At 40.2% G+C, this 72089-nt stretch overlaps 3 protein-coding genes and 1 pseudogene across 3 annotated transcripts; 2 read left to right on the top strand and 2 right to left on the bottom strand.

Moving 5' to 3' along the window:
• Positions 1-21245: 21245 nt before the first annotated feature.
• Positions 21246-26388, bottom strand: LOC108711439 (60S ribosomal protein L37a-like). Its single transcript, XM_018253170.2, has 4 exons — positions 26255-26388; positions 25335-25463; positions 25160-25242; positions 21246-21389 (listed from the first exon to the last, which is right to left on the bottom strand). The coding sequence occupies exons 1-4, from the start codon at positions 26255-26257 to the stop codon at positions 21326-21328; spliced, it is 279 nt and encodes a 92-aa protein (XP_018108659.1). The 5' UTR covers positions 26258-26388; the 3' UTR covers positions 21246-21325.
• Positions 26389-26394: 6 nt separating this feature from the next.
• mfap1.L (microfibril associated protein 1 L homeolog) lies at positions 26395-34357 on the top strand. The gene is given in 9 exon segments (NM_001086673.1): positions 26395-26497; positions 29032-29251; positions 29689-29821; positions 30300-30487; positions 30899-31007; positions 31088-31248; positions 32068-32227; positions 32536-32625; positions 33253-34357. Coding segments are annotated over 9 exon segments (1326 nt in total). The 5' UTR covers positions 26395-26415; the 3' UTR covers positions 33436-34357.
• A 5391-nt stretch (positions 34358-39748) lies between these two features.
• On the bottom strand, positions 39749-48517 carry hypk.L (huntingtin interacting protein K L homeolog). The gene is made up of 4 exons (XM_018253169.2): positions 48281-48517; positions 41684-41739; positions 40635-40686; positions 39749-40097 (listed from the first exon to the last, which is right to left on the bottom strand). Exons 1-4 carry the CDS (start codon positions 48440-48442, stop codon positions 40002-40004), a joined length of 366 nt encoding a protein of 121 aa, XP_018108658.1. The 5' UTR covers positions 48443-48517; the 3' UTR covers positions 39749-40001.
• Positions 48518-51100: 2583 nt separating this feature from the next.
• Positions 51101-68866, top strand: LOC108710305 (annotated as a pseudogene).
• Positions 68867-72089: the final 3223 nt, after the last annotated feature.

Raw genomic sequence — 72089 nt, 5'->3', positions numbered from 1 at the left:
ACTTTATTTAAAAGAAGTAATTGCATTCCGTTTAATGGGCAGTAAATATCAGGCCTGTGGTATTTTTGGTATGAGGTGTAAATGCTGGACAATAAAGAAACAGTTGAGAAAAGGTATTGAAGCTTTCGAACTTTGGAGTTGGTGGAGACATTTGAGGATACCATGAATTGCGAAGAAAAGCAAACAATTGTATCCTTGATCAAATCCAACCATATCTATTACTTAAAGCACAAATGAGCAGATCACGGTCATCTTCCATAGGACACAATATGGGAACTAACACCATAAAGCAGCTTTGCAATGATACAGTAGACACACATGACTAAAGGAAATGAAACAACAGCAAAACATAACATCGCTCAGTGAATGTTAAAAGCATAGCGAATAATCTACAATCATGCAAAGATAAATAATGAAAATTAACATTTGAGATCCACCATTACATATTGTTATACAGGTATGGGACCTATTATACAGGATGTTCGGGACCTGGGGTTTTCCGTATAAGGGATATTCCCATAATTTGGATATCCATACATTATGGGGGTTATTTACTAAACTCTGATTTCATTTCATTATTTCAATAAAAAAAAGCTTGACCAAACACCCATCCTCGATTTTACCGCATTTATCATTAAAATAATTTGAATTAATCATTAAAAATGTGTTTTAAATGGGGTTCTGCTGTTTTAACCCTGATCACATCTTACCAACAAAGATTGTTTAATTGGGTTAGGATATCTTTTTTTTTTTAATTATTATTATATTATTTATCGTTTTATTGTTTTCAGTATTGTTTACAGAAAAAATAGAGAAAAAAATGTATAATAATATAAACAACGGCTCATGTGTCATTTATATAAAACATTATGCGTCTTATTCATTGAATATTCAGGTAATCTACCTAAAGCTTCTTGAATTATCATCTATCTGCTTTGACATCATATTGGCCATAGTAGGTGGTAGGTAGGGTGGGAAATAGTTGAGAAAAAGTAGGGGGGTACAGTTCAAGGAAACGTCGGAGAATACAGGTGTAGAGGGGAATGATTACCAAATGAGTTCTGAGTGTCTTTGTCCCGGGGGAAAAAATCTTTCCTAATTCTACACAGTTCTCAAGTAGAAGCGAGGATCTTGGGTTGGTCCTCGTAGGTCCTTTCCAAGAGTTTGTTTATAATGGATTCCATTGCCCAGATCCAGTTAACCTTAAGATGGCCATAGATGCAAAGATCTGATCGTATGAATCATCGTACGATCGGACTTTCCCATCTCCCGACCCGCCACTAACCATTCAGATCAAAGTCTTACCAGTCAGATTAGTTAAAGAACAGTTCAGCGATGTTCTGCCCCTGACAGCAATCGTACGATATCTATGTCCAACCAAAGCTAGTGACAGTCTCCCACTGAAAATCGTACGATCGGCAATACACACAAAGATATTATCGGCAGCCGACAGAAATTTTCTAACCTGTCCAATCGACCAAGCGACCGATCTCCGCTGGACGAAAAATGTCGGGACTCTCCACACACGTTCCGAAAATCGTACGAATCCTCGATTCGTACGATCAGATCTTTGTGTCTATGGCCAGCTTTAGTTTATAATGTTTATAATGGTATTTGTGGCTGTTTCCAGTTTGCTGCTAATAGTGATCTTGCTGCTGTTAGGATGTGAGTAAATAATTTGTGGGATTGTTTGGAACAAATGGCTCCAAATTTCATACCTAGGAGCAGTGATCCCCAACCAGTAGCTCGTGAGCAACATGTTGCTCCCCAACCCCTTCAGTGTTGCTCACAGTGGCCTATATTTGAATTCCAGGCTTAAAGGCAGGTTTTGCTTGCATAAAAACCAGGTGTTCTGCCAAATAGAGCCTCCTGTAGCTGTCAGTCCACATAGGGACTACCAATAGCCAATCATAGCCCTTATTTGGCACCTCACAGGAACATTTTTGATGCTTGTGTTGCACCCTAACTCTTTTACAATTGAATGTGGCTCATGGGGGAAAAAGGTTGTGGACCCCTGCCTAGGAGGAATGTATGAGGGGTTGCCTGAATGGTGCAGTATAGTGCTTTGGAAAATCGCTACTATCTGCCAGAATTTGTGAGCTTCTGTGCAATTCCACCAAGTATGTAGGAATGACCATTGTTCACTACATCCTCTAAAACAGAGGGAGTGGTCTGGATTACCACTAAGTTTGCTGATACATGTAGGAGTGTAGTACCAATGAAATATAATTTTATATGCTTTTTCGCTGGAAGCTGCACAGACAGAAGTTTTTTTGGCTGTGCCCATACGTATGACCAAGACTTATCAGATATCGTAAGATCTAGATCCTCGTCCCAATTTGTCATGTATGGCTGGTGTAAGTCAGTGTTGTCTGATGAAAGACATCTGTAGAGCAGAGAGATTAGGTGTGATAGGCAGTAGTTTTTGAAGCACATGGTTTCAAGGTAGGTTGGAGATTGGGGTTAGGATATCTTTTAACGAAGGAGTCCTCTCTTTCAACCAAAACAGAAATAAAATTTTCAGTGGCAGCAGACCCAAATAAAGGACAGGATATTGTGCACAAACACTATCCATATGGTCACCAGTAGTGAAAAGTGTATTAATAATAAATGATCATGTCACAGTTTAGCTTGCATGCAGCACATTTATTCTCTGGATGTCTAAATTTATGTCTTAAAGTAGGAGCTGCTATTTAACTGGCTTGGTTTAAGCTGCCAATAAAGTTGGGGTAAAAGTATAGACTAAACTGCCCATTGTTACCCTAGCTCATTGCCAAGGAGCAAAGCTGGATAAGGAGAGATGGGGCTGCATTCAACCATTCATGGACATTGATCGTGTCTCAGGGAGGTTTAATGTGAAAGGATGTAGATTGTAATGCTTATTAGACAAGGCACTAGGGAGCAATAAACTAATGAGCTTAGGCTTAGTGGGTGCATGCAGTCAGATAGGTACCACTGTAAAACTGCCAGTGCAGTGTCATACTATGGATTGTATTAGCAATACATAACTTTACCTTTTATGATTATGACAAATAATGAAGCAAAGGTGGCACAGTCTTTATTAAATCCTCCACTTTTTTTCTTTGTAACCCAATTTCCCATGTAACTTGCTAACTAAAGGCACACTGGGCCATTCAACTTGTTTTCACAGCAGCAATTTCCAGCTGGGTGGTGACAGATTGCTCCGAATTGCCCCCTATTCATTTCTTGGGTGCCCTCGTGGGTCAGTCAATTGAAACTTGAGGATGTGGTAGTGGGTGTTTTCAAGCGGCAATCGCCTGAGTGCAGCTTTGGGTCCAGGAGATTACCATAGAAATGATTATGGGGGGAATTCAGAGCATTTTGTAGCCTGCCTGCTGAACTAGAGATTGCTTAGATAACAAATGCCCTGAATCTCTTTGTCTGATACCACTGTACAATAAGCTTCACTCCACAATCCCATTAATGCCTCTGGAGAAAGTCTGCTTTTAGCTGCTTACACAAAATGCCACTTTGCCGTTCCATGGACTACCAGGAGGGGTTAAAATGATAGCTTGAACAGCCGTCAAATAAAACTCTGCCTTTCAATGATTTGTACTTTTCTACAGAGAAATCCTTGGTATCTGCACGACACACTGAAATGCTCATTTTATGCACTTTGACAGGCTTTTATTAAAGTGGTCATAGATGAGTTCTTCTGCTAATAGTCTAGAGATCCATTAGGCAGTTTGGCCCTGGCAAAAAGCATCCTTATTTGCAAGGCAAGAATGTTTTAATGTACTACCATGTCACTCCACTAAGGCTGAGCACTGCTGCTGCTGCTGTTCAGAGGTTTCAAACCACAGTGGGAAACAGAAACAGTTGCGTCTAAGCTCTGGTATTAGGAACTTATCATATAATGAAAAAATCCTTCTGTCCAGGAAAGGGTAACCTTTGCCACTCTGAATTCTGAGAAACTGCAAGTACAAGCAGTTCTGCTACATCTGGAGCGTAAAAGGTTGCTATGCCTGTCCTATTTTTCTTTTGTTCTATTTAGGAAAAGAAAGAGTAAATTACAGTAAAAGAGATTGTACACTTGCTAAAGAGCGGCCGTAGCACATTGTCACATTGTCATAGTCCGCGCGATCACATTCACTTTACTCTTCCATAAATGATCCATTGTTCCCTTGTCATTGTACTTAGGATCAATGTCCCACTGAACACAGAAGCTTCTCTAAAGGTCCAGTTCTTAATATGGCAATTTAATCCAAACACTCAATTAAAAAAAAACCTGAAATCAAATGTTAAATAATAAAGAAAATACAATTCTAAGCATTTTCTTGAAGGAACAGTAATATCAAAAAATGTATGTTTTCAATGACAATATAATGTACTGTGGCCTTGCACTGGTGTATTTGCTTCACAAACACTACTATAGTTTATATAAATAAGCTGCTGAGTAGTCATGGGGCAGCCACTGGATCACAGGATACACCGTAGATAACAGATACATACTGAAAAATCCCTTTGTATACTACAGAGCTTATCTCTTATCTGATGTGTAACCTGTGCCTTTTCTCCTTTTTCAGCTTTGAATGGCTGTCCCCATGGCTACAAAGCTGCTTGTTTTTATAAACTATAATAGAGTTTCTGAACAAAACATATGAGTTTTACCAGTTAAGCACAACAGTACATTATATTTAAAAATACTTTTTGTTGTTGTTGTTACTGTTCCATGTTTGAAACTGAAACATGTCAATGAGATTATAGCATGTAATACAGTTTAGAACAATACCTTTATGTTGTAGTATTGCTGTATTAACCCTTCAGCTCACACCTCCATTAAAGGGAGACTCTTTGGCTGGACGCTTTAGTGATGAATACAATGGGGCGCCACATAGGTCTTGCAGATAAATTCAGAAACAGACTTTATTGACAGTCACCAATATAGATTCTTATTCAGTGGTGTAACTATAAAGGAAGCAGACCCCGCAGTCACAGGGTGAATCAGGGGTATGTTTCCTCTAAAGGGGCTCTGCTGTAAAATCAAGTGCCCACAGCAGGCAGACACATACACGTCGGAAACTGGAGAGTTTGCTCCTTAGTTACTGTGCAAGCTGGACGCCAGGCCCATCCAAAGATATTTTTGAGGGAAGCCAGGTGCAGTCTTGTTACACCGCTGTTCATTTTAATCCTACAGATATTCACATGCACAGTTAGACAAATGGACCAAAGAACCACAGTGTGTTTAACTTCCCACCTTCCTGAGTCTCTCCTTTACTCAGGGGCCCTCGTGGCTCATGCAGAAACTGCCCTAATGCTACCTTGTCTGGTTAAATGATGTGGGGAGATGAAGACTCTCATCTTATTGTTTTTCTAAAGCAATAGTCCTCAGGCCTATGGCTTTATCAGTTCTCTCATTTCATTATCCATATATATATATATATATATATATATATATATATATATATATATATATATATATATATATATATATATATATATATATATATATATATATATATATATATATATATATATATATATATATATGGACTTGCCAGAGCAACCCTTGGGAACATTGAAGTATTCCTACTTATAAAACAGTAAACCACCTAGTTTAAGGTGACATCTAGTGGCTCGAAAATGGAACACCAATATGAAATACAATTACCAAAGTATATCATTATTATTTGTCTATAGTAGCGATGTGCGGGCTGCCACGATACCTGCGGTACCAATGGGTCGGTCGGGTTCAGGGCAAGCTCTTCCTGACACCCATCCTGCCCACGATCTAAGTTTGCACCACTTCCGGCGGCATCTATTTATAGACATGCGCCTGCCTGCCCACGTCATCAATTTGTCAACCCGCACATCACTAATCTATAGCACTGATAGATTTTACACAATGTTTTCCAGGGATTGTACATCATTTGCACATCCTACTACTTATTTAGCCTAAAAACACAGGCTGAGAGCAGTGAAACCAATGCCGCCTTTCCAACATTCACACTTAACCCCTCTTGCAAACTATTACAAGCAGTATTTATCTGTACCTCTGTCAGCTCTACTCTAGCCTAGACCCAATTCTCATAATACCTTCTGTGAGTCTCCTTCTCAACAAAGGTATTCTTTGAATGAATTGGGCTAGGAAGTGAGAGGACCCCAAAATATGCAACTGACCCTCGAAGCAGTGTATAGTGTGGGCTATTTAGTCAGTTCCCTGATATTCTAGACAGATATCAGTATGAATGGAAGATCTGAAATATCCAAAACCAGAATTACTGAATTGTTTACAGCAGGGAAAATAAATAATGTAATGTTTCGCAATCTCCAAGAAATATAATAATATTTAAAGATAGCTGCCAAACAGAATTAAACGGTTTGAAAATCAAGTAAAAGCAGTATCTGCCTGTTTCTCGCTATTCTTTGCACTGCTGGTCCTGACTATATGCACCATTAAAACCATGTAGCAGTAGACAGCTTCCTCCAGGAAAGACTGTAGCCGCCATTATCCCTTGGGTGGTTTATTATTAACAGACCTGTAGAGATAGAGGATCATAAAAGTGTTGATAATAGCTTTTCATTTGCATAGTAATTATATTTGCCACGTAAGAGTTCACCATATTCTCAGGCATTATTCATCTACATTTCATCAGACTGCATTTAATTTCCCAAACTTAATTTTCCCACTTTCCCTGCATTCCTTATGCATTCCCTACAAACCTTCCTCATTTTCCACATGCACTGTATGTTGCTCTATTCCTTTACTGTGTGAATATCAAGATGATTACACCAACCTCTCTGTTTTAAAGTCAACACAATATGACACAAAGTCTTTGTTATGTAAAAACAACTATTTAAACTACTTATTTAGTCCTCCAAATGTAATTTCCATTAATTATCTCCTCCTGCTATTCCATGTGAAGAGATAATAGGTGGAGCTGTTGAGGGTTTCACAGGAGAAAAGGCAGAAGTTGTCAGTGGAATGAATACTCCAAGTACAATATAAAGTCTTCTCGTGTCAAGGTGGCAGGTCATCTCTAATGACATTAATTTTCCAATAAGGTTCATGTGACACATGAGGATTTGTCATCAGCAAAAGTGAGAATTGATTTGCCAAGTGTATGACTTTTTACAGCTACTGAATCTCACTAATGCTATTAAGCTATGAACTTGGCTTAGTACTATATATAAACAGTGTATTTTTCATCCCCTGATTACCCTCCAATATATTATGCATAATGCATTTCCCTGATTTTACACCAGTTTGCTGGTCCCCTGACACAGGGCCACAACTAGGGGTAGGCAAAATAGGCACGTGCCAAGGGGGCAGCTGCAGGGGGGGGCACCAGGCATTTACTTCTTCTGCCATCTGCCCCTGTTCTGGGCTTTGTCCCCACACTGCTTGCTGCTTATTTTCTGCTCCACTGTGCACCGCTGGGTTGTCAGTGCATGCGTTCAATCTTGCGCAAATGCGTGGCATGTGGGTCAGAAGAATGTGCGAGGTCAATCATGTACATTTGTGTGCATTAAGCGGGCGCTGAGAGCTGGCTGGCTGAATTGCCCAGGGTGCCCAACCGGCTTGGCCCGTCTCTGCCCTGACAAACATAAAATAGGGGTTCTCCTGTAAATCGCCAAATTACCCATCACCACCACCATTCCTCCTATAATTCTAATAAATGGAAACTAGCTGTCACTGTTCTTGACAAATGGTTTTGGTTCAGGAATGCTTAAATGTGCAACTTCTGGTCCCAAAAGCTCCTGTAACAGCGCCAGGCAGCAACCAGTCAAACCAACCAAAACTCCAGGAAGGTTGGGTATTAGATATTCCAGCGACAGCTAAAATGTGCCAGCAGAAATATGCTACGTGTGACATTAGCTAGTTTTTCTTTCTATGCTTCCCAGCTATCCTTACTCTAAAGGAGAACTAAACCCTAAAAACAAATATGACTAGAAATGTTGTATTTTATATACTGAATGTACTGCTCCAGCAAAAGGTTCAGTATTTCTATAGTAGTCATGATCCAGGCCTTCAAAGTTGTACACAGCAGTTCCCTCTCTTAGATTTTGTTAGGAGTGCCAGTGACACTGCACATGCTCAGTGTGGTCTGGGTATCTCTTGAAGGTTTGAGGTTTGTCTGATGCAACTTGCACTGGTTTCTGAACTGCCATGTAGTGAGAATCTGCATCATGACTTTTATATTTTCTATATACAGTACATTGTGTGTTGCACGCAACTAAGAACATCACAAAGGATGTGCTAGGAATGAGCAGAAAAAAAAATCAGGAAACCCGAAATCCGAATTATGGAAAGGTCGTCTCCATTTTATCCAAATAATTCCACATTCTTAAAACTGATTTCTTTTTTCTCTGTAATAAAACAGTACCTTGTACTTGATCCAAACCTAGATATACTGTAATTAATCCGTTTTGGAAGCAAAAACAGCCTATTGGGTTTATTTAATGTTTATATGATTTTATATTAGACTTAAGGTATGAAGATCCAAATTACGGAAAGATCTGCTATCTGGAAAACCCCAGGTCCCGAGCATTCTGGATAACAGGTCCCATACCTGTATTGCAAAGTCACTGGCCCTTCTCTTGAGACCATATATGTTATAACAGAGCATGTTATATCCATTTTATTCAGTGATAGCAGACTAGTACAATGTAAGCTGCTGGAAACAAAAGAAAGAAAAAATAAAGCATATACATTTTCACAAGAAGGAGCACTAAAATGTTTTTTGCGCGGCTTGACACACGTGTCCAAACATGCTCCTTGCACTTTTGTTTTAGTGCATTAGTCATGCCTCTTCTGCTGGATGCTAGAATTCTAACAAAAACACTTCTAGAAAAAACACGTTAATCTGCATTTAAAAAAATGCACCTTGCTCACTATGCTGCAGCCGGAACTTGGGAAGCATAAAGCAAAATCTCTTAGCATTGCTTTCTACAGCAACAGCACCACCTAGCTACCCTATTTTGTTATACTTGGAAACCATTCGCTTTCATTTTAAACATTTATAAAGTGCCACCAAATTCTGCAGTGCTGTACAATGCTGAACAGCAGTTTACATACAAAAATGTAACTAATAACCAATACAAGAGGTAGAGAAGGCTCTTACTAGAGACCTTTAATGCTTAGAACATGTCATGTGTATCACAGAATAACACCTCCCAACTGTCCCGTTTTTCTTGGAACAGTCACGATTTTGACAGATCAACCCGCAGTCCCGTATTGTTACTGAAATGTCCCTATTTTCTCTTTGATCTCCTGCACTGAACAGGCAGAAAAATATACACAGTTTCTAACTTAATTGGCTTTTGGCAGAGAGCCCACAATAGATACTTAGATACCTTTGTAACAATTTAAGATAAGCAAAGAAACAATTGTAACAATTTAAGATAAACAGGTCTCTTGGGGAAACTGACTTGCAGCTTAAAGGGCAAATAACCTCCATTAGCAAAACTGCTAACACATTAAAAAACACAGAAATGTGTTCAAGCTTTCATAATCTGCCAAATCTGGTTAAATGGTAATTAGGGGGTGTGGCCACAAAAATGGGGGTGGTCAAAAATGGCAAGCTACGCGCGGCAAAACTTTTTGTCCCTCTTTCCATTTCCAAAATATTGGGAGGTAGAGGAATATCTGTTCAAAGGTAAAGGTAGATTTGCAGAGGAAAAGCCATTATGTTAGACAATAAATCCAGATGCTTGGTTTGTTGGTTTGTTTGCCCTAGGCCTGTAGCTCCTTTTCGGGAAAGAAAGCACCAGCCTGGGGAAAACATAGCGTTGCTCCACTATTATATAGGTATTGGACCTGTTATCTAGAATGCTCAGGACCTGGGGTTTTTGGGATAACATATTTTTCCATAATTTGGATCATCATACCTTAAGTCTAATAGAAAAATCATGTAAACATTAAATTTGAATTAATTATCTCAGTTTGGATCAATTTACTGTTTTATTATTACAGATAAAAAGAAAATCATTTTTAAAAATTGTGATTATTTGGATAAAATACAGTATATGTGAGACTGTCTTTCCATAATTTGGAGCTTTCTGGATAAATGAGTTTCCGGATGAAGTATCCCATACCTGTACTTACTTTTCTCAGACGTCACTAGCACTGACTGGCCAGCACAGAAGAGTCATATAGAGTAACAACATAGTAGATGAAGTTGAGAAGGACACAAGTCCGTCCTTTTTGCCACAGATGCTTGGAAAATACAGTAAGTTGGTGGCATGGCATCTTACAGAGGAAAAAATGGAGTGATCTACTTCGCTGGAGGGTGCCTAACATTTTGTCACAACCATTGCATTAGTCGTTCCTTGTACTTTAAAGTGCAAGTTGGAAAAACCAGATGAGAAATTCAAACACAATTGAAATAAATGAAAACCCATTGGAAGGTTGCTAAGAATAGTTCATTGTACAATGCTATAAAGATGAACTAACCCTATAAGTGGAGACATTTTTTGCCTGTGGTTCTTCTGTACTGGTGGGTTAGGAGGTTCAGTTTCCTTATTGCCTGACTTATTATATTCAGTTACACAATATTTGTGCTTTACCCACAGTCATAATACAATAATGGAATAGAAAGATGCCTTTTGAACTCACAAAACCACACTTAGTAGCATTTAAAAAAAACACTAGTAAATGCATTTTTAAAAGAGCAAAAAAAAAAAAAAACCTCACCTCTTAGAGGGGCTTTTTGCCTTTAAATTAACTTTTAGTATGATGTATAGAGTGACATTCCATTTTTTATTAGTTTTGAGTTATATAGATTTATATTTCACAGCTTTCCAGTTTGCAGTTTCAGCAATGTGGTTGCTAGGGTCCAAATTACCCTAGCAACCATGAATTGGTTTAAATAAAAGACTGAAATATGAATAGGAAAGGGCCTGAATAGAAATGAGTATAAAGTAGCAACAACAATAGATTTGTAGCCTTACAGAGCCTTTGTTTTTAGATGGGTCAGTGAGCTCCATTTGAAAGCCGGAAAGAGCCAGAAGAATGCAAATAATTCAAAAACTATATAAAGCAAATAATGAAGTCAATTGAAAAAATGCTTAGAATTAGCTGTTCTATAACATAATAAAAGTTAGCTTAAAGGTGAACCACTCCTTTATGCATGAAGCAAAAGAATAATGTTGAAAACCTACCGGTAAGTCTCCTTTCTATGGCAACAGTGCCACCTAGCTACTTTATTACACTTGGAATAGAAACATACAGAGATTGTAATGCTTCAGATGATGTCTTTGGAAGTGTAAATAATTATATATAGATGGTTAATCCCAGAAAACCCATGATTCTGTGCTTCATTTTGTTGAATTGCACAGGAGAACTACAGCATGAGTTTTCTATAGTTAGGTAACAAAGGTCCCTTGTGACCTTTAGAGAGTAAGCTCTTGTGAGCAGGACCCTCTGATCTTATTTTTTACTCTGTAACCCTTGTTTGTTAAATTATTGTAGAGCGCTGCGTAACTTTCTGGTGCTATATAAATAAATTATGATGATGTATTTGCACCCACGTGACTTTATATGGAATTGCACATAAGCACCAACGTGCAACAATGAGAAAACATTGGACTATCCTCCTTAGCCAATGTATTCCTAATTCATGGCTCCATGAGCACTAAGCTATTCCATTGGCTGCACAGTGAATTACATCACTATATATGGAGCTGTATGGAAATTACAAGAAAAATCTATTCTCCATACAACTAGTGAATTATCCGAATAAACATTATTTACTGTCCTTTTTGGTTAATGGTTAAACTTGATAATCATATGTCTTGTTTCAGCCTTGTATACTCTGTATATATAAGACTGCAACGTACATCAAAATGGTGTATATATTTATTAATATGAGTTGCTTTAGTCCATTATATAATGTACATGGTAACTGTACAGCTATACCCTTATGGCCAAATGAGAGCAGGCTAGTAACAGTCACACATATCCACTATAAGGCACAAATAGTTGTTTTAAGGGTAACAAATGATGTGAAGGTGCATTCTTGCCAAAGGCGCGGTGCTTTGTGTATATTTTTTAGGACTTTGCATCCTGCCCTCCATTTGCTTTCAAATAGTACGTACCAAATACTGACTTCTGAAAATCATATTTTAATTCCAAAATTAGTCAATTAATGCTCACACCCTTTACATTTTCCAGCCAGCAAGGTCACCAACTCTTTAAAGGAAAGGCAACAATCACTGGGAGGAGCCAATCATTGCCCAACCCAGTGATTGTATTCAGTTACTGGATACTCCAGGATGGTGCTCCAGCAGAAATCTGCCCCACAGAGATCCTCTTCCTGATTCCCTCTATGGGCAGGTATGCATGATCTTTTTTTCACAAAAAATGGGCGTTTCACTCTACTGCGCATGCATCGGTTCATGATAGAAAGAAAAAAGTGGGAGAAGATTACTTCATGTTGCTCCTTAAGAAAAACCCTTGGCCAACTTTCTGATAACAGGAGCACTGGCCCAGGGCAACACTTTTGCTGCAGGTTGGGGTCAGCTTCCACACAAGATTTGCTGGTCGTAGTTGGATTTGGTCCACGTTCTTCCTTCCACCGTCATCATTACTATGCCCTTCTTCTGCCTCCATCAGCTTCTATTTAGGAGCATTTGCTCTGCCCCGCCCCCTTCATGATGTCAGAGATGGTGTGTCTTATAAACAGAAGAGTAGTGATGGGCGGGCTACCACAAAAATTTTTTGGCTCAACCTCACACTGCCGGCTTCCAGCTCCGTTCACAGAATTTCTACTCGCACATGCCCCATCCCTTTTATGACATCACAGCAGAGCGGGCATGGGTCTCTAAACAGAGGGGATGGAACGGAGTGGGCCAGGAAGGGGGGGGTTGAAACTTGCCCCTCACATCACCACAGAGGAGGCTTGCTGGGTAGGGTGAAACTAGGGAATGGGTGGGTTGTTAGTTGTGGTTTTTTTTTTTTTTTAAAGTTTTTATTTTTGCATTTTAGATTAACACAAAACAGCGAATTAAAGAGAAGAAAGCAGGAAAAGAAAGAAGGAAGAAGAAGTGGAGCAGGGAGAGGAGAAGGATGTTCATACAGTTATACATCACATGTCAAAGTTGATTATGTTAAATGACAATAGTCGTATTGTTCCCGTCATGAAATGATACCCAAGTGCCCCAAACTGCATCAAACTTCTGCGGGCAACCTCTGGCAAGATATGTCAGTTTTTGGTTAGACAATGAGTTATTTATAAGACTTCGCCAGAAGTTTAGCGATGGTGGGCCAGTAGCCTTCCAGTTTAGAGAATGGCTTTCTTTGCGTAATAAAGAAGTTGAAGATAACACAGTCTAATGTGGTTATTGATGTCCATGTCCTCTTCAACTCCGAGAAGGCATATCAGGGGCGATAGTATTCTTGGTAAATCAAGGACATCAGATATATAGTGTACAACAGTTCTCCAAAATGACTGGATTAGTGGGCAGTGCCAAAACACATGCATGTAGGAACCAATTTCTTGTTCACACTTAATACAAATATCAGATGTCTGGGGGAATATTTTCGAGAGTCTATATGGGGTAAGGTACACCCGATTGAGGAATTTTATTTGAATATACCTGTCATTCAAGGATATTGTTAAGTCAGGTACTTGTTTCAGAGCCTCCTCGTATAAATCCTCAGTCAGGTTTGGAATATCTCTTTTCCATTTCGCAAAAGTTTTTGCCAGGGGGTCTTGGGAGGTCTGCCCTAGGATAGTATATAGGCGGGATAGAGGTTTGGTGAGGTCTTCTCTCCTGAGGTACTTTTCTAGAGTTGTCTCTAGAGTAGCTAACGGCCTGTTCGGGAATTGTGCTCGGAAGGCATGAGATAGCTGGAGGTATCTGAAGAACATGGATTGGGGTAAATGGTAGGTCTCTTTGAGGGCCTGAAATTGTTTTATCTCCCCTTCCCATACAATATCACCCAACATTTTGATACCTCGCGAGGCCCATACATTAATGTCAGGGAGAGAGGAAAAATGGGGCAGAGACTTGTTACCCCATGAGGGTTCCCATTTGGACCATACCAAAGCCCGCCCTTGTGCTAGTTTAAGAGCCTTTTGAAAGGCTGCGATCACAGTTAACATTGGAGTAGTACAGGCTTGGAGTGGTGGAGGTCCCCGGTATGGGAGGTTGGCCAAGGCTTCTAGGGATCCCATTATATTTGCCTCTAGAATAATGGAGGTATTGTCAAGGTGGGGGGATAACCACCAGTGTGCGTATGTCAATTGACTAGCGAGAAAATACATTTTTAGGTTAGGTAGGGCCAAACCCCCACGTGTAACTGGGGTCTGTAGAATCCTGAAATTGAGACGGGGGTGTTCCCCAGCCCAAAGGAATCTTCTAATTATTCTATCAATGTAATTGAACCAGTGGGATCGTGGGGTTATCGGAGAGTTGTGCAGGGCGTATAGAAACTTGGGGAGAAATACCATTTTAAAGAGATTTACTCTACCAGGTAAGGTGAGGGGAAGTTGTTCCCAGATATCAATCTTTGTGGATAAAGCTCTAACTATGGGTTTAAGATTAGTTTCCTCATAATCTTTGCAGTTTCGTGTAACTATAACCCCCAAGTATTTGAAGGAGTGCACCACTTTTAGTTGGCCTACATTAAGTGTCTGATCAACAGGGAGTTGGTCAACAGGGAAAATTACCGACTTAGTTTGATTAATTCTCAATCCAGAGTAATTCCCAAATGCTTCCACCAAGTTAAGAGCAGAGTCTAGTGCCCCCCTGGAGTTGGCCAGATACAGTAGCATGTCGTCGGCATATAGTGATACTTTTTCCCTCAAGTTACCAACCTGAAATCCTACTATGGTGGGTGAGTTACGGATTAGGATAGCCAACGGTTCAATAGCTAGGGAGAAGAGAAGGGGAGATAAAGGGCAACCTTGCCTTGTGCCCCGATGAAGTGTAAAGGGGTCAGAGAGCACACCATTCACCGATATTCTAGCTGTGGGGTGTCGGTACAAAGCCTTAACCCAAGTGACAAAGCGATACCCAAAGCCAAACAATCGAAGAACTTCCCAGAGATAAGGCCATGAAACAGTATCAAAGGCTTTGGCGGTGTCGAGTGATACTATAATTCTGTTACCTTTATTTTCGTGATTAGTCTCAAGATTATTGAATAGTCGTCTGATATTTATATCAGTGGCATTATTAGGCATGAAGCCCGTTTGATCTGGGTGAACTACTCCCCTCACAGTCCGCTTCAGTCTGTTTGCAAGTATTTTTGCAAATAATTTAATATCACAGTTTAGGAGGGATATGGGGCGGTAAGAGTCGCAACTGTGGGGAGGTTTACCATCTTTGTGAATTAAAGTAATATGCGCCATGAAGCATGATTCGGGTAGTAAGAAGTCCTCTGAAATGTTATTGAACAGAGATTTGAGTTTGGGTGTTAGTGTTGGGGAGTTAGCTTTGTACCACTCGGAGGGGAGACCGTCTGGGCCTGGAGTACGGCCAGTGGGCATCTCTGCTATTGCTCCACCGATCTCTTCCTCAGTGATATCACTGTCTAGGTATTCCAACATGTCTTGTGGAATAGTTGGGAAATCAATATTACCTAGGTAGTCTAAGAGCTCAGCTTGCGGGGGTGAGGGGCGGGCTGCATATGTATCACAAAAATGTTCCTTGAAACATTCAGCTATCCCTATTCTATCTGATATTGTATCCCCATTTACCCCAACAATGTTGGCCACTGCCGTACGAGGGGTGTCTGCTTTTGCAAGTATTGCCAATAGTTTGCCATTTTTATTGCCTTTGTCAAACCAATTCGCTGAGCGATAGAGTTCCTTTTGGGAAAATTTTTCTACAGTTAGTAGGTCTATATTCATTTGGGCATTCTTCATGTCATCTTTTGTTGTGTCATTGGGGTCGTTAATGAGTGCCTGCTCAGCCACACTGAGGGTTGCTTTAGCATTGGCAAGGGCAGCCTCTGTCTCTTTCCTGGCTGCTGCGATAAGGGAAGTATAAAGACCTCTGGTGTGAGCCTTGCAGGCATCCCAGACTACTTGTTCAGGGGCAGAATTTGCGTTCAGTTCCCAGTAATCTCCCAATTGCGTGGCATAGGGATTCGCTACCTTAGGGTTGAAAATCCATTTAGGGGAAAGTCTCCAATTGTTAGGGGGGTTGGGGCCCTCGCCTTCCAGGGTCATCAAAAGGGGGGCATGATCGGAACAGATACGGGAGCCAAAGTATATATTGGAAACTACCTTGAGCAAATCCGAGGTGGTCAGGAATATATCTATTCTGGATAAGGCCGACGTAGCCGTTGTGTAACAGGAAAAATGCCTGAGGTCAGGATGTTTCCACCGCCATACATCCGTGTAGCTAGTGGAGTCTAACCAGTTTTGGAATATTCTGGTGTCATTATCGTTAGGTTTTAACCTATCCTTGGATGGGTCCGGGACCATATTAAAATCTCCGCCCCACACTGTGGGGAGAGGTCCCAGAGAAGCTACTTTTTGAAACACCTCGCTGAGAAAATGGATATCGGCGGGTGGAGGTAGGTAAACATTAACCAAGATGAGGGGAGTGTCATTAATTCTGCATTTAAGGATTATGTATCTTCCATTTCTGTCAGTAAAGATTTGTTCAAAGTGAAAGTTCAAGGTTTTCCTAACTAGAATGGCCACTCCCCTAGAGTATGTAGAGAATTCAGAGTGGTAATGCTTGGCTACCCAGTATCTATTTAAAGCTCTAACCTTCAGACCTACTAAATGGGTTTCTTGAAGCATAATCAGGTCAGCCCCTGATTTCCTTAACTGTCCCATTACAATTGACCTTTTGATTTTGTCATTTAATCCCCGGACATTCCAGGATAATAAAACAATTTTACCGTCAATCATTTTGAAAGACAAAACATGTTTACCTTGGTGGTGAGAGTAGCCGCCCCGGAGCCGCCTCCCGCAAAGATCGGACATGTATGGGTTATAGAGGTTACTGAGGTGGGTTTCAGGCCCGGAGCAGCGCGTCTCAGTAGTACCTTGGCATGTTCTTTTGTACAGTAGTAGAGTGCTAAAGACCCCCTCTCCCTAAGCTCCAAAAAGAGAAAGATGCAGGTAAGAAAAAAGAGAAAAAGCCAGAAATACAATTCCCCGTCAAAGTTCCCCCCCACCCCGTATCCCCCCCCAACCTGGAGATACATGTTTCCCAAACCAAACATTTTGCAATCAGGGCGTGGATGAGACCACTTTCAAAAATTTAGGTAGGAATCTCCGAATATCTGGGAGATAAAAGTCCGGCAGTGCCTGCCTGTAGGTGTCCCGTGCCTATTAGAACAACACCTGTCGGGAATAATGGAATTTGGATTAACAAACAATATCTGTTATATTTCTCTTCTGGGAGAATTTCTCCTCCTCGACTCAAGCCATGAAAAAACCTCTTCTGGTCTTTCAAAAAAGTGTGCTCTCCCTCCCTCTAGAACTCTCAACTTGGCGGGGAAGAGCATGGCGTAGGGCACATTTTGTTGGCGGAGACTCTGCTTGGCTTCGGAGAATTTCGAGCGTAATTTCCTAACTTCTACAGAAAAATCAGGATAGATGGAAATTCTCACATTTTCATGAAGAATTTGCTGTTTTTTCCGGGCTTCCGATAGTATCTTATCTCTATCCCTGTAGTTAAGGAGCCTTGCAATAAAGGATCTTGGGGGAGCTCCTGGAGGTGGAGGTCTGCTTGGTATGCGATGAGCTCTCTCCACGACAAATGAAGGGGAAAAGTTGTCGTTGCCAAATTGGTTGCGTAGCCATTGTTCAAGAAAGAGTTCTGGGTTGTTTCCTTCTGCCCTTTCGGGAAGACCAACAAGTCTGATGTTATTTCTGCGTAATCTGTTCTCTAGATCATCTGCCTTGGATTCTAGAGCTTGGATCTTACGCGTCATAGAGGTTATACTCTCAGGAATAGGTGCAGTTAGATCTTCCAGCTCGCTGATACGACGCTCTGCTTCAGTAGTGCGGTCCCTGACTTTTGCACATCATGTTTTAGGAGTGCCAGGTCAGACTTCAGATCATCAAACTTGCTTATGGTAACTGTGTGGTTGCTGGCTATTAGCTGCATAATTTCAGCAAGTGTGGGCTGAGGAGGAGAGGCCTCCTGTGTGTCTTCTGGTGCATATTGCAGGGGAGGCACAGGGGAGGTATTGGAGGAGCACCCCGGAGAAGCTGCCATCTGTGCGCCCTGACTCCCCGTATTCTCACTTTGGCCCCTGGCGTAACGTTGCAGTTTTTTTGCCACGTCTGAGCCCGCTTTCTGCCTGTCCGCAGAGTTGGTAGTGACGTGATGCGGGTCGGGGTTACTGGATGATGTGAGTGGGGAGGTTGTTTCCGCACTTTTCTTGGAGAATGTGGAAGAGGACCCCGCACTTGGTTTGTGGGTCGGAGCTTTGTTTCTTTTCATGTCTACCCCTATGAAGATGGATGCAGGTGGGGTCGTGTAAATATAGGAGACAGGAAATAATGTTCCCGGTAGAGTGCAGGATGATAAGCAGGATAATGAGGGCACGGGCACTAAGTCAGGCTACAGCACCGCCATATTACTTAGGCCATTGCTTAGATGGAAGTCCTGAAATTGGGTTGAACATGCAAGATCCGAAAGTCACTGTCTGTGTTGCCCCTATACTGCCGCCGCGCCAACACAGTGGGCCAATAGGCAGTTGATCCAGCTAAAGGGTTAATTTGCGGCCAGACTTGTGGGTAACGGTGGATCAGGTGCAAAACTGTTTGCCATATGTGGTAAAACAGGGTTCAGGTATGGATGCTGATTTCAGGAATCACCTGGGTGCACAACCACATTAACAGTGGGTCAAAGTCACTAGCACAGGCCTGTGGCTGATTAGTATATAGGGCCCTAGGTACAGCACCGTGGCCGTGGTATGGGCTGCAAAAGGGGTCCCCAGGGCTCCAACTCCACTCACCCCACTTCTGGTGTCCCCTGCCGGATCAGCTGCAAAGTCCACTGTGCCCTCCGTGTGTCCTTGTAGGGAACCGCGCCAAAGGTATCACGCAGGCGGGAGTCGCAAGTACGCAAGGCCGCGGCTCCGCACGTTGTACTAGGCCGCAGTTGGAACTCAGGCCGGCGACGTGCTGGGAGACCGGGGATTGATGCAACAGGTGGCGGACAGCGTTCCAGCCCTCGTGGGCTTACTTAGCTGTTGGGGATTGGAGCCTGTGTGGGTGGATGGGGCGCCGAGGTGGTTGGAGCCCCAGGAGCGCCACGAGATGCGTCTTTCCAGCAGACCAGGCCCTTGTTAGTTGTGGTTTGACAAGCACATCACTATTTGGCACCCCCAAGTGATTGTGACTGTCCTCCTTTAAGCAGTTACAACTGACTACATTTGTGACTATATTTTACAGCAGTCACACACACACACTAGTTTGCTGTTAACGAGATACAGACACTAAAAAATTATTCGAAGCATTAATGTACATCAAAAGTTACCAATAGTTCATGTTAATCAGTTTTCACTAATAGGACTGCTTTTGTAATTGTTGCTTGAAGTTCCTAAACCTTCTCAAAAGGTCAGTTGGAGTTTTTAATGCTAACAGACTACTGAAGCTCAAATATGGCAGCAGCCTCATAGGAACATGGGGGATCAGATGGGTAATGTAAAAGCATACAGTATGTAAATACTTTTATGGCAAAATTATAAATAGCATGCAAAGACAATATTCTGATAGATGTAAAAATAATTCCTGGTGGCAGTATCTGTAAGTCGGGGAGAATGCAGCAGAGATACACCAGCAAGTAACATCTATAAACCAGGCTTGCTCAGTTGCTACTGGGAAACATGAAAGGGAGGTAAATGAAATGATTTAGTTCTGAATAGGTTTTAGAAAATGGTAAAAAAAAAAAAAAATATAAAGCAGCTGGACAAAAAATGTAAGGTTTCTACACAGAAGTATTCTCTATTGCCCTGCAGCATGTAAGGGTTATTTTATTAGGATATAAAACCAAAATTACAGGTATGGTAATGGAATTACCCACCAATATAACTGAATAAAATGGCTTGGTGCTCAGTGTATAACTTGCATTTGTAAAGAAAGCGCTCCTTGTAGTTTAGCCTATAAAGAATATAAAAATGTGTATATATGCGGATTGTAGTGCAATAGAAATGGATGAGAATAGTAGCACATAGCAGGAATCACAATTAAGTTGAATGAGTCCAATAGCAGACCAAGCTGTGCTAAAGTGATATGCTCTTATATACAAAATATGACTCACATCCACCTCAGCTATTGTTTGGATATGTCACTCGCATCAGATTGATGGGCAGTCAGTCTGAATGAGCTTTCAGACTCAGACAATAACAAGGTTTGGAGAAAAAGGGTGGCAGTAGTAATAGGCAATTGTGCCTCAGAAGCACATTTCTCCCGAATGGAAACAAAACAAAAAAAACTCATTCATATCAGTTTAATATGCCTCATAAACTACTGGCCACATAAATTCAATTTTGGATTAAACAGGTTTATGGGGCTTTGGGATAAGGAAGGGTGCAATCAGCCATTACAATGGAGGATGATCAGCCATTACAATGGATTCATTGTCATGTCATCCTCAACACCATAAGTTACTTATGTTTTAAGTTATAGAAAGTTTTGTAACAAAAATACCCTGAGATGGTGCAATTTTCACCCACTGGTCTGGGGTATCACATTTGGCACCAGGCCAAGACTTGCAATCTGTGGATTCTGGCAAAATACAGAGGGGCTGCTGTAAAACACCATAGACAGTCACTATTTATTTGGCTGGTGGGGGGCTGTTTCAGCCTCTGTGTACCAAATATGTTTTAAATACCAGTTCAGGCTTCTTTGGAATCTCCCAGTGATTACAACTTGACCTCATTTCACTTGCAAACCATGTTCAAATACCAGGCAGACTACAGATTTACATTATGTAGGCAAACATCTATATTTATTTTAGTTATCTATAAATGTAATTGCCATTGACTATAAATGAAATTGTCGTTGAAAGCATAGTTTTGCCTGTCCCATGTTATTCTCTGCACTGCTTGCCTGACTACAGAAACAATGAAACAGGAATCCGCTCTCCTCTAGCCAACACATCAATAACCACAATGACCTGCATGCTGGGAAGTGTAGCTGACCATTCCAAACTCTCTCAAGAGGCAATAAAATTTCCTCTGGGGCAACTTTATTGCCTCTGTACTGAATAGGATGAAGGCATTTGGGTAGTTACCAAAAAGAGGATAGTCAAATGGGATTTAGAACACAGCCATCGAAATGTCATGCACAGCAGAAAAACAATTCATTTAAAGAACATTTTTTTATTGACAACAGTCCAGATCAACAGATGGAATAGTACTGGTTTCCAGAACAAGTGGTGTTTACTGGTCTTTCAGTTCCTTCAGTCTTCTGATAGCAGATTTGACTGTGACAGCGGAGGTGGTGCTGGAAAAGAGAAAACGGGATCAGTCTTAAGCAATATAGAATACCTGCCCATCTTCTTGATTTTTATATGTGGAGTAAAGACAAGCCAGGAGCCATAATTGGATTTCTGAGTTGTCCAATCTGTCAGATGTCCAGAATAAATGTACTTTATTCCAGCACAGTCTAATTACTTCACGACATGCCAATAAATTAGGACACCGTAATTGCATTGGGTATTGAGCACAGAATGAGACTCCCAAAGAGTTCAAGAGAGAATAGTTTTCTGTCCTTGCAAAGTCCTGAAACTGGAGCAGAGCTTATAGGGAAGCATGGAAACTGCATTATCTGATAACAGCACAATTATATATGTAGCTTTTATTTCTGGCCCTGTAGAGACTAGCATTTATGGCGAGTGACAGCCTTAACGGCAGGGGAGAAGACCACTCTAAGCAAGTCTGCACCAAAATAAAATAAGTTCATGTTTGTATGGAGTGCAGTGAGAATGTTAATTTCCCCATTACACTGATCCACCATCATAATCAGCACTTCCCTGCCCAAAATCATAGCTTGCACTGAACCACTGGCCCCCATTAGCTTTCCTTTCTCACTCAAATTACTGCTAAAAACCAAAGACAAGAGATTCCATTTTGACAGGTCTTCTGATCGATTCCACTTAAGTGGATACAGCAGTCACAATACAAATTTTGCACACAGAAAAGTAAATAAAAAAAAAAAAATCCAGTTTTTGCTGCCTATTAAATTGCCATCCCAGTAGGTGGCAAAACACAGACAATTGCTCCTTCCAAATAATAATCTCTTTAACAAAAAGTGTGCTGGCAGGGTTCAAGTCATTATCGTTAAATGGGCATTTCCCCCATGCGTCATTAAAATACCATCTCTCTGCTAGAGCATTATAAATAAGATCCTTCAAACACAAGAAATATAAAGCAAGCAGCTATTTGTGCTGGGAGTGGAGAGACAGGGCAGCCAGAGAATGATACAAGGGGGCAAACTGTAATTTTAGTAACATTATTAAGGAATATAGTTGCCTTTTATAAAAATTGATTTTGTTAAAATGAGAACAATTTTACATAAGCATCATACTGAGTTGTATTCATTGTGGGTATCAAAATAATTCCAGTAATCATCCAGGTCAGGAAGTGCTTAAGTGTGCGAAGGGGTCTGTGGTTTTATGGACTGCTATCAGGTTAAGTTCCCCTTGGAATTAGGTTTATTAAATGATCATTAATATGTTTGCAATTATGTATAGTCCTCCAGAGAAGCCATGAATGACTTTTGACCCTTGTTTATATTTTGGTGCAAGGGCTATGGCAGACTGAGATTTGCCGCCCATAGCAATGGATATTTAAGGTGGTGGCAAACGGGGAGATTAGTCGCCAAGCGGGTGACTTATCTCCCCAAATGCCTTCCTGCTGGCAAGAATACAAATCTTCAGCAGGATGGCAACTTCAGTAAGCAAAGGCAAGTCGTATGCCATCCTGCCGGCAATTCGTATTCCTGCCAGCAGGAAGGCATTCCAGGGAGATGGACACCTGCAGACAGAAGATTTGTCGCTGGGCAACTAATCTCCCAGTCTGCCACCACCTTAAGGGTCTGGCCACACAAGCAGATTCGTCGCGACAAATCTCTTCTTCGGGGCGACAATCTCGCTGAACTGCCTTCCGCCGGCTGAAATGAAAATTGCCTGCGGCAATGCACATGCGGCGCTTCGTTTTCCGAAGTTGCCTCACGAGGAAACTTTGGGTGACTTCGGAAAACGAAACGTTGCATGTGCATTGCCACATGGAGTTTGGGGAGATTGTCGCCCCGAAGTAGAGATTTGTCGCTGGGGCGAATAATCTCCCCAAATCTGCTTGTGTGTGGCCAGACCCTAAAACACATTTTTGGTGTTAATGTTCCTAACAAAAATACCCTGCCTATGCTGTAACAACCCCCCCCCACTCAAAGAATTATAGAAACTAGGTTAAACCCCAGCAGGCAAGAGCACACAAAACATTTTGCTCAAGTCTTTTTTTTTTTTTTTTCAAAGGGAAATTGGATTGAAAAGCAACTACTTCTCATTGGAAACAGCACAGCTCATATCAAATCAGCAAGTATATAATATAGAACAGAGATACTGGAGTTTCTAGGGCAGTGGTCCACTTTTTTTAATTTTTTTTTTTTTTTACCTGTGATCCACATACAAATGTAAAGAGTTGGGAGCAACAGAATCATGTCCCCAGCAACGCCAAATAAGGGCTGTGATTTGCTACTTGGTAGCCCAGCTTTGTTTGGCAGTACATTAGGTTTTTATGTGATCAAAACTTGCCTCCAAGCCTGGAATTCAAAACTAAGCATCTGCATTGAGGTCACTGGGAGCAACATCCAAGGGGTTGGTGAGCAACATGGGGATTGGGAGCCACTGGTTGGGGATAACTGCTCTAAGAAGTCAGTAGTAGTATGTAGGACAAAACATTTTTTGTACAGTTCCTGCACCACTTCAAGATCTTAAAAGGAACAGTATCACCAATAAATACATACATAATGTAGTGTTGCCCTGCACTGGTAAAACTGATGTGTTTGCTTCAGAAACACTACTATTTATATAAATAAGTTGCTGTGTAACAATGGGGGCAGCTATTCAAAGGAGAAAAGGCTCAGGTAACAGCAGATAGGCTTTGTAGAACATAATGTTATCTGTTCTCCATTATTTAACCTGTGCCATATAGCCTTTTGGTGTTACTATTCCTTTAAAAACTAATTTTAAACGTAACTCCTTTTCACAATGACAATGGGGTCTGCTCCATGACAGACGTTGGACAAATGCATATTGCGTGGCAATGAAAGAGCTGAAGGGAAAGCCTTAACATTGGAGGTCTTAAAATATACCACACAGACCATATAGCACTTTCATATAGCCCATTATAAAACAATTTTTTCTACTACGTGTCAATGGTTTATCCCGTGATCAAACACTGCCATTAAGTGTGAAGTCCACCCCTAATGGTTGGGATCCCCAACCACTAGGTCGGGGTCTGTGCTAAACCAGGCCACATCTGGTATCAGCTGCAGTCTAGAATAGCTGCAAAAACAATGCAAAATGCCCTAATTACCTGCAATCCCAGCTCCCTGATGAGCCATTGCCATCCATAGCAACTGTGAGAAGCCCAGGAAGCTTTCGACCGATTGCGATAAGGAAGAAAATACGGTTTGGGCTGCTCTAAAGGATAAGCTGTTGTGCTTGTAAACAAACCAAGGGCACATATACACATTAGGTTTCATCACACCATGAATGGAAAGAGCTGTGCCTTTCCCCTCACACTTTTCTGTTGTAGTTTTAAAACACCAATTTATACAACCATCATAAAACGCTGGCTCAGGGTAAAACAGACTTCCAGAAGCATGTGTCAATTTCAGAGTAAGGACCAATTATTGGGGCTAAATAAGTGCTTGGAAAGTTCTCTCAGTTCCCTTTTACAGGTCTAGAATGAATACTGGGGGAACATCATATCAGCACTTGTACACACCCACTTCTATCATTAATATACTGCATGCAATATTGGATCTCTTCCCTTATGTTTATAGAGGGAACAGCTTAGGGGGAATATTGCTCTGCACACTACAGCATACAGTGCCTGAAACACACCTGTCTGAGAGTGTTTCAGTGAGTAAACACCAAGAAAGCATACCATGTGTACAACTGAACTTCTTGTGCACTGGTTCTTAGAGTTCATTGCACTTCTGATTAGGTCCTAACACAGACTTACAAAATAAATGGCTAAATGACTTACTTGTAGGTCCAGGCTCCTCCAGCTACAATTTTCATGCAAGATCCACAGTGCCAGATTCCAACAGCCTTTCTCTTCATCTTGGTCTAAAAGGGATGGAGAAGAGAGTTGTAACTTATAACACTTAAGATGTTCAAGTCAAGCCAGTAAAGATGCTTTATCTGTAAACGGCACCTACCTTGCCACAGAATGAGCAGGTGTATTTGGCATGCTGGCTGATTTCAATTTTTTTGACCATCTTCCTCAAGGAAGCACCGTAACGGGTCCCATATTTACCCACAATGCCGACCTTCTTGGTGCGTTTGGCCTGGAAAAAAAAACCCCAGAAGAAACACATTTAGAAAAGGTCCAGTCAAAGCTGTAAATATATACAGTTTAGAATTCTGCAGATACCCAATTACATGCACTAGTGTTTCTATACGAAAATTCCATCCCAGTGTCATTCTACTGGCCCTTGCAGGGATTACTTGTTACAAATTAAAGAATAGGAATGAGGCGCATAAGCTTCATTTATTCACCACATGTTTCGAGCTGTACAAGCTCATTTTCAAGTGGGATTACTGGTTAGTCCTGTTTCTTGGCTCCACCGATATTAAGGACTACAATTCCCAGCATTCCTCGTCACAATTGATTAATTATAATTAGATTACTGTTTGTCTTAGATTTGCAGTTCACGATAACATGGAAAGGAGTGTATTTTAACAAGGGTATAATAGACAAAATACAGAAAGCAGCAATGTACTGGCTGATATAAGGCTCGCCCTGTGACACAGTAAGAAACTACATCTTCCACCAGCCAGGGCTCCTGGGAGCTGTACATTAGCAGACTCCAAGTAAATAGGCTATGGCTCACATAAACACCATATGGAACCAAAACCGGTAACTAAACACCGGGATCAGTCAGGCCTCAATCTTCCAATCAACTAAAACACATAAATATACAGTCGGAAACTGATGGAATGCGGAGAAAAGCAAGGGCATCAGGCTCGGGCATATGTGCAGCAGCGGAGAGAGGTGTTTAAGGCTCAGAAAGACTGCTCTCAGGGGCGGATTAAAACAGATTGATAATGCCGAAGCGACCACACCGCAAAAGCTCACCATCTTGCTTCAGGACCCGAGGGAAAAGGGAAGAGCCAAACGCGCATGCGCAGCTTTAGCACGCAGCGGCGGAAGTAGTCTATGGTATCGAGTCCTCCAGCGCTTCTCGGAACGCTCTAAAGCTGTAGGTTTCGTGGCGGTTCTGATCCTTTACCGGCACCATGGCGTCCTCTGCTAACGCATTAAACAAGCTGCCGCCCATCCAGTCCACGGCCGGTGCCGTACCGGTGCGCAATGAGAAAGGTAAAACCATTGAATTATTGAAAAACTGCGGCCTTTTGAGAGGAAACTCCTCCTCCACTATAGCGCTTGTTATTGTTGGGATATAGCGCTTGTTAATGTTGGGAAGGGGTGTCCAACTTATATATAACTTACATCCCTGCAATGCACAAACCTGTCGGAGGAATCTGGGATTTGTATTCGAATTGAACTCGTAGTTCGTCTCTCTCTGCCCGCAGAGGGTTGTGGGTAGAGATGTCACACTGCTGCGGATTGGTCGCCTATTCCAATATATAAAACTGTGAATTAGTGAGCAATTTGCCCTGCTGCAGTAAAACCAATCAGTCAGTCACTTGATTGCTCTATTAGCAGTGCACAGATCATTGTTGCTATGGGATACTGCACTAGGGTAAATTGCTCAGTGTTGGTAAGTAATCCCCACCTATAGCAATGTGCGTAGGCTGCCAGTATACATTTGGGGGCAGATTTATCAAAATGTGAGTTTAGATGGTCATTCTTATGGGATTTTTAGAATTGTATTTATCAATGAGTGAAGTTAGAGCTCACCATTAGCTAAATATAGTTCTAAAAATCCCATAGGCATGAATAGAACCTGGATGAGTGTTTATTTATTAAGCTCTAAACTCGCATTTTGATAAATCTGCCCTTTAGTGTATGCTGATATCACAATGTAATAAACTGCGACCGAATCTAACACATACTGTGGTACACATGGGATCCCAAGACTCTCACACTTATTTCTGCCAATGCACAGCACCAATATCCATTTAAAGGTGGCCATACACTCACCAATATTATTGTGCGTGCATGTTTGGTTGTAGACAAGGCGACAATATAGACAAAAGCCTTGGTTATTGGACAGGATGAAAATTTTTTATCGGCAGAGTATAAATGCTGACTCTTTCAGATGGCCGTAGAATTTTTTGGTTTCTACCTGCAAATGTGACAATTCAGCTCTTAGGGCTGAACCACACGCTGCGCCGTCTTCAGATCCGACGCAATGAGAGGAAGCGAATGCGACGAGACGTATGTGACAAATATAATGTAGGTAATAGGAATGGTGGACTTACAAGCTGCACGTGGCTGTTGCGCGACTGTTGGATGCAAACGCTGCAAGTTGCATCTTCATCTGTCAGTCGTGTAAGATGCACACAGCTTGTAGGTCCGACATTCCTATTATTTACATTATATTTGGCACATCTGTCTCGTCGTAAGACCCCCCTTTGCTTATATCAATCTTTCAACCGTAGATCCAAGTATATTTGGGGCAACATACAGATTTTCATGGCGAGTCTCACCATAACTGTCCTTTAGACTTGGTTTTCTCGTCTAGGACAGAAAATAGTCCTATTTGTGTGGCTTCTTTGTTGTTAGGGATAACTACTATATATGCATCAATATCCTCTTAGGAGTATGTTTATTCTGGGCTCAGACCTAGAAGATAATCTTATACTTTCTGTCTTCTGTTGTTCTACAATCCAATATCTGCTAAAATAACTTTGTAAAATCCTAAATCCAGGGAAGACAGTCAGGAGAACTGGACTGATTTACCAGTCATAATAATGAATACATAAAGCTTGCTAAATGGCTGATATCTAACCAGAACAGCAAGTAAAAATGGTACTTGATACCAATGTATTTTTAGGGAAAATAATATTCAGTCAGAAGGTAGAAATCCGTTCTCTAATAAGCTCCAAATTATAGAAAGGCCATTTACCAAAGGCTCCACCTTAATTAAATAATTCTAATTTAATTCTAATGTATTCTTTTTCACTTTAATAATAAAACCGTACCTTTTACTTGATCCAAACTAATATACCTGTATAATTAATCCTTATTGGCGGCCAAAAAATCCTGTTGGGTTTATTTAATGTTGAAATGGTTTTTAGCAGATTTGTAGTACAAAGATCCCTTATAAATAAAAATCAAGTTCCAAGCATTCTAGAAAATATATAATATACATGTATGATGACACACTGCTTGCTTAAAAAAATTATTTTATACTGAACTGATACTTTATTTTGAAGGAGATCTATAGTTAAAATGTATATATTTTGTTACTATAGAGCAAAATAAACCAATTTGTAATATATTATTATTTTTCTCAACTTTTAAGTTTGCCTTAAATTACTTTTTTTATGATGTATACCGTGATATTCTGAAATAGTTACAGTTGGACTTGTTTGTGTTCAGAAGCTTTCCAGTTTGGAATTCAGCAGCTATATGGTTGCTAGGGTTCAGTTTACCCTAGCAGTCATGCAATGGTTTGAATGAGAGACTGGAATATGAATAGGTTCCTGAATAGTAAGATAAATCATTAAATGCAACAATAACATTGTAGCCTCACAATAGCAGTAGATTTTGGCTGTTGAGTTCAATGACCTCTATTTGACAGATGGCAAGAGGCAGACGAAGGCAAAAAAAACTATAACAAACGAAGACCAATTGAAAATAGGACGTCCTACAACATACAAAATGTTTCTATTTTGATGTATTTTAAAACCGATAAATACTTATATATACTATACTTTTAACAGGTGAAATATCCATGGAGAAAGTCAAAGTTAAGCGCTATGTTTCTGGTAAAAGGCCTGACTATGCTCCAATGGAGTCCTCTGATGAGGAAGAAGAGGAGTTCCAATTTATTAAAAAGGGAAAGGAGCAGGAGGTTGAGCAGGAGGAACAGCCAGAAGAGAGCACCAGCGACCCTCGTTTACGAAGATTGCAGAGCCGTATGAATGAGGATGTGGAAGAAAGGTGACTCTTTTGGTCTTACAGGATAATACAATTTAGCTCTGTCCCTTTTACAATTTCTGCCATTTTTCTTGGCTACAAAAGTTCACTATAGGTATCTGTTCAAAATACATATATAAATCCTTTATTTGCTAAAGGTAAAATATTATTGCGTCAGTTATTGCCTGGTAAGTAAAGATACATTTTTTATTAAGATGCAGACAAAGCAAAGTGGATCTCAATTCTTGTGGGATATTACACAATAGCACAGCGTAGCAGCACACATAATGTGTTCAATTGTCTTTCCTCAGCAACTTGCATTGAACAGGTAGTAACAGACTTCTTTTTATTCTTGCAGATGAGGTGCCCTGATTTTCTTATTTCATATACAGTATAACATGCAAAGTCAAGGGGCAAACATGTGACTTTTTTCTGACACATAAAACACTCTCTTTGTACAGGTTGGCCAGGCACCGAAAGATTATTGAGCCTGAAGTAGTTGGTGAAAGTGAGTCCGAACCTGAGCCAGCAGAGGATTGGCGCATGGATCGAGAGGTTACTAGTGAGGAGGAAGAGGAAGAAGTAGATGATGAGGTAATCTATGATACCACCTAGCCAAATAACATGCTTGAAAAGAGTCCTCCTTCTTATGTTTTTTCTGGATTTATGCTTAGAACTGAAGGTACTTTATTGTATTTCATTTGTAAATCCTGTTTAGTTCTTCTTCTGCTAGTTGCGGGCAGGAGTGATTCTCGGCAAGTTATTTTTTCAGATTTTATATAATCTGAGGTGTTAGACCATGATTCAATAACTACACTAAAAGACTGCAATGTGTCTGTCTTAGATCTTAGGTAATAATATAGAATTGGTAATAAGTGACAGAGATAATTGATAGAAAATAAGCTAAAAAATATGCTTGGAAACTTACTTTCTTCTGGGCATCATCGTACCAGTCTGTTTTACATCCCATTTACCAAACTCATAGCTGCATGGTGGTCTTTTTGTCCTAATGCCAAAGCATCCTGTTATTTTAAGATTCAAAAAATGTTTGTGTTGCTTACATTGTAATCAGGAAATAGAGCAGCGCCGTTCCATGATGCGTCAGAGAGCTGCAGAGAGAAAAAATGAGGAGATGGAAGTGATGGAGGTAGAGGATGAGGGGAGGTCAGGAGAAGAATCAGCATCAGAGTCTGAATATGAAGAATACACTGACAGTGAAGATGAAATGGAACCACGACTCAAGCCAGTGTTTATCCGAAAGTAAGTGGTTTTCTCTCATTACCTAAAGGTGGGTTCACCTTAAAATTGGCTTTTGTTATGACATAAGTGTGGTTTACAAAAACCATTTTGCATTTGGTCATTATGTATTATTGGTTTTACAAGTTTGATTTAGGGAAGGGCACAGACCAGAAAGTCTTTGGCACTTTCAATTTCAGACCCTGCCAAATCTGAATATGCAAATTAGGATCCCCATTGAATCTCCATACTTGGGATCATTTTGTTGTTGAGGATTTCACTGAAAAAATTTATTATATGGAATGTGTTTGGGACAATGAAATGACCGCAACTGAGAGTTTCCAGACTTGAAATGACTCTCTACTTGACATTAAATATCAACAAAACGAAGAGCTTACTATATGTTGCTATAATTTGAATTTGTAACCCGTTCAGGAAAGATAGAGTCACCGTGCAGGAAAAGGAAGCTGAGGCGATAAAGCAGAAGGAACTGGATGCAGAGGCAAAACGGATGGCAGAGGAGAGAAGGAAATACACCTTGAAGGTAAGTATTTTTCATTGATGCAGTGGCAGCTAGTAGTTGTTTGAGGTTTATGCTTTTTCATCGTAATATTCCATGTTCAGATTGTAGAGGAGGAAACTAGGAAGGAGATTGAAGAGAATAAGCGATCCTTGGCAGCCCTTGATGCCCTTAACACAGATGATGAGAATGATGAAGAGGAGTATGAAGCCTGGAAAGTAAGAGAGTTAAAGCGCATCAAGCGAGATCGTGAAGAGCGAGAGGCGTAAGTATCTAAATCCTAACTCTAGGAATAAAATCATACTGTATGGCACATAGCACTGTTGCACTGACAAGAGGATTACTTTACTTAAAGGAGAACTAAACCCTAAAAATGAATAGGGCTAAAAAAGCAATGTTTTATTTACTGAACTTATTGCACCAGCCTAAAGTTTCAGCTTGTCAGTAGCAGCAATGATCCAGGACTTCAAACTTGTCACAGGAGGTCACCATCTTGGAAAGTGTCTGCGACACTCACAATGCTCAGTGGGCTCTGAGCAGCTGTTGAGAAGCTAAGCTTAGGGGTTGTCGCAAATTATCAAGCAGAAAATTTGGTTGGCCTGTCATATAACCCGATGCTACAGGGATGATTATTAAATTCTGGTTTCTGTGCTGCCATGTAGTAATTATCTATATTAATTACTAATCAGGCTTATACAGCCTTATTATAATATTCTATACTGTATATTTTAAGACGGTCCCTAAGCTCAGTAAGTGACAGCAGCATGGAGCATGTGCAGTGAATCAGCAGAAAAGAAGATGGGGAGCTACTGGGGCATCTTTGTAGACACAGATCTTTACTGCTAAAGGGCTTTGGTTGTCTGTGGCTGGCACAGAAGCCCAAAACATAATGTACAACATTTCCAGCCTTTTTTTAGTTTAACTTTCCTTGTCCTTTAAGTCACATCATGACTCATATACTGCTTGCTATGTTTTCTCTACACTTCAGGTAATACTGCTAATCTCCAACTTTCAAAATTCCCCAGGATGTGTGTGCCCCATGTTTATTATAGAGTCTAATGCTAATATCTTTTACGTGCAACAGGATGGAAAAGGAGAAGGCAGAGGTTGATCGCCTTCGTAATATGACAGATGAGGAACGACGGGCAGAGCTGCGTGCAAACGGCAAGATAATAACCAACAAGGCAATGAAAGGAAAATACAAATTTCTGCAAAAATATTACCACAGAGGTGCATTTTTCCTGGTAAGAACTATTCTTTGATAGAGCACAAACCATAGTCTTCAAAAATGACATTTGTTTTACATTTTTATTAGGCATATACCAAATCCATAATATTTGTACTACATCTGAACCAGATTTGTGTAAATGTTTAAGATTTCTCTTTTATTTGTTGTGCTTTTTAAGGTCACATGACTTTTAGGTATTGGATTTGGTTTGGTTGAATACTAAGAATATAAAGCTGTGATTCAGCCAATTACTGGAATATTCTGTGTGTCTCTTCTTCTTATGCTCACATTACAGAAAGCATTATGTATTTTTTCCCCCAATAGGATGAAGACGAGAACGTTTATAAAAGGGATTTCAGTGCACCCACCTTGGAGGATCATTTTAATAAGACTATATTACCCAAGGTCATGCAGGTAAAGGATGTCTCAATTTCTTACATTACATTTCTTACATTATATTAAAGTCCGAATTTATCTTAATATTTTCTGCTACACACTCTGATCAAATCCGCTCAGGTTTTTCACACTTATTTATTATTACATTTTCACGAAAATCCGCTTTGCGGGAAAAATCAGACTTTCACGAATTTTTCAGACTTTTTCATCCGATTTTCAAGATTTTTTGTAATTTCCACCCGAAAACTCCAAAAAACTTTGGGGTATTGCCCAAAACCCAGCGCACATCAAAAAATCGTTGGGACTCCTCCCATTGATTTATATGAACCTCGATAGGTCGGAGATGCCGGATTTTTAGATTCTGACTTTTCCATCCTCGAGGTTTAATAAATTACGAAAAATTTGTGATTTTTTTTTTAAGTCAGATTTTATAAAAAAAAAAACATGAATTTTTCAAGATTTTTGCATTCAGAGTTTAGTAAATAACCCCCCTAGTGTCCAGCATATCCTAAATATCACCTGTGTTTGTACTGGCTGCCGTTTCCTTATTCTTGTTCTTAGCATAGTAGTAATACTTAATGAGATTTTTACCTGTGCATTTTGGATCCAGTTCATAAGTTTATATCCACCATTTTTTTTGCTTAGGTCAAGAACTTTGGTCGCTCAGGTCGGACAAAATATACTCACTTGGTTGATCAGGATACCACTTCATTTGACTCTGCATGGGGCCAGGATAATCCGCAGAACACAAAGTTCTTCAAACAGAAGGCAGCAGGAGTAAGGGATGTGTTTGAGAGACCATCTGTGCAGAAAAGAAAGACAACATAAACTATCCATGGCTGTGGGGACTTGTTCATTTTCTTTTGGGATGAAAAGTACTGCAGCTCATGAGAGGGAGTTATTGGTTCAAGAACCAACATTACTTGCACATACTGTGTATATATACTTTGCAAGTAATGTGTGTTTTATTTTTTAATGTGTGAATAGATTGTTTGGTTTTCCAAGCAGCGGAGAAACCCAGCTTTATTTTCCACAGATTTTCTGAGAATGATATAAAAGGTGTTTTTTAGCTAAACCATTTTGACATTCAGGAACACTGAAACGGAGACGAGATTTGCTAATGTTTGTAAATAAATCAGTTACTCTGTATACTTTATAGCTTGTAACGATTTGTTTGTATGACCTTATAAACTTAACAGTCCCATGAAATTATTTTTTGTTTCTACAATTCTACAGTTCAGAAATGCAATGCAGAACAAAAGGCCTTGCATCGCACCTTGTGTGATGCAAGACCTTGTATTAGTCCATGTGCTATAAGTGGCAAAGAGCTGCCTATATGTACAGTCATTTACAATCAGAACAGCATTTGTGTTGGCCTCTTTTTTTATAATTACAGCCAGTCATTTGCACGTCTGTTTTTGTGGTTGTAAGGGATAAAGATAATTCTATGATTTATCCAGCACTAATCCCTCTGAATTTTCATATTGTAGATCTTAAAGGGAAAAGTATACTTTTTTTCTGTTCTATCATTATCGCCAATAAGATAAGTAATCCTACAAAAAACAGAGATCAATATAATTCAAATCAGTCCCTTCCCCAGTATAGCTTAGAATCTGAGGTCCCTATCGCACACTCAATATAAAGAGCCAGTTTACCTTCCTGTATGTATTTGGCACAGATTCCATAAGGAATCTAGATTGTGTCTCCATAACATGCATTTAAAAAATAAAAGATCAAATAGAGGTACAAACTAAAGTGTTTTTTCATCTTTCAGGCAAAAATTTAGAGGCACATTTATTAAAGGTCGAATTTCAAATATGTGTGAGTTTTTTTTAAACGCCATTAAATCCAAATATACTCGAAATTCGACTGGGGGGTTATTTAATAAAGAAATGGAATATCTAAAACTCTCGCGATTTTTACCGACTTGAAAACTCAAATCGAATTTGACTAACTCATTCAAGTTTTTTTTCTCCGAAAAAAAACCCTCAAATGTCCAAATTGATGCCTGGATCTCTCCCATTGACTTTTATACATGAACTTGGCAGGTTTTTGGTGGCGAATAGTTGAATTTGAGTTCTTAAAGGGCCAGAGTATGATAAATCTTGGAATTCTAATTAAAAGTCAAATCGCTTTTGGATAATTCACAATTCGAATGAGAGTTTTGACCATATAAATATTCAAATTTTCAATTGGACCCTTAATAAATCTGCCCCATAATGTCACGATCACTGTCTTCTTTAATATCTGGTAACCTGTGTCTAAATGAATCAAATCTTCTATCTAGTAAATTTATCAGTAAGACTCACTGTTACCAGAACTATAATATGATCTAGATTTTAACTAGCTTAGAGGATCGGAAAATCTATGTTGAACCCCACTGATCCTTATCTAGGTGGGGTAATTCTTTGGCATGAATACAATATTTAAAGGAGAAGGAAAGTCATTTACCGCTTAAGGGTGACAAATGTTAGGCACCCCCAAGTGAATGTATTTACTTAACTGAGCACCACAGAATGCTCCTCTTACGGCTTCTTCTTTCTTCTCACGGCTGCACATGCGAAAAGCCGAACTTTAACTAAAAAGCCGGCTATTTCATTCTACTGCACATACATCTGCCCCGAGAAATTTGAAGAAAGAAGAAGGCGGAAGAGAAGCACTTTTTGGTGCTCGCTGAAATAACTCTGAGCCGGTGCAGTTTTTTACTGATAGGAGCACCGGCCCGGGGTTTCAGGTAAGTAAATACAATATCTTGGGGTGCCTAACATTTGGCACCTCCAAGTGGTAAACGACTTTTCCTTCTCCTTTAAGGGTTGAATTAATGGTTTGTTTTCAGCCTCTTCCTCCCAAGGTCTTCAGCATACTTTAGTTTGTTACGAGAAGGGGCATTATTAAGGAATATATATTTAATACACGAGCCGTGAATATCCTGTAAATGATCTCCTTCTAAACAGTGCTTGGTGATGTCATTGGTTATATTTGGTGCTCAGTGATGTAATTTGGCACGACTCACTGAAACTTATGAATTAGAATAAATATATGAGGATATTAGAAGTCACCGAGAAATTCCATGAGCATATAAAACACAAGGCTGAAGGCCTTGCTAAAACCTAGTGAGCAGTTTTGTTAAACACCCACTTTTGAAAAAAATGCTTGTGTTTTTTTGAGCAGCAAGCCAATGTCATTGATTGCAGAAAACATGAGTTGGTTCAGGCACTCCCTTCCCATTTTTGTAACCATTTGCTGGAACACAGGCAGAGAAATCGTCTCAAATCTGGGGGTAAGGGTATTCCATAGAAATTCAGAGTCAATGGGAATGGCTGACAAGGGGTGGGTCCTGTCAGACGTCTCTCAAAAATGTAGAACGGAGTGATTTTATAATAAATTACCGACTGTCTAGTTAAACAGTATTTTTGTCTAACCAAAAAAAAATCAGTTTATTAGTATTTTACAGCACCAAACTGTGAGGCTAGCACAGGGGTTATCAAATGAGAAAAATTCCGGGATGCTTTGAGGCACAGCCAGGCTCCTTTTGCCCATTTATGAAGCAGCTTTGGAAGAACTGAATCAGCCTGGAAACCAGATAGGGTAAAATTTAAGGGTGGCTGCTTATTAAAGGTCTTCAGTAGCAATAAAAACGTGACATGAAGATAAGCCTGATTTGAATTGATTCCTACATCACTAATATAAGTGTACCTAGATAAAAGGGTTATACTATTCTAGAAGGGCTCTTACTACTGCTTTATAAAGGTTAGACTGAGGTGTTACATTATATTCTGTCATATTGAACACTTAGCCCAAAATGAGAATTAGTTAACTACTTTAAATAACCCATGTCTAAGTATGTATGGGGAGGGACAGGTTGGCAGTGGAGCCACAAAAAACATCTCTCCTTAACTCCCAGCTAGACTTAAATATGCTTATAGGACCTCGTCTAAGTATTTCATGCCAACAACAGTTTGCTGGGCTAGGATAGCAAGTGCAGCACGAGTCTGAGTGACCCAAACCCTGTTATTAACTAAAGCAATGCAATTTTCATTCTGACTCTAAGATTGCAGTCAGGCTAGTTCATAGATTAACTTTGTGTTAAGAGCTAATTTCAGTAACTCTGTGTTTTTTCCCTTGCTAAAGAGCCATTCAATCCCTTCTAAGGGTAGGGGCACACGGCGCGATTTCGCCGCGATTCTGCGCTAAGTGAGTTGTTGCTGCGGTTTTTAAGCCGAAATAGCTTTGCTAACTTTGGCGCTGGCGTCAATGCAAATCGCGGCGAAATCGCTGCGCTAATTCACACGCGGCGATTCGTTTTCTATTGTCGTCCGAAGTTGCCTCGCTGGGCGTTTCCGGGCGACAGTAGAAAAAGAATCGCCGCGTGTGAATTAGCGCAGCGATTTCGCCGCGATTTGCATTGACGCCAGCGCCAAAGTTAGCAAAGCTATTTCGGCTTAAAAAACGCAGCGACAACTCGCCCAGCGCAGAATCGCGGCGAAATCGCGCCGTTTGCCCCTAGCCTTAAAGCTATCTAATCCATCCACCTGTAGCGGATTCAATGAGAGAATTCCACAAGCCTTTTTGTATAGTAAAAGGACAGTTTAGTTAAGTGTAAAAATAAAAATTGGATAAATGGATAGGCTGTAAAAAATAGATATATATATATTTAGGCAAAAACTTAATGTATAAAGGCTGGAGTGACCGGATGTAACGTAATAGCCAGAACACTACTTCCTGCTTTTCAGTTCTCTACCTCTTAGGGCTGAACTCCACGGTGCGGCTTGTTCCGATCCAACATGATGCGAGGAAGTGGATGCAACAAGACTGATGTGCCGAATATAATGTAAGTAATAGGAATGTCGGACCTACAAGCAGGGCAGCCTTCAGATATCACCGGGCCCTGTATGGCAACATCTTCTGGGCACTGTGGTCCCCGCCCACCCCATATTTTAAAAAGGCCACACAGACATCAGGGCTAAAACATTAAACCCCCCCTAAGATATAAAACCCCATTGGTGGCCAGCTTCCCCCTCCACATTATAAAAAGCCATTGGTGATCAGGGGCCCCCCTGCAAGTAAAAAAAAATATTGATGATCTGGGCCCCCTCCCACAACTTATAAAAAAGCCATTGGTGATCAGGGGCCCCCTGCATATAAAAAAAAATATTGATGGCCTAGGCCCCCTCCCCCCAACAAGTTATAAAACGCCATTGGTGATCAGGGCCCACCTAAAAAAAAATTGATGGCCTGACCCCCTTCAGAATCGCTGTGTTTATTTTTTTAATAAACACAACTCGGAAGTTGCAGCCTGCAGAAGAAAGCAGCGCCGCCATCTTACTAAAGGCTTCCCTTCCGCCTTCGGCTACTGTTCATTACTGCATAAGTGCCAAAATCCCTCCCCCTGACCCCAGGTCTTAATGAACATATAAGTATCTATTCATTGCAAAGCACTGAACTTGGTATTCACTCACATCCGCAGTATCTCCCCTATGAATAATCTCTACAAACAGAAGTGTTTCCCTTTGTCAGCCACGCTTTCTCTAATATATTTAGCTAATATATCACACATAGGTACACTCGGGATAATACACAGCTCCCTCCTAGCTCGCAGCTCTGTGTGCTAATGAAAGAAATTGAGCATCGCCATGGAGACCAGGCTCACATATTCCTATTGGCTGGTGGGCGGGCTACACAGGTTCAAGAAGCATGCAAATTGAGCACAGGCAAGGAGGGAACAGACTTGTGCGCAGAATGTAGAAAAAGGCTGTAATGAGACACTTCTGTGCCCGAGGCAGCAGGGAGGGAAAGCTAAGGAATGTTGGCGACATCACCCAACTCTGGGTGCAGGCAGTGGATTTGCATATGAAGATGGAGAGCCTGGATTCACTCTGCCCAGTAAGTCATAACACATAAAGCCTTTGCTTTAACCCTTTCATTGGCCATGCTTCACTTACTTGATAAGCCAGGCTCCCCTACTGTCAGCATGCTGGAAGCTTCAGAAGAGAGTACTGGAGCTCCCATACCTGCATGAGTTTCTCCTATTTAGTTCTCTGTACCCTCATTGGTCTTAAGTTTAAGTCCCAATAAAGCTGCATTGGGATTGGATAGGCTGGAGGGGAAGTTCCTACCTCTCCAATCCCTGTACAGCTTTACCGGAACTTATCCTTAAAGGACCAATGAGGGTACAGAGAATCTGAATAGGAGAAAAATCATCTGTGCACGGAGCTGCTGGCCTATATTCTGAAGCTGGCAGCAGGCTAAAAGCAGGGGGACCCGGCTAATCAAGTAAGTGAAGCATGGCCAGGCTCCCCTTGGAAACAAAACCCTGCGGGGCCCAGGACAACTGTGCAGCACATTGCGTCTTCATCCGACAGTCATGTCGGGTGCACGCAGCTTGTAGGTCCGACATTCCTATTACTTACATTATATTCTGCGCATCCATCTCGTTGCATCCGCTTCGCCTCATCGTATCAGATCTAAAGAAGGTGCTTTTAAAACCTGCCCAATTTTTTAATGCAAATTGAGTTTGAGTGATGCTGGCTGGGCCCACCCAACTGCCCTAGCTCCCATTTCACTGTGCTGGATTAATTGTTGCTGCTGGAGGAATCTGATTGACTGAGAAAACCCACTAACACTACCACCTTCCAGAAGCCCTGCATTAGTTTCAACTGCCAGTCTCTGTGAATGTGTTACCTGTATAAGGTATGGGAAATGGAATTGGCAGTGTATGAATTTGGCCATTTTTTTTTTATATTCTTTGGCTGGTTTTGAAATGTAAACCTGTCAACCGTGATGTCAATCCCCACCAACTGTTGTCCACTTGCCGCGGTGTGCACAGACTAACATGCAGCTGAGCCCTCCCCCCCCCCTTGTGGATCAGCTGTATGGTTGTAACACTTCTATGCTTTCAGTATACGGTATCTCTCTAATTTAATCAAGTGCTTATTATCGGAGAAATTAGCGTGCCTAAATGGAGTCTGACAATACACATAGCTCTTCTATGTTTATGTCTGAGATAAAAACAAGTAAGCACTACAGTTATATAAAAAAAGAAAGCACCATTAATGATAATGACAATAAATTTGATCACATATGAACTACAGTATTTCAGTCCTTGTACATGGCATGGCCAGTTAAATAGCACTCAAAATCATTTAGAAAGATGGTGTTTATTCTAAATAAATTAGTACGCTTGTTTTTTGGCGTAAATATTTGGAAATTGAGACCTGCATAATGCATAATTTTTAATATGTTCAAAATATCAGGCTAAAGAAGGAAAACAGCATTTTTTAATACATCATGTCCTAATGAAGTCCACACCTCTCAATGAAAGTATAAAATCTTTTTTCAAAGTAAATTTTCTTCAACAAGAAGATGTTAAAATATGTGCAGCACAATCCAGAAGATCAATTGGTCAACGCAATCAGCGCCTCTACTACATTCCCCATGTGTTCCCGCAAGCTTCTTTCTGCTGCTGTGCGTGGAATTTCCATTTCATTCATCTGAAAAGGAACATATTTTTATTATACAATTGAGCCATAAATATAGTGCTCTGTTTACGAACAAATACTTTTTCAGCGAACTTCAATTCAAGGCCTCCAATCTTGATGGCAAACAATAGTAAACTCACGACTGATCCTTATCTAATCCTTATGCCAGCTACTGCCTTCCCATGCAGAAAAGTTGGTCTGAGGATAGCTCCCAACAGTAAGCATCGTAGATCATCAGCTAACCAAAAAAAATATAGTGCCTCCATAATGCTTCCCTAGAGATCAACTCATTGGTCAAACAAGCAGAGCTACCTGGCCACTGCTAGGGCACCAATCCATCAATTGTACGTTGGCATTTTCTTGCATGTCACCATTTGAATCCCGAGTTTATTGACTGTAGTCACTGGCAGATTCAGTTGCCTAAACTCTAAACAAAATCTAAAAAACTAGTCTTCCGATTAAGCCAAATCACTTAACTGCAGCCATAAACCTGTGATAAAGTGCAGTGAAACTGTTTAGATATATGAAATAGTTCCTATCCATACTCACAATAAGTTCCACGTCTTCTTTCTTGATTGTTACTTTGGCCAGTTCCTTTTCTCTGAAAAAGTAGAAGCCAGATTATCTGTTGAAATTCTATTTGAAAAACACCATTATCCTTATTTCATGAGAATTGGAACTACAGAAACAGTGAACCACCATAAAGAACCCTGAGAAATATTGGCATTAGGTGAACTTCAGCGATTAGGAATATGGAGCACACAGGTGGTTTGGAAAAATCACGCCTTCTTTATTGAAAAAGTAATGGTAAAATCATCCGTGCAGTACATATGTGGACATGACCTCCCCCACACTTTACGCGTTTCGTGGCATCTCGCCACTTCCTCAGAAGCATAGGGAAACTTTTTCAATAAAGAAGGCGTGATTTTTCCAAACCACCTGTGTGCTCCATATTCCTAATCGCTGAAGTTATGTACAATACGTCTGGATCCGGGACGCTTTATATGTTGTAGCACTGGTGGAATAGGACCCGTGGATGTAGGAGGGTGAGTGCATGCGGATTGAAATTTACACTATTGCATTAGGTGAAAAAATGAAGGCTTCACAACTGAACCGAAAGAAAGACTTGATGGTATTCTTCAGAGACAGCAACAGACTACTGCATCATCTTTGGATATTTAGTGTACTAAACGGCCAGCAGTGTACAGCTATCCACACCAGAAACTACAGTACAGTGGAAGATGCACATCTTGCTGCAAAAGTCATGAGCTGTCACTGCATAACTTCTAACAATCTATTAGGGGATGCATTGGTACCAAGTATGTGCTGCTTTGCTTAAACTACTAGTACTAATATATGACCGCAAGCCTCTCAGATGAGTTTCAGTTACACTGGGCCTCTTGCACTGCATTCTCTCTCAAAGCAGATTTCTGACAGAAGTTAAATGCTAAATAATCAATACCCTGCTTGATCTCTTGGCAATGACACTGCCAAGAAATACTTTACTTTATGAAACTCTATTCTAATTTTAAATGAGACCTGATTCCAATTTAATGGAAAGGGCTGGCATAAGATGATGTATGGGGTATTGAAATTACCTCTCCTGTTTTGCTTTCTGTTCTCTTGATCTTCTGTCTCCAATCACTGACATGGCCTGCACAAAAGAAAGAAGAAATAAGAATAGTGAACCAGTGGATTTCTAAACTGCAAATCCTGTTAGCACTGTGGTAATGCCCACTTGCAAGATGGTGGCTGGCATCATGCAGCGCAATAGCAAAGTGCAGAGACAGTAGGGAAAGTTAAATGTCAGGCTGGTGCTAGGAACATTCGAGAAACCAATGCAATTGTTGGTAGATGAGTAAAATGCAAAATAAATGTTTCTCATATACAGATTGCCCAGCATACCCGCTAAATGCAGTCTCTGGCTGATCTGTCTTCCATTCACTGGCTTACTACAACCATTTAAAGGAGACATATTGGATACATGGGGGAAAAAAAGGAGATTTACTTACCTGGTAAAGCTCTTTTGCATAAGCCTGTACTGTCAGTGCAGGACGACTGGGGTTAAGTTCTCCTCTCTGGAGGCAGGACAAACAATTAATGAATTCTGAAGCTCCTCCTCTTCCTGTGTCTCCTTCCACCCTCAGTTGGTTGTAAAGTCTGTGAATGGAGACACACAGCAAACATAGAACTAACTCCCTAACTAGCTAAGTAGCGGCAGCAACCGACACCCACACCAAAAAAGGGCGGGATGCTGCACTGACAGTACGGGCCTATGCAAAAGAGCTTTACCAGGTAAGTAAATCTCCTTTTATGCATACGGCCCTACCTGTCAGTGCAGGACGACTGGGGATGTCCCAAAGCCATCCTAAAAAAAGGGTAGGGTAGAAAAAAACTTGAAACGTGTAACAAAATACTGAAATTTTGAACTATAGGAAGCTAACTACGTGCTACTGCTGCTTGTAGCACCTTCCTGCCAAACTCTGATTGGCTTGCGTTAAACAAATCAAACTTATAGAACTTGGAAAAAGTGTGAGGTGAGGCCCAAGTGGCGGCCTGGCAAATTGTTTCTAATGAAGCATCATGAAAGAAGGCCCATGAAGTACTGACCTTTCTAGTGGAATGTGCCCTCAACTGAATAGGGGGGGGCATTCCTGCCTGAGTATAAGCTAGAGAAATGGTGTCTACAATCCATCTAGCTATGGTCCGTTTTGAAGCAGGGGAACCAGCATTATGACCCCCGAATAGGACGAACAGTACATCTGAATGTCTAAGAGGCTGAGATCTCTGGACATAAGTTTTAAGGGCCCGGACCGGATCCAAAGGATGTGTGAACTCATCTGACTGATCAGAATCCTTAACATGGAAGGCCGGAATAACAATGTCTTGGTTGACATGAAAGGCTGATACCATCTTAGGTAAGAAGGCCGAGTTTGGACGAAGAACTGCTTTGTCTGGATGAAACTAGAGCCATGGAGATTTGCACGACAAGGAAGCCAATTCAGATACTCTCCTGGCGGAAGCCACCGCTAGAAGAAAAACTGTTTTGAGAGTCAAAAATTTAACTTCCACAGAATCAATGGGTTCAAAAGGAGGGGATCTAAGCGCCTCCAAAACTAAATTCAAATCCCAAGGAGGAATAGGTGTTTTCGTAGGTGGTTTGAGACGGTATAGACCTTGAAAGAACAATTTCACCTCTGGAAGTAGAGCCCATTGATGTTGAAAGAGTGCTGCTAGAGCCGAAGTTTGCACCTTGAGTGATGGAATGCTTAACTGTTATTGAAACTAACTTCTGATTCACACACCACGAGATGAATATACGCCAGATTCTGTGATAAGCTTTGGCAGTAGTTGGTCGCCTTGCTGAAAGCAACGTATCTATGACGGATTGCGGAAATCCCTTCTGGCTCCAGATACTGGATTCAAGAGAAAAGCCGTTAAACTCAGTCTGTGGACATCTGGATACCAGGCTGGACCTTGTGTCAGTAGGTCTGGTGTGACTGGTAATCGAAAAGGATGATCTGTTAGCATTGCTACCACCTCCGCGAACCAACAGCGAGCTGGCCAGTGCGGTGCCACCAGTATTACAGGAAGGCCTTCCTGACGAATCTTCATGAGTGTCCGCTGTAACATCGGCAATGGTGGAAAGGCATTACCCATCTTGAAGACCCAAGGAGTAGCCAACCCGTCTACAGCCTCCGCCAGTGGGTCCCTGATCCTGGAGAAGAATCTTGGTACTTGGCAATTGTGCCTGGATGCCATGACATCCACGCAGGGGGTTCCCCATTTGCTGACGATTAGTCGGAATACTGAGGTCTTGAGCTGCCATTCGCCCGGGTCCAATGTGTTGCGGCTGAGATAGTCCGCCTGCCAATTCTGAAGACCCGGGATGTAAATGGCTGTTATGGTGGCAGAATGTGTTTCGGCCCAGGTGATGATCTTGGATATCTCTGACATTGCTGCAGCGCTCCTTGTACCCCCTTGCTTGTTGAGGTACGCTACAGCGGTACTGTTGTCCGATTGAATTCGGACATGGGTGTTTTGTAGCAGTTGTGACCAATGGAGGAGGGCATTGAAGATTGCCCTGATTTCCAGAATGTTTATGTGGAGTTTCTGCTCCTGTAGGTTCCACAGTCCCTGACAAGAACGGTGTTGCCAAGCCGCTCCCCAGCCCTTGAGGCTGGCATCCGTGGATATCACCACCGGAGCTGGTAGATGCCAGGGCTTGCCCCTGGAGAGATTGGGTTCCTCGGACCACCAGTGGAGACTGGATAATACCGTCTTGGATAGTGACATTGTCTGAGAAAGATCCTGATGATCCTTGTTCCACTGACGAAGAAATTCTCTTTGCAATGGTCGCATGTGGAACTTTGCGAATGGAACTGCGTCTATGGTTGATGCCATGAGACCTAGGAGTTGAAGTATGGCGAAAGCCGTAGCCGCTCTTGTCCGTAGTGACCTTATCACTGACTGAATATGATGAATCTTCTCCCCTGGGAGGAAAAGGCTTTGAAGGTTGGAATTGACCACGAAGCCTAAGAACGGGAGAATTTGAGTCGGAGTGAGAATACTTTTTTGATAATTTATTATCCAGCCATGCTGTGTCAGATGTTGAATGCAAAGTTGTGTAGCCAGATGAGCTCTTTGATTGGACTCCGCAAAAATGAGGATGTCGTCCAAATATGGATAAATGTGTATCCCCAATGAGCGAATTACTGCCACCAGTGCTCCTAGGACTTTTGTAAATACTCTTGGCGCAGAGGTTAAGCCGAAGGGCATTGCTTGGAACTGGAAGTGTTGCTGGTTTAGGAAGAATCTGAGGTATTTGTGGTGATCTGGGTGTATGGAAATGTGTAAGTACGCATCTTTCAGGTCTACTTTCGTCATGAATGCGCCTGTTGGAATGGATGCTGTTATGGAGCGAACTGTCTCCATTTTGAACCTTTGGTACTTGACCGACTTGTTGAGTGGATGCAAGTTCAGTACAGGACGGAAACCACCATCTTTCTTTGGTACCAAGAAGAGGTTTGAATAAAAACCTTGGAAGTGCTCCGTAGGAGGCACCAACGTTATTACTCTTTTCTCCTGAAGATCTCGAAGAATGGAGATGGTGGCTGCTGCCTTGATAGGGTCTGAAGGTTGTTTTGAGGGTACAAATCGGGAGGCTGGCGGGAATTTGGTGAAGAATATTTTTAGACCTGACGAAATAATATTGAGGACCCAAGGATCGGAAATGGAGGTCTGCCAGATGGTTGCGAACTGTTGCAGCCTGCCACCCACCTTGAAAGACTCGACTCCGCTTGAGTCAGGAGTCCTGATTCTTGGGCGGACCCCCCTTCCTGGTATTCTTCTGTTGTGATTGCCATGGCCTGAATTTTTTATTGGTGGTATTGGAACTAGGTCTACCCCGGTTTGATTGCCTGAAGTAAGAGCCCCAGGATCTATGATGGTAGTTGCGCTTGTGGATAGTCTTGTGTGGTCTTTTACCTTGAGGGAGGAATGCCCCTTTTCCGCCGGTCACATCAGCGATAATCTGTTTGAGTTCTGGACCAAACAATTGAGTTCCTTCAAACTTCAAGGATACCAATTTGTGTTTGGAAGCGGAATCCCCAGACCATTGTCTTAACCAAAGAGCACGTCGAGCTGTTATAGATGCTGCTTAAGCTCTAGAAGCCAGTTTAGTGATTTCCAGTGAAGCATCACTGAGGAATGAGAGGGCCAGAGAGAGTTTATCTAACGTTGCCAAAGTGTCAGAATGTTTAGACAGTAGAGACTTTTTAAGTTCTTGACACCAAAATTTTGCGGTGCGTGCTACGCTGAGAGAAGCAGAAGCAGGGCGTAAAGCTGCAGCGGAATGAATAAAGTCCCTCCGTAGAGCTGATTCAATCTTTTTATCCATGGGATCCCGGAAGGATCCGGCATCCTCAGATGGTAGTGTAGTATTTCTGGACAGGCGTACAATGGCCGAATCAACTCTAGGTGATTTGTCCCCAAAGTATTTGTGTTCATCCGAAATCGGATATTTAGAGAGAAACTTTTGTGGGACAGTATGCCTTTTGTCTGGTTCTGACCATTCGTCAGATATGATTTGTGTGACGGATTTGCTAGTGGGAAAAACTCTGGTTTTTTTGAGTTTGTTACCGAGCACTTTATCTACTTTAGACACTGGTAAGGGAGTCTCTTTGATCTCTAAAGTATCGCATAGATACTTGAGGAGTAATCTGATATCGTCAGGTTGTTTAGTAGAGACGGCCTCATTTGATGCAGAAGAATCTGAATCAGTAGAGTTGGTAACATCATGTTCAGAATCTGAACCCTCATAAGATTCTGAGTCTGAAGAATCAGAAACGATAGGCACTGGTGCTTTAGATTTGGACTTGGTCCGAGTAGGATTATGTACCTGATTAGTAACTGCCTGTTGCACAGATGATTGTATGTGAGACTGTAACCAACCAAAAAATTGAGTGAATTGCTGATTATTAGCATTTGAAGATGGAGAAAAATCTTGTGGTATAGATTGAGAAGTATGAGCTGGGCTGGACGGGCCAGGTGAAAAATGAGGAGGGGAAGGAGGCTCCTGACTGGCATGAACCATAGCAATGGTTGATATAGGCATAGGCTGTTGTAACTCAATATCTGACTGTGGAGACTGAGGAGATTTAGTCATCTTGTGCAAAATAGGAGGAGAGGGTGAAGCATTAATTGCTTCCTTTCTTTTACCCCTCTTTCTGGTTGCCTTAAGTCTCTTGGGGCCCTCAGAGAAATCCTCAATGAGGTCAAACAGTTCCTTTGAATGAGCCATAATATCAGTTAGACCACTGGCTTTGTGAAAGTGCTGTTCCCAATAATAGGCAGAGAGAATACTTATCTAATCCGCCTGCCTGCGACTCCTTATTAGTAAGCGTGAGGACAGAGGGCTGCAGCCGCGTGTCTCGCTTACTAGCGCTCCCCGATGACGTCACCAGAATGCGCTGCCGTATTGGCGCGCCTTTCAACTGATCAGTGCGGGCGGAAGTGACGTAGGGGCAGGACGCGTATCTGGCGCCTCTGCACAGGTAGAATGCGGCTTTCAAACAGCAGAGGGAGACTGCAGTAGCGCTTCCTTGTGCAATGGCTGTAAGGATGCCAGGGAAATAACCGCTGGCCATCCTGATTAATTCCACGAGGGAAAGACTGGCGTCTCAGCATTTAGTGGAGCGCACCTGTCCCATAATTGGGGATGGGGCTCACACTAGCCAGTAAACGCTATAAGCGGAGCACACAATACAGTAGGGCTCTAAACATGCCTAATAATAAAGGAGCACACAATAAAAAAAGGGGGCTCACCTGTGAAGATATGTGTAGCAGGGCTCAATACACTGACAAAGCACACAACCATAGAAGGGGGTTCAAGTCAGATAAGAGCACACTAAATAAACCAAAAAAAAAAATATATAAAAATATAAAAAAATGCGAAGAGGATGTAGTAGGTGTCCACCTCCGAGCAGGACAAACAAAAAACAGAGGGTGGAAGGAGACACAGGAAGAGGAGGAGCTTCAGAATTCATTAATTGTTTGTCCTGCCTCCAGAGAGGAGAACTTAACCCCAGTCGTCCTGCACTGACAGGTAGGGCCGTATGCATAAACAACTAATTTTGTAGGCAATTATAAGTAATATATGGTGCTAAAAATTTAATATAATATATAATATTATTAAAAATAGCCCCTTTATTAGAGCACCCTATAGATGTTCTTTGGTCCCTGTCTGTGTTTATAATGAGGGGTGGGCGTGTCCTAGGTCCCTGCCTGAGGCAAAGTAGGAGCGGGACAGCCAATCACAGCCCTGCAGTCACACAAGCACACACAGGCTTCAGTTCCCTTTCAGGTCCTGCTAGCTGCTGATTGGTTCCTGTCCTAAAGTGCAGCGGGCTCCCCCGCACAGCCTGTGAATCCAGGGAGCAGGAAGTGAAAAAGGGAGGGATTATTAGGGTTTTTGCATAAATATTCACTAAATCAGTGTGAAACACTACTTTTTCTATGCACAATTCTTCTATATTAATGACTATAACACACTGATACGTTCTTATTTTTTTCACAATATGTCTCCTTTAACACAGACAATAAAGATAAGAATGGCTTTATCTCAGTTACCCAGAAATATACAAGCTGCCGCCAGCCCAATACCCTATCGACAAACCCTGGGTATTTTTTCTCACCGTCTCCAGGTTGGAGCTCTGAATCTCTTTCTCCTCAGCATAGTCTGTCACCCTCTCCAGATCAGCCGCCCCGCTGTCATGTTTGCGAGGTTTGTCAGCAGGACGCTCGCTGCAGTTTTCTTCAGTCTCCAATTCTAGCTCAACATCCCCTTCAGCCGCCATCTTTCCACCTGCACCGGAACACAAGGCAGGAAAACTCGCTGCAGTTCGCACTTCCGGTTTCTTGGCGCACTACATTCGTCACTTCCACAACCTCCATATTCTCTGGCGAAGGGGCGGGGCAAATATGCGTTCCAAAAGGCCGGAAAAATATGTTATTTTATAGTCTAAGCTTTTTTTTCTGATATTAAAACACCAGATTGGCCATTTCGAAACAAATGGGCGCAAATAGTGTTTTAAAATACGTGTAATCATTAGATAGTTATACAGTGAATGCTACAATTGAGTGTTAAAAACTATACTTATCAACTAATAAGCCCTCAGCATCACACTGACTAAGAGGTCTGCAGCCAAAAAAATCAGTCAACTGCACACAATTTTCTTAACGTGTCGTATAATGGAATACTGCTTAATAAAAGAGCAATTATTCCATGTAGTCCATGTTGTCCAAATATGCTTGGGTGCAGTATAATTTGTAGATTTAATAGTCGTGTCAACAGGATACCACTTTTACTTATATAGAATCATAGCAATATAGCAAAACAGTTTTGCTACAAATACATTTTGCTATGATTCACTGTGAGCCCTGCATGAAGCTGTACCTGTTGTGTGTAGGGTTGCCACCTTTTCTGGAAAAAAATACCGGCCTTCCTATATTCTAGCCGTTTTTCCGTTTTCATTGGCATGGACATCAAACATAATTTTTACCGGCCAGGTAGTAACCCTAGTTGTGTGACACAACCCAATCTACAATAAAAGAGTGGAGCTGTGATATATACCGCCGTAAAACATAAAATAGAGTGCCCCACACTCAAAATGTAATACACATAAAGGGAACCTTGCAGGCAGCTGCTGAGCAGATAAAACTGCAGTCACAATACAGAAACTGTTTGAATCCCCATAAAGAACCCTGAGAAATCTTTGCATTTGGTGAAAAAAAGGCTCCACAACTGAACCAAAGAGAGACTTGATGGCATTCGTCAGCCTAACACGTTTTGTAACTTTTGGAGAACTCATAGCTGAATGTAGTTTTTAGAACTACTGATTTTGACTTTTTTCACATTTCTTCTTTTATTCCAATCTCCAATAGCCAACAACGACTCTGTCTTTTCAACTCCACATCCCCCCCCCCCCACACACTCCCATTGTCCTAAAACGAGTTCTTTCAGTTTGATGTACAGTTTTATGAACTGCACACTATAAACTAGAGAGAGTGATAAAGTTGCAAATTCTAAACTTGGAAAGTGAGAAAGGAAGGAGCATACAGATTAGGTATGGGAAGGGATAACATGATTGTGAAAGAGAAGGATTAAATATTAAATGGATATTACAAATTGGTTAGGTATAATGGTGGGAAGGGATATTATAAACAAAGGAGCTTTGAAAAAAGGGGTGGATGACAGTAGGAGTTAAGGGGTGTGAACCAGAAGGAACAATGTGGAATGAATCGGGGAGGCAGAAATGAGGGATTGACAGTGATATGATCCGGTAACCCAATATATTTAAAAAGCCGTACATACTCTATATAAGGTGCATCCTGATGAATGGAGTGTTCACCCATGAAAACATTGAAGCCCAGGTAATCACAATAAATGGGATAAGATCCCAGCTGCATTTTATATAGATTGTGTGCAGTTCCTTTAATATTTTGTGTTACAGTTATGATATGTGCCTACCATGTAGGGGGTCTACGCCACCATTGCATTAGTGTGCAGATTGTAGGCTGCGTGGCTGCTTACACTTGGATTATAGGACTGGGACCATGCCATAATAATTATGGAGGAACAAGGTGGATATAGTGGGAAAGTGATTTATGAACTGGGGTAGAACAACAACATGTGTTGTGGGAGAGGAATGGACCCAGCTCAAGGAGCTAAAATGGAAGAATTGGATAACCTTGGGGATGTATTGAGACTTTCTGTTCTTTGGGTATGACTTATCAGACAATAGAACTCATTTACAACTACACCGCCACTTATTAAAGGAATTTGCTTCCTAAGTAGCTCCTTACACTTCCACCAATGTGTCCATCTTGCCTCCTGTTCCAAATTGTGCATTAATGGGCGTATTGACACTGGCAATACCTGGAGCTACTGCTTATTTCCAGATGGTGGTAATTCCGCTGTTACAATCTAATAGCGTAAGCAAGGAAAAACCTGGGAGGCAGAAGGTATCTGCTCAAGTGATTTTATTGGTATTTAACACTACATGTTTTGAGCCTCCTGGCTCTTTGTCAAGTGCCACAAGCTTAACAACATATATGCTTCCTGTACACAGTCAATTCCTACCAAACATCTTCTATATTCAGACGTCATCTGGTTCCATTTAGAAGTGCTAATTATGTATGGTAGCATAAAGTTTACTGATTATTGAGGGGGATTATTAACTATACTATATTTTATTTTCATTGGCAGACATATCCCCTGCCTATTCTTTTTAAATTGTAACGAACTTGCTTTGCTCAAATCCCATTATCCCTGAACAATCCACACCCCTACCTCCCTCCTGTGATGGTAAGAAACCGACTGAGCTTACTGTCAATCACAGACTAATTTGTGTATGTGTGTTACAGAACTGTATGCTAAATTGGAGCATACACTGTGAATTCATGGATCTTTTGATGTTCAAAATGTTACAGAAAAGCTAAATTTAAGAGCTTCTATGAGTAGGTCTTTACCATCTGGCTTATCATGGAGCTGGGATATTTTAGAAGATGAACTTGATGATATTGTTAAAAGCAATGATAAGGATGAAGTGAAGCCAAGACAGCAATCTGATGCTCCAGAAATCCACGTTGACAGTAACTGCAGACTGTAACACTGGGTTGACAAGACTGAAAAAGTTATGGATATTAAGGGGCCAATTCACCAAGCTCGAGTGAAGGATGCGAAGTAAAAAAAACGTTGAATTTCAAAGTGTTTTTTGGGCTACTTCGACCATCGAATGGGCTACTTCGACTACGACTTCGAATCGAATGATTCGAACTAAAAATCGTTCGACTGTTCGACCATTCGATAGTCGAAGTACTGTCTCTTTAAGAAAAAACTTCGACCCCCTAGTTCGCCAACTAAAACCTACCGAACCCAATGTTAGCCTATGGGGAAGGTCCCCATAGGCTTGCCTAAATTTTTTTGGTCGAAGGATAATCCTTCGATCGTTGGATTAAAATCCTTTGAATCGTTCGATTCTAAGGATTATTCCTTTGATCGTTCGATCTAACTATTTGCGCTAAAATCCTTCGACTTCGATATTCGAAGTCGAAGGATTTTAATTCCCAGTCGAATATCGAGGGTTAATTAACCCTCGATATTCGACCCTTGGTGAATTTGCCCCTATGTATTATGAACACTATTTAGGAGACCATCCATATATGTGCTTCAAAAGGAATTTCTAACTGCAGTTGAATGCACTTCATTATCTGTAACAGCTGGCTTTGGTGTAGAACCAATATAAACATCATGCTCTCTTGTATTTCTTGGGATATTAATGCAGCCTAAAAAGATCCACATTCAAGACCAAAGAATGCTACCTGCAGAGATAATATCATGAGCAGAAGTGGAAATTCTAAAGCCCCACAAGTGACTTGTGACTGATAATGAGATTGATGGATGAAATATCTGTGCAGAAAGCCCTAAGAAGAAATTGGCTGTGCAGAGATGTCCTTGATTCTGTTTCTTACCATGTAAGATTTTAAAATGTGTATAGATAAGACCAAATAGCACTGATGTAGCTTCCGCTTTAGCAATGGGAAATACATTCTTCCTTTTCAATGAATTCACTCATAAAGCATCAAACAACTGTGTTGTAGCAGTGTGAGAATTAGAGGCAGTGACCTTCAAGTTATACACTAAATGGCAATGTGTTGGGAGTTTCCTTAAATGAAAAGGATCTAGGGGTCTTTGTAGATAACACGTTGTCTAATTCTGGGCAGTGTCATTCTGTGGCTACTAAAGCAAATAAAGTTCTGTCTTGCATAAAAAAGGGCATTAACTCAAGGGATGAAAACATAATTATACCTCTTTATAGGTCCCTGGTAAGGCCTCATCTGGAGTATGCAGTTCAGTTTTGGACTCCAGTCCTTAAGAGGGATATAAATGAGCTGGAGAGAGTGCAGAGACGTGCAACTAAATTGGTTAGAGGGACGGAAGACTTAAATTATGAGGGTAGACTGTCAAGGTTGGGGTTGTTTTCTCTGGAAAAAAGGCGCTTGCGAGGGGACATGATTACACTTTACAAGTACATTAGAGGACATTATAGACAAATGGCAGGGGACCTTTTTACCCATAAAGTGGATCACCGTACCAGAGGCCACCCCTTTAGACTAGAAGAAAAGAACTTTCATTTGAAGCAACGTAGAGGGTTCTTCACAGTCAGGACAGTGAGGTTGTGGAATGCACTGCCAGGTGATGTTGTGATGGCTGATTCAGTTAATGCCTTTAAGAATGGCTTGGATGATTTTTTGGACAGACATAATATTAAAGGCTATTGTGATACTAAACTCTATAGTTAATATAGGTATGGGTATATAGAATTTTAATTAAAAGTAGGGAGGGGTGTGTGTATGGATGCTGGGTTTTCATTTGGAGGGGTTGAACTTGATGGACTTTGTCTTTTTTCAACCCAATTTAACTATGTAACTATGTAACTATGTAACAAACAATAGACAACACAGAAAGGGCATTTATTGCTTTCTTTGCTTTCCTGTTTTAGGTGTACCATATGATTGTGGTACTAATGTCAATTGTATCATTGTTTTGCAACCATAGTGACTCAATTGCTATTTTACATTATTTTATTAAGCTGTGCAAGGGCCCTACTTTGACACCAAACTTATGCCAGCAAATAGGGCTTACCTCCACCTCTAGGTGTATTGCTTTTTTTCAGTGCCATTCATCATCCACCTTGTACTTTCCCACTATTATGTATACTGTATGTATTCTTGCATGCAGATGGTGATTGACTTTTGATTGATTGTATTTAGCATTTGTTTTTTAATATTATAGCATTGTTATACACAGAGAAGTAACAACAGAGTTAGCAGATGCAAGGAATTGAAAACATTTTAATATATTGTATAATGTATATAAATGAGGTATTCCTATCCAAGGTTTGAGGGAGATGAGGGACCCTAAAATATTTTGCTGTAGGATCCACCAACTTCTTGCTACGCAGCAAGCCATTCAGCTCCATGCAAATATAAAATAAACATAATGTCCCATAATGCGTCTGACACATAAGAATTTTCACTACTCATAGGAACTTACAGCTTTGCATTGCTGATAAAACTAAAGTATTGGAGAACCTTTGGCTAATGCACTGAATAAATCATGTATGTGCAACAATGAAATACATTCCTATTTAAGGTTTATTTATTCATGAAATAAATGACATTGTTTTCTACTTCTTCTAAATCCTGATATGCTGTTGCTGTGGCCCCTCGCCCTGTTCATTCTGTTGTGCCTGCTGCCCCAGTATTAAAGTTTCAGCAGGAGCCAGGCTCCTCTACACTATGGCCTCCACAGTGTGCTGCCTCATGCTCTCTAAGAAGCTTTAAGAGGTTTTCAAGGAACACGTGAGCAGAACGTTGCTTGTACAAATTAAGACTTAAATAAGATAAAAAGGGGATTTTAAAAAAAGATAATTTAAAAAAAAAGTAAACGATTATTGATTTTGGATGCTGTTTAGATTATTAAGCCTAAATACCTAAGTAGAAATGTTGTGTAAAGCTTCTAACCCACTTAACAATGTGGTTAGGTGCCAGAATTCTCCTAAAATATATCTATACAGGGCAAGGCCTGACATTTTCTATTACAGGACAGCTCTAGAATCTTCTACCAGCTTTATGAACTATGGACTAACTTAGTAGATATATCATCCAAGTTATGTAGCAGTCCTATTACAGGAGGCAGGACCTGTAATACTATCAATCATAAAAGCTTAGTTATCCCCCTGCCTTGATATATAGTTGTGGATTTCCCTACAAAGTGGGTAATAACTGCAAAAGCTACAATTTGTTTCCCAAACTTGAGGGACCATTGCAGCCAGAGGCCACTTAACAACCACAGGTTGATTCTCAGTATCATTATGATGTTTACTGCTTAAATATACCATTAGTACAAAATGAAAGTGCATATTGTAATGACATTCTAACAAATGGTGAAACATGTTTTTATTGTAGTTGCCTTGGTTTTCTTGCATATGTAAACACCTGCTTGGAGGAAAAGACTGTGACATGTTAGTGGGCTACAGCAGTATACCGGGTCTGCTTTGGAACGGCTTCCTTTCATTTCCTTCACTCAGTTTTTCTTGTGAATGTGAAGTCCACTCTGGAGTTCAGGGCAATGATCAACAATGGGTAAAATTCTCTTCAGTACTTCATATATGGTGATCAGACTAATGGAAACCTGAGCTGCAAAGTGTTCACTGTACATTCAAGCAATATTATGTTTTATATTTTGGATAAGTAAGAGGACAAATCATATAATAAAGCACATACAATACAAAGTCATACAATGGTGTGACCTTCACGCTCTCCACAGTTTACTGTCTTGGCCAGGAATGTATTGCAGCTTTCTTCATCCCAAGTGATTATTTCATAAAAGGTAAGGTTATTCTCATATTAGATTAGTATTAAATAAAGCAATCATATCAGCAACTGATAAATCCTGTTTCATGAAATGGTCCATCTGCCTGCACACAGGCACCGGTGCTGATAGTTATGTTATTGAATGTAGATGTAGTGTGCTGGGCAATATTTGCTTCTAATCTAAAATAAATAACAAATATCTTATTGGTTAGTATGGGTTGCAGACCATATTCTGCATATTTTATTAAATTAGACCAGTAAATCAAAGTGCCAAAAAGGAAATATTAAGGAAAAGCAATTGCCATTATAGTTAACAATGGAACTGAGGATTGTAAAATTGTAAAAAACAAAAAAAAAAATTCTTGGCACAATTTGTCTGATTGAAAAAATGAGAAATAAATTGTGCAGTACAACAACAGCAATAGTGTTTATTAAATGCTACAACTAAATATGGAAATCAAATTGCAGCTAATGGCTGTATTGTGTATGAAGCAGTCATGCAATTGGAGGCATGTTTAAACATGCCTAAATCATTTCAGTAGTTTCTGTGTAGTTACTTTTGATTTATGGGTGGCTGAACCTTTTAACGTGTAACTCTTTTTCTATAACTCTATCAGAGCCTGACTGGGAGTAATAAGCAGCCCTGGCAAAAAAATTCGAAGCAGCCCACATAAACTGTGTTTGGCCAGCCCCCCCCCCCCCCACACACACACAAGTAAAAAAAAACATTGGTGGTCAGGGCCCCCTCCATAAAACTAAAATAAAATAAATAAAACTGGCCAGCCCCCCCAAGTTAAAAAAACATTGGTGACCAGGGTACCCCTTTAAAGTAAGAAAAAAAAACATTGGTGGTCAGGGCTCTCCCCCCACAAAAGTAAAAAAAAACATTGTTGGCCAGGGATTTGAAAAAAAAAGAGGAAGACCATTGCCAGTGTTCAATGGAAACTTACCTTTAACAGAGAAGGAAAGTCTATTAGCACTTGGGGGTGCCAAATGTTAGGTACCCCCAAGTCATTTTATTTACTTACCTGAAACCCCAGGCCGGTGCTCCTATCACCAGAAAACTGCACCTGCCTGGGGTTTTTATAGCGAGTACCACGGAGAGATCGTCTTCCGTCGTCTTCTTTCTTCAAAGAAAAAAAATGCATGCGCAGTAGAACGAAATAGCCACTGGCAGGTAAGTCATTACAATCACTTGGGGGTGCCTAACATTTGGCACCCCCAAGTGCTAACAGACTTTCCTTCTCCTTTAAAATTCTTCCTCCTTTAAGTTTTCTTCCTCCTGGATGACAGCAGCTTCTTCATTCGGTGGCTCCCGGCTTCCCCAGCCCACTTTGCCATAAATGGAATAGCCCACTGGGCATTTGCCCGAATGGAAAGATTACCAGTCCAGACCTAAACTATTGTATATCTTCTACTTCTTATTTCTTGTATAGAATAAAAAAGACAAATTGTATGGTTTGGGGAAGGTGTAGTCTGAAGTACTGCTACCTATAAACAGCTTGAGTGGAGATCATGAATTGTATGTAAAGTTAATTGGATGATTTGGCTTCTTTATGTATCAACTGAGAAATGACAATTGTCTGTGAAACCTTCTCTCGTACTGTTCTGCATATATCTGTATATAGCACACAGGCAGCGCAGTTATTCAAGAGGTGATAAAAGCCTGAGAACACAAACACTAATATCTCTATAATGTCAGAAAACCTTTTTGTCACACTGTCCCCAGAAGATGGAAAGTCTTCAGTGGAACAAGCAGAAAATAGACCTCATATAATGATGGACACTATTACCATCAAAATTATTACATAAGAATGTCACTGGGGGGCAGTGGATGTCTGATGGATCCTACTTCAGACTATTATCCAAAACAATGCAGGACACAGAGAACTAACAGGACTATAGAGCTCTTTCTATTATTCACCCTGTTATATCTAATTAGGGCTAGATTTTTTCCTCTGATGCAACGACTGCTTCCAAGATATTTTTTTATGGAACTAGAAATTTTATAATTGTTTTTAAGCATATCAGCATATCAAAAAGCCCAGTGGTTCAGAATTAAAATGGTCTGATTTTAATTAAAGGAGATTTGCTAGAATGATTTGCCTTTTTTTCAGTACAACAGTGCATCTGAATTACAACGAAGTGGTTTGGCACAAAGATTTTGTCACCAACATATTCCACAGTGCTGTATGCATCAAACATATATATTACACACAAATATACATACATATACAATATATAACGGTACAAGTGATAAAAAGGGTCCTGCTCAATAGATCTTACTTTTGGATTCTGTAGAAGATGTACTTAGAAACTTAGAAAGATGTACTTAGAAAGTTTAGCAGTTTTAGATGAGATATTAGGGGGCAAGCATACAATGCCCCACATGTGCAAAGTGCAAAAGTATGTCTGTTTTGGAGCTCAGAGTCCTGCAGAATGTGCCTTGAATGAAGTGCTGCCCTGCCTGTGTTAGGCAGTGCTTGATTCGACGGGCTGGGAGGGGCTAGAGTAGGGGTCCCCAATCTTTTTTTCTAGTGAGCCACATTTAAATTTAAAAATACTTGGAGAGCAACACAAGCATGAAAAAGTCCATGGGGATGCCAAAAAAGGGTTGTGATTGGCTGTTTGGTAACTTAAATGGCTTTTGGCAGAGAGATATTATAGATACTTAAGATACATTTGTAACAGTTTTGTCCCTTGGGAGAAGTTAGACTCACAAGTTCAATTGACCTTCATTAGTAAAACTGTAATAAAACATAAAAACTACAGAAATGTGTTTAAACTTTCATAAAATGGCAATTTTCGTAAAATGGGTAAGGTAATTAGGCGTGTGGCCGCAAAAGGGGCATGGTCAACTCTTGGTTTTGCTCCTTACAGTGTGGCACTGTGTTGGCGTATGTGGCGGGTTCTCATTTGTTCTTATGCAGTTGATTCTGATCACAGCTTTCACTCACACCTGGAACAAAAATTGGTGAGATCTTTTGCACTTGCAATGTGCTTGTTAGGTCATTTGCTTAAAAAAAAGCTTAGCAGAATAGTTTATGTTATTTAGTGTGTTTTTTAAAGGAGAAGGAAATGTTGTATTTACTTGGAGGTGCCAAAAGTTAGGCACCCCCAAGTGATTGTATATACTTTAGGGATGCACCGAATCCAGGATTTGGTTCGGGATCTTTCAGCAAGATTCGGATTTGGCCGAATCCTTCTGCCCTGTTGAATCGAATTGAATCCTAATTTGCATACGCAAATTAGGGGCAGGAGGGAAATTGTGTGACTTTTTGTCACAAAACAAGGAAGTAAAAAATGTTTTTCCCTGAGTATTCGGCCGAATATTTCGTGAAGGATTTGGGGTTCGACTGAATCCAAAATAATGGATTCGGTGCATCCCTAATATACTTACCTGAAACCCTGGGCCAGTGCTCCTATCAGCAGAAAACTGCACCAGTCCGGGGTTATTCCAGCGAGCACCACGGAGCGATCTTCTTCCTGCTTCTTTGTTCTTCGTATGGGTGCATGCTGAATGTTAATTGAATAAACTCATGTAAAAAATGAGTGTATATTTTCCCTTTATGAACTATACTAGCAACCAGTAGCATAGGAAATTTTAAACAGAGAGAAAGTAAAGAAATACAAATAATAAAAATAACAAAAAAAAACAAAGAAAAGGAGTCCAGTTTAAAGGGGTGGTTTATCTTTAAGTTAATATTTAGTATGTTATAGCATGGCTAGTTCTGAGCAACTTTTACATTGGACTTCATTTTTCTTTTGTATAGTTTTTGAATTATTTGCCTTTTTCATTTGACTCTTTCCAGCTTTCAAATGGGGGTCACTGGCCCCATCTAAAAATGTGCTGTAAGGCTACAAATGTATAGTTATTGCTACTATTTATTACTCATCATTCTGTCTAGGTCCAGTCTCTTAGTCACATTAGTACATGGTTGCTAGGGTAATTTGGACCCTAGCAACCTAATTACTGAAATCACAAAGTAGAGAGCTGTTGAAAAAAAAGCTAAATAACTCGAAAGCCACAAATAATAAAACATGGAAACTAAGTGCAAATTGTCTCAGAATATCACTCTCTACATCATACCAAAAGTTAATTTAAAGGAATAGTTCAGTGTAAAAACAAAAACTGGCTAAATAGATAGGCTGTGCAAAATGAAAAATGTTTCTAATATAGTTAGTTAGCCAAGAATGTAATGTATAAAGGCTGCAGTGACTGGATGTCTAACATAATAGCCAGAATACTACTTCCTGCTTTGCAGCTCTCTAACTCATGGGGCATATCTGTTCAATGAGTTTGCAATTGATCCTTAGCATTCAGCTCAGATTCAGTAGCAACAGTTATGACCCATGTGCCCCCCCTCAAGTCTCTGATTGGTTACCTGGTAACTAATCAGTGGAAACCAAGAGAGCTAAAAAATCAGGAAGTAGTGTTCTGGCTATTATGTTAGACATCCAGTCACTCCAGCCTTTATACATTACATTTTTGGCTAACTAACTATATTAGAAACATTTTTTTATTTTGCACAGCCTATCTATTTACCCAGTTTTTATTTTTCTACTGAACAATTCATTTAAAGGCAAACAACCCCTTTAAAATTGTTTCATAATATATTAATTACATGTTGATAATTACATGTGAATAATAAGTTGAAGTGCCCTTTGAAAGTAACAATTTAATTCACCTTAAAATGGACATTAAACATTAATCTGATGCATAAAATGTTATACTGAGACAAATACAGTATTCAGTTTTTAAACAGTTTCCTTTTTTGGCATTCCCCTATTTAACCTGAAATTTGAAGTCCCAGCTGACTGAATGGGCCAGAGAGTCTTTATGATCTGTTTAAATTCTGTTCATACAATCAAACCATTGCCTGGGTGCTAGGGTAAGGGTGATCAGAAGCCAAGGTTAAGTAAGTAAAAAACATACAAAAAATATGTAAATAAATACATCACAAGTAGTTAAGAAGAAACAGGTATATCATAGCGTTTGGCTGGACAGAAAATTCGGTATATGGAGCAAGCTAGCATAGGAGCAGCTTGACACTTGCCTTAAATGCAGAAAGAGATGTAGCCTTTCTATGGGATTAAAGTATTTGTGACCATATAGATGGAAGAGCTCTTGTGTACAGTACAGCTCATTAAGAGGTGTTTGCTGTCTGCCATTAAGCACCCTTTTCCCTTTCTTTTTTTTCGGTTGACTGGTGCATCCGAAGACAAGCGTTGGTATCTTGCTGTAGTGGTTGCTACATTGCTGTTCTTCTCAATAGCTTCTGCAGCCTTTTATTTCTTGTACAAATTCTTCACCCACCCAGCTGGCTGTATGTTGAACAAAAGACTTATAGGCATTAACATCGTCTTATGCATCATCATGTCCTTCATTTCTGTTACCCCTTGTGTACAGATCAGTAAGTCTGGCAGCAGCTTTATTCCTATATACGCATCCATGCATTCTAATTTCCCCATTACATGCATATTAAAAGAATTGAAAGAAACCATTTGTGGGAAAAAAGTTCCCTTGAGAACTATTGGTGTACCATGAGAATGGGCCATCTTGGCAGCTGTTAATGGTTTCTAAATTTTCAGATGAAATCATTCGTTACTGAAATAAACTGAAACAAAACAACGTCCTGTAGAATTCTAGGAGCTTTTCATCAATACTATTGTCTTGCAGATATGTAGTACAAAACTAAGAAGTATATTCTGCAGAGATAGAGAGATGGGGGTATCTGAATGCGTTATCTGTATAGATCTATTTCGGAGACTGTAATAAAAGTAATACATAAAAAATATGTGCAATGCATATTTAGTATAGCTTCTAAAAAAACCTATTTTTAGTGACCCATTCACCATTAGAAAAAATATATATTACACCTTTTTCAATACAAGTTCCCCCTATTTTGTGACTGTTGGCACTCCCTAGCACATGTGAATGAAATAATTCAGATATGGGTGAATTAAAAAAATTAACTGTTCTGCAGTCTCTTGAGTCTTGGGGGAATATTTATTTGAATTACAATTTTCAGGAAAAAAACTCATATACAAATACAACAGAACACTATTGTGATTTTTCCAGTGATGGCATTTTCTATAATTATATCAAATGGGTTATTCTCTAGCACATTTTGTTATGGTATAAAGAAAAAACATTATAGCAGAAAACACATCATTTATCGCATTGATTTCTGTAGCGACTTGTCAGGCTTTAGGTTGTGAGATTTTGCTTTAAATTTTTTAGATTGTTGCATGATAAACCTTAAAAGTTCTCAGGTTTTTTCACTGCAAACATGATTTTATTTTGGCACTAGTCTTATTAATATAAAAAATTGGAAATTATATGAATCAACCCCCCCGTGCCTGATTTGTCTGATATTTAGGGGCAGATTTACTAAGGTTCGAGTGAATTTTCAAAGTACAAAAAGTTAGAATTTCGAAGTAATTTTTTGAATACTTCGACCATCGAATAGGATACTACGGCTTCAAATTTACTTTGACTTAGATTCGAAGTAAAAATCGTTCGACTATTCGATAATCGAAGTACTGTCTCTTTAAAAAAACTTCGACTTCAATACTTCGCCAACTTAAACCTGCCGAAGTGCTATGTTAGCCTATGGGGACCTTCCAGAGCAAATTTTTTATATTCGAAGGAAAATCGTACGATCTTACGATAAAATTGTTCGAATCGTACAATTCAAAGTACGATCATATGATCGGAATACGATCATACGATGAATAAAATCCTCCGACTTCGAATTTGAATGTTGGAGGATTCTATTCGATGGTCGAATTTCGAAGTATTTTCCACATCGAAATTCGACCCTTGATAAATCTGCCCCTAAACGTAACATTTTTCCTCTTATGTTTCCCAGAGCAGCCCCGGTCTGGATTGCTTCAGGCTTCTATCATCAGTTGCTATGTCATTTACCTCACCCTTTCAGCTCTGTCAAGTCGGCCGCCAGAAAGAGGTGAGTAACGAAACTTCTCAGATGTTTCTGCATTATGAAGTGTCTGTCAATAAAATGTCATTTTTGCTTAATGATTTCTGTAGTGTCCTCGGTTCAGTCTTTTAGACAAATTAGACTTGCTACCCTGTGTGTCATTATGTTTTCAACTCAAAATGATTTATTTTCCAGACAGAATAAATACTAGTGAAACTGAAGGGAACAATGGCATTCTGTTTTTAACAAATATGGTGCCTTTTGGTGTCAGCTGTGCCCTAACATTGATCATGAAATAAGTTCATCTTTCTTCCTTTATAATTCTGTGCTGATAACAGCTCTGTGTTTGGTTTCCCTGCAGTGCAGTACAAAGGGGACAACCTGACAATCTGTTTCCCAAGCAGAAGACGCATCCATTGCTATAATTGGCGCAGCTATCATGTATGCTTGTGTTTTGTTTGCATGGTAAGTTGACATACATTCCTATAAATAGATAAGCACTCCACATTCTTTCCAGGCACAGAACATTTCTACATTAAATAATATATCTGTTTGTTTGCTAAGCTATGTACAACGTCTGTAGATCGCCTCTAACCCCCCCCCCCCATTTAAAATGTCCACATTTGTTATGTGTGCTTTATTTAATGTAACTATATATCATACCCCATATCTTGTGGTTCACTGTTTGTTATAGCAACTTCAAATAAGCTTTGTTGTAACCAGCCACTTTCTGACACACACCCTTGCTTATCTTGCCTGCAGCATGGTTAAAGTATAATAATATACATGATTTTAGTGTAAACACAGGAGTTCCTGAAAGTCACATCTGCTGGATTATGCTTTTAAAATAAAAGTTGTAACCATGAGCAGCACAGACCTTTCAAAAGATCTCTAGAGCTGTGGGCATAGTAGCATGAACTTTATTCTAATCGCTCAAAAGAGCTGTCTTGTATAATAAGATGGCAAGAAAAATACAAATCATGGTTTAAGGTGGTCATACACAGGCCAAGAAAAGCTCCCAGGTGGAGTCAGCAGCTTATTGGCCCATGTATGGTGCCAGCCAACATGAACAACCAATATCTGCTCGAAATATTGTTTTATACAAAATCAGCAGAACATTTTTAAGTAATATCAGAAAGTATGTATTTTATATTGTATATGTGAGAAAGACCATCTAACACATCAGGACCACACATGTTAAAACACCCTTAGGGTACAATCATGGTTCAATTGATAATTGGTTGTAAATTCTCACTACTACATCTGTTAGTCCAGTACCCCAAAGGTGACCATAGACGTAGCAATTACGATCTTTCTTGGAAAAGATCTTTCCAAGAAAGATTGCTTGTCTCAATACGCAAGTGAAGAGCTGAATCTTCAGATATACAGGGAGAAACAATAGAATTCTACCTGCATCTGTTGATTCAGCTCTAACAATGGCCGATGTTTGGGTGCCTTCAAAGCCACCCGATCAAAATTTTCCATCCAGTCCGATCGACGAGCTGACCGATGTCCAAGTCTTCCGATATCAGTTGGTTCTTTTCCCACCATACACGCACCAAATATTGTATGAAAATTTGTTTTGTACGATATTATCTGTGTGTCTATGGCCACCTTAACGAGCAGAAAACTGTATATAACAGGGATGTCCAACCTGTAATCCTCCTAATGTATGTCCTGATAATATATAGCGGATGCTAATCAGTATTTTATACTTGTATCTGTGTTTTCTATTGAAGGAGCCCCTCTGCCTTTGGAGGCACAGGGTCAATTCTCTCTCTTGCCCTGTTCCATAATATGTCCTGTCTATGCATTAGAGTGAATGGATGAACGTTATACTAGCAAATAAGAGCAGGAGGGGTTTGGAATAGACTTACTTGTGCCTGTAATTCATATCTCAAGGTGCCATTTTAAGGCTATAATCTCAAAAAGGAGTAAACTGAAGACTGGGTTATATGCCAATTTATGCCATGAGAACACATGGAAATATTTACAGTTATCTTAACTGCAGGATTCATTGCCAAAAGCTATAAATAATGGTTGTTCCTAATGATAGCTAACCCTAGGGAAATGACAGAAAGGCCAAAAACAGAGCAACAAGAAATACGTGTGGAATTGCTGCTTCTCTGAGCTTGCTAAGTATCTGCTTTCAATAAACCAGCCGCGTTTGAAGTTGAGAAGAGAGAGACTAATAACAAGTGCCCACAGGATAAGGGTTTCATGCCACACACCCACTTTAAGACACGTGCTCATTCTAAAGAGCTGGAAATATTTTTAACTAGGATGTTTTGTTATGCGACAAGTCATTTACTAGCTAACAAGGTAGACATGGCCTCTGCAAATAGCCGCCTGCCTCCAATAAATATAAGTACAATACAAAAAACGTTTATTTTATTTAATCTTCATATTTAGTTTTGTGTGTTTCTTGAAGTACAGTATTTACATTTTTAGTTCTGTCATTCCCAGACTTGGATTTTAAATTCCAATCTGGCTGCAAGAATTTAATTTCCCTAGCAACCATTCATCAGCTGGGAAGTCATATTGTGAGGCAAATAATATTGTCCCTGAAGGGAAAGATAAGCAGTAGATAATTAGTAAGAACAAAAATTAAATACATGCTTCACAATTGTCCTGTTTTATTACTTTTTATATATTTCTGGCAAAAAAATTGCTTAGTATCAATGAGATAGATACAGAGTTTTCACGTTCCATTCAAATGTGCTGGCAACATGTGGCACTGGAAAGAACATGGCTGTTGGCAGTGAAAGGTTTTGTGCAATATTTCTGCATTTACACAATATGCAAAGATTAAATAACACAAAGTGGCATAAAGTAAAATGTGATAACAGCAATAAAATTATTTACGTCATTTCACAAATAAGTCAGGAACCCAGACAAGTTAGGGGTGGCATAATTCATACTTGTATTATGCCTCAGTTCCCAAGCCTTACTTTCACCATAATGTGCCACCATCTGTGCCCTGCTCTCTGCATTTCTAGCCTTTACAGAAACAATGCATATCCAGCTGCTGCAGTTTCATACTACTCCAATGCCATCACTCACTACTTGCACTTGTAATGATGAATCTCTCTATGTGATTAACTGATGGATGTGTTTTGCTCTTGAATCTCTGCTTCCAATGTTCTTGTGAGGCTTTAATAAATGACACACCAGAGGTACAGGATCTTATTGTACTGCTCCTGCTTACAGCAAAATTCTGCTGCAGGTTGCCTGTTAGGCTATCAGATAAGAATTCATTATACAGAGGACTGCTGATTTGTATTGAGTCTTCTCATTGAGGACAGTTCCAGAAATGTTCCTTGCAGGATTGGCCTCTACAAGAGTCACGATTGGCTGCTTGTAGCTAATAATCTCTCATTGAATAGTCTGGGTTGATGTTTCCTAGCAGCTAGGAAGCTGCATAGAATTTTGGTCATGAGTAGGTATGTATGTATGTATAACTTTATTTGTAAAGTGTTTTTAAAAAGCTGCAGCGCTGTACAATGCATAAAAGTACAATATATATATATATAAAAGTATACATGGGGAAGACAAATCACACAATAAGGGGCCGATTCACTAAGGGTCGAATATCGAGGGTTAATTAACCCTCGATATTAGACTAGGAATTAAAATCCTTCGACTTCGAAGTCGAAGGATTTAGCGCAGATAGTTCCTTCGATCGAACGATTAAATCCTTTGAATCGAACGATTCTAAGGATTTTAATCCAACGATCGAAGGAATATCCTTCGATCAAAAAAAGTTAGCCAAGCCTATGGGGACCTTCCCCATAGGCTAACATTGACTTCGGCAGCTTTTAGATGGCGAACTAGGAGACAGTACTTCGACTATCGAATGGTCGAATAGTCGAATGATTTTTACTTAGAATCCTTCGATTCTAAGTCGTAGTCGAAGGTCGAAGTAGCCCATTCGTTGGTCGAAGTAGCCCAAAAAAAACTGAAAAATTCGAAGTTTTTTACCTTCGAATCCTTCACTCGAAGTTAGTGAATCGGCCCCTAAGTATACATATCAGGACAAAAGTGCTGTGTGGTAAGAGACACAGTGGGAAGGAGGTCCCTGCCCCGTAGAGCTTACAGTCTAAGTCTTAGCTGACTCATCCTTGTTTGCCTATAATCAGTGGGACAAGAGTACAAGTCTCATGATAGCCTAGCAATAAGCTACTACAGCACTAAAAAATGAGAATATTTTTGTATTCATAATATTTATGAAAGTGTTTTTTTTTTGGTATTTTACAGCAATGAAGCATCCTACCTGGCAGAGATGTTTGGGCCTATGTGGATGATCAAGGTGTACACCTATGAGTTCAAGGTTAGTCGCTATTAATAATGTCAAATGAAAAAGAGTGCACCTCAGAACATCTACACTAATATATGCTGGGATTATTTCATGTCTTTTTTTCCTTCAAAAATATTATGTGCTTCTGCAGATGAATATTTCTGTATGATTTTGATTCACTTTTGTGTTAATACGGCGCCTTCAACTGCATTCCAACAAAAAGAAATAAGCAAACATGAAGGCACTAACCACACACCGACACATAATAAACATATAAATATCCCCACAGAAGACCTTAATGATTCCTGCATGCCAAGTGCATAGGTTCATTGGGCGAGTGAGTATATTTGCAGATCAGTGCTTTTGTTTGTATATAAAGGTTTAATGGAATAAGAAACAGCAGAATAATATGCCTCACATTTTACTAAACCTTGCCCCTTAAGGGGTTGTTCATCTTCCAAACACTTTTTTCATTTGAGTTTTTTTTTTAGATTGTTCACCATAAACTAAGACTTCTTCAATTGCTTTCCATCTTTTATTTTTTTACAATTTTCCCAAAAAAGTTTAATGTTCCTACATTTAGTTGATACATTTCTCAGCTGCATCTGTGGAATATAAGCAACTATTGTATCAATTCTAACAGCTGCCGTTAATGAAACTCAGGGATTCTGCTCAGCAGGGACAACGATAACAAATCTATCAACTAAATTTATCAATTCAAAACAGTTATTGTTGGTGACCCTCCCCCCAGAGTTGCTTTGAACGTGAAAAATTAAACTTTACACTTCAATATTAGAAAAATTGTCACAAATACAAAATAGAAAGTAAAAAAGGGCACTAGCTAACGTACACACCAAAAACCTGTCCAGTTTCTATGCCAGGGGTCCCCAACCTTTTGAACCTGTGAGCAACATTCAGAAGTAGAAGGAGTTGGGGAGCAACACAAGCATGAAAAATGTTCTTGGGGTGCCAAATGTGGACCGTCAACCTACATTGAAGCTCTGTTTGGCAGTACGTCTGGTTTTTATACATCCAAAACCTATCTGGAATTCAAAAATAAGCTCCTGCGGGAGCAACATCAACAAGGGGTTGGAGAGCAACATGTTGCTACTGGTTGGGGATCGCTGTTCTATGCCATTCTGATAACTGCGGGTAAATCTCCACTGGGTAAGCTACTTGAGAAATGGCATAATGACATACCTGAGTTGACATTGAGGCCTGGAAAGAGGTCCTCGATTCAATTTTTGACCATCCAGAGATAAAATGGTACAATATAAATTCTTGCACAGAGCTTATCTTACCCCAAGTGTGCTAGCCAAAATGTCCCCAACTCAGGTGGATGAATGCCCCAGGTGTCATCTCTCCCCAGAAAATGTCATGCACATGGTCTGGTCTTGTATTAAGATACAAAGGTTCTGGAGGGCAGTAGCACAGTATATGTCTGACATGATGGATATACCAATTATGGTAGAACCTCGGGGAATGCTTCTGAATCAAGTAGCGGATCTAGCTCTGGCGGTAGCAGAGAAAGCATTGATTTCCATAATGTTTGCTTATGCCCGTAAATCCATTACCATGCAATGGAAGGCACAGGCAGCCCCAACTATACAATTCTGGGAGACTCAGATCCTATATGCAGTACCGCTGTACAAACTTCTCTATACAAGAAGGGGCTGCCGGGCAAAGTTTGAATAAATATGGTCCCCATGGACAGACACACATGATGGTCATATTTAAAACCAAGGCAACAACCCTAACGATTCCAAGGATAGGCTAAACAAGGAGGGAGAGTAAACCTGCCCTACTCGAACCTTTCCCCACTGTAGGTAGAGTGCAATACAAACACAATGAAGCAGTGCAAAAGTTAAGTTCAGTTAGGTTTATTGAAAATCTATTAGCAGAGTAATTAAGGTAGTACATAAAAGGAATAACGGTACAAACATGGAATAAAGCTGTAATAGGTTGATGTAAACTGATCACAAACTGAAATACTGACTGTGTTACAAGAATAAACTGTGTAAACTTGTATTTCGTCCATGTTAATGTACTATATTGAAATAAAAATTTTGTTAAAAAAAAAAGAAAATAGAAAGTAATTGGAAAATTTCTGGTGAACAATCTGATACCAACTGAGCTGAAAAAAGTGTGAAGTGAAGGTGAACAACCCCTTAAACACTTATACTTTGGTATCAGTAACATAGAGAGGTTCTGTGATTTCCATTTTAGTTAACTGCTCATTCTTTTTATTTGTAGAAAGCTTCTTGTTGTTTCTGTTGCCCAGAAGAAGAGGAGGAAGGAGGTGAGGAATGTGTGGTGGTCTGTCATATGTGGACAATTGTCGAAATATGCATTGCAAGGCACTCCCACACTGCAAATGGACTATACACTCCCTGGTTCTAAAAAAGATGTTGAAAACTCATCTGGTGCCTGGTAGGCTAGATAAACATTCTTCTCACATCACTAGAACAAATATGGGGCCACCTGCTCTCATCCATAACTATTGCTGAAAGCTAAAAGGTGTCACAATCCCCTTTGGCATGTGGGTATATAGGAAACATTGTGAATGAACAAAAAGCTGATTTCCTTGTGCAGGAGCAAGAATGCTAATGTCATTTTACTGCTGAAAGAAAATAGCTTATGCCTTTATATGACTGAGCTTAACACACAATCAATTCATGCTCAAGGAGACAATGCTGGAAATTCACGTACATTGCTACTATGCAGTGACCCCAGCAACCAATCGGTAATTTACTAATTATCTCTGATCAGTGTTGTACATAGGTTAGAAAATCCAGTGATACACATTCTTTGGGTATTCCCACAGAGGCATCACCATTAGATGATTAAGTAGAATGGAGTCATCTACCTGTGCTGCTAACTGCCCTCACCCTCACCCTCTCTTATTGTGGGCATATCCTTCACTGTATCACTGGTCATGGCTTAAGCACAGGTAGGATGAATAAATATAAACCTTTAGTTAGGTAATTGCCCCAGTGCAAAGTTTCACCAATGCTTGTGAATATCCTCTTAGTAGCAATTTCATGGTAATTGTAGACTGATTGGTTGAATGTTGTAGAGAGGATTGGCCAGTGTATGAGTGTATAAGAGCAGGTGGGGTAAGTTTTCATCATCATCTGTCAAATTCTTCTTGAAAGAAACAGGCACAATTACTACGCCAACCTTCCTCTTCCTTTTTGGAATGCCAAAAAACATACCGAATGCTACAGGCTTAAACCAAGCCTTAAATTTCTTGTCTGGCAGAAGGGCAGAAGAGAGAAGAAAACTAGGATAATATAAGCGGACAGACATTGATCCATGATGAATGTGAGCGAGTGGGCTACAGTTATTCCTTCTTCCACTTTGTTTTTGTGCTTGCCTCTCTCTATGTGATGATGACGCTTACCAACTGGTTCAGGTGTGCATTCCGAACATTCCCAGGTGCTTAGAGACTTCTCTGCTCAGAAGGATTCTGTGTAGAAATAACGCTCCAAGATTTACTGTATGTTTAGATATGAATCAGAAGAGCACTTATACAGGCCCATTGCACATTCTCATTCTATATGCGCAGCACTTATAATATAATAATGTCTTCTATTGCTCTGTTGATATTTTCTTGGCCAACACTCCAGGAATTTTAATGGTGAGATTCCACGGGGGCCCATGTTACTAATGAGCTAAAATAGTTCAGTAAGGATGCAGAGGAGAAGAGCGACTATTTATACCACCACTTTCCAAGCAGCTTAGTATGAACATTGCTAGGAAAGAGACAGGCAATCTTTGGTACTCATTGATGCTGATTTTTTATTTTTTACAATTTTACAATTACTGTTATTTCCACTGATGTGTAGCTTAAGGAGGGGGTGAGAAAAGGCAGCTGTTAGAATTGATACAATAGTTGCTGATATTCCAAAGATGTTGCAACTAATGTAGCAAATTGTAACAGTAGAGAATCTGCACCTGGAGCACTAAACTGCCGGACTCAAACACCAGAGACAGGAACATTAAAATTTAAACTTCAAATTTGAAAAAAAAAAAAGGAAACTCAGGGGCAGATTCACTAAGGGTCGAATTTCGAAGTTAAAAATACTTCGAAATTCGACCCTCGAATTGAAATCCTTCGACTTCGAATATCGAAGTCGAAGGATTTAGCGCTAATCCTTCGTTCGATCGATCGAAGGATTTTTCGTTCGATCGAACGATTAAATCCTTCGAATCGAACGATTCGAAGGATTTGAATCCACCGATCGAACGAAAATCCTTCGATCAAAAAAAGGTTAGCAAGCCTATGGGGACCTTCCCCATAGGCTAACATTGACTTCGGTAGGTTTTACCTGCCGAAGTAGGGGGTCGAAGTTTTTTTTAAAGGGCAAGTACTTCGACTATCGAATGGTCGAATAGTCGAACGATTTTTCGTTCGATTCGTTCGAATTCGAACGAATTTAACCAATTCGATGGTCGAAGTACCAAAAAAATACTTCGAAATTCGAAGTATTTTTCATTCGAATCCTTCACTCGAGCTTAGTGAATCTGCCCCTAAGTGTCCCTGTTGCATACAATTCAGCCCTGCTATGTGGCTGCTGGGAAGACTGTTGTTAGAATCATGTTGTTCGAATAGGAACTTACTATACGACACATGTTCCTCATCATAACATCATTTTGAGAAAAAAAATGGAAACTAAGGGTGTTTGACTGTTTGGAAGGGTTGTTCAGTTGCCATCAGTCTTCCATTTACAAAAAAAAGTATGTATAGAACTTGATTGCAAAATAAATTAAACATATATTTGGAATGAAGGGCTATAGTTATGAAGACAGGCTGAGCAATTTGGAAATGTGGCCCCTATTGAAGTTCATAGGACCCGGAGTATAGCTTGATATTAACAGCTATTCTGCAGCGTTGGGATTTTTTTTCTTGTGAGAGCAATAAAGTTATTATTTTAACAGGGGATAATGGCAAATACAGTGGTCTATTTGGATGTCTTAGCAAAGTAGACAATAGCAGGTTACTGTTATTGATACATACTCTATAGTATTGCTGCAAGGGCTGGTTTGATTTAAATTATGGAATCAAGGAGTACTTTTTTTTGCCTTTTTTTGGAAACTGAAGACTGCATCACAGGGGTTTTATCTGCCTCCTGAGCAACTCCTTGCAGTAATTTATTCATTTAAATTGCACTGAACTTTAATGGGGTGGTTCACCTTTATCTTAACTTAAAAGAATGACCAATTCTAAAAAACTTTTCAGTTTCTCTTTATTACTTATTTTTAAATGGGGGCCACTGACCCCATCGAACAATCAAATGCTCTGTAAGGCTACAACTGTATTGTTATTGCTACTTTTTATTAGTCATCTTTCTATTCAGGTCCTCTCTTATTCATATTCCAGTCTACTAGTCATATCAATGCATGCTTGCTAGGGTAATTTAGACCCTAGCAGCCAGATTGCTGAAATTGCAAACTGCAGTGCTGCTGAATAAAAAGCTAAAAAAAACCAAAAACAAAATTAAAAATGAAAACCAATTGCAAATTGTCTCAGAATATCTCCGTATAGCTGTATAGCTTGGCCTTAGGGTAAGTCCACACAGGGCGTTTTGGGGAGATTTGATTGCCTGGCAACGAATCGCCTCGTTTTTGCGGCGACCAATCTCCCCAAACGCCTTCCCTGAATGGGTGACTTCGTAACATACATAAACATTCATGCCTATGATTTTCATTAGAAACTATAAAATATAAAAAAACAGCATAAATAGGAGTTTCTGCCCTATATCTAACTATTAATTTGCAAATACATAGAGTTACTATTGTATCACTATATTTATTCAAAAA

The sequence above is a fragment of the Xenopus laevis genome, chromosome 3L (genome assembly GCF_017654675.1).
Source record: "Xenopus laevis strain J_2021 chromosome 3L, Xenopus_laevis_v10.1, whole genome shotgun sequence".
NCBI classification, from domain to species: Eukaryota; Metazoa; Chordata; class Amphibia; order Anura; family Pipidae; genus Xenopus; species Xenopus laevis.
The sequence above is the reverse complement of the archived record's forward strand: the minus strand, read 5'-3'. Positions and strand labels throughout refer to the sequence as shown.

Excerpts from the sequence above, each read along its gene's own strand:
- LOC108711439 (XM_018253170.2), bottom strand. Across the intron at positions 25,243-25,334 it reads CCTGCTCATTCTGTGGCAAG|ACCAAGATGAAGAGAAAGGC; the intron begins GTAGGTGCCGTT and ends CATCCCTTTTAG. Across the intron at positions 21,390-25,159 it reads GGAGGAGCCTGGACCTACAA|CACCACCTCCGCTGTCACAG; the intron begins GTAAGTCATTTA and ends TCTCTTTTCCAG.
- hypk.L (XM_018253169.2), bottom strand. The coding sequence starts at position 48,442 with ATGGCGGCTGAAGGGGATGTTGAGCTAGAATTGGAGACTGAAGAAAAC. Across the intron at positions 41,740-48,280 it reads AGAGCTCCAACCTGGAGACG|GCCATGTCAGTGATTGGAGA; the intron begins GTGAGAAAAAAT and ends TCTTTTGTGCAG. Across the intron at positions 40,687-41,683 it reads CAGAAAGCAAAACAGGAGAG|AGAAAAGGAACTGGCCAAAG; the intron begins GTAATTTCAATA and ends CTACTTTTTCAG.